Below are 60948 nucleotides of genomic sequence, written 5' to 3'. Positions count from 1 at the left end.
ATGTAAAAATGCAAAACATTGGTTACATTTCAAAATAAACCAAAAAAAAAATGCATTTTATTTTCTGTGTACTTTACGAAACGCTCGTTCCCGAGCAAAACTTGTTTATTAAAATATGACGTCCTCACGTTACAAACTGAACGTTTAAAAAACGACGTGGAGTAAAATATTAAATTAACGAATTTCAGTTTTATATTTTTTCTAATGACCCGGTTCATGTATAAGTGTAGTTTCAAATTAGATTTCGTTAAATAAATACACCAGCTATTAATCACATAGGAAATAAAAACTACATATATTAAAAAAGAAGATAAAATAGTTCAGTGTAGCAGTGCAAATAAAGACAAAAAAGTATGAAAAGCACATTTTATTTCACCTTTCATAACAGTGCCATGAGAACATTTGTACAAGATACATCACAATCTAAAGTGCACAAATACTGTACAACAGAGGGATCTTAAATAAAAGGAAAAATCACATCAGGCTTCATAGAAAAATATGATTAAAAAGAATGAAGGGCATGCTTTAAAAATAATCCAAAGTAAAAACCCCATTAAAATGAAGCATATTTCACAAATGAGCAAAAACAAAAACTGAACAAGCACAACCTGGAGCACGAAAGCTTTGGCCCTTGCAGATTAAAAGATTAAAAACACAACATGGGCAGATCACTTCAAACAAAATAAAGAAAGAGAGAGAGTCGACCCGAATAAGCAGTTCTTAAGGGCTCGTGTAGAAGGCGTAATAACCCATGGCTTTATGGCTCTCTTTATTGTACTCCTCAGAGCTCAAGTCCTCACACTTTATACTAGGCGAAGCGTCTGTACTGGAGCCTCCAGGCGAAACGCGTCGCCTTTTACATGCCATCAAGTATCCGCTGGTGTCACCCGAGTCTACGGCCTTCAGCACCGGCGGGGCCTCCATCCAGGGGCCAGAGCTGCCAGTCGTGGGGGCCGCCGTGGAGCTCTCATCCTGCAGCTTGTCTTTAGAGGACAGCAGGTCGTCGGTGTACGCTGGAGGGCTCGGCCGGGGCGACCAGGGCAGGCCGGTGGTCATCTTCCTCGGATACGAGCTTCTGCTGCTCCAGCCGGCCGCCATGGAAGCGAAGGCTGAGTCGGGGTAGTAGCTGAGTGCATGCGGACTCTGCAGCGGAAGCGGCTTGATGCCATACGGCAGGAGGCTGGAGGCCGAGTACTCGCTGTCGTAGGACAGGTCCAGTTTGCCCGATGGCCCACTTTGCTGGACGAACCAGCGCTGAGCCGAAGCCGAGCCTGCAGCCGAGTCTTCGCTCTGAGGAGAGAGCAGGCCGTTGGTCTGTGGCACGGCGCGCTCGCTGGCGTAGAAGCGGTGGTTTTGTGGCAGGTTGTTTACAAACTGGTCTTGGAAGAAGGGCTGCATTGCATAGCGGGCGCCAGGGACAATCTGGTGTGACCGCGGAGAATCGGTAGGAGAGGGTGTCAGTCTGTCGCTCTCTGGAGCCGTGTACATCCTGAGAGAGAAGCAGCAGAGAAAGAGAAGAGGCTGTTAGCAGTTTGTAATATCACTCTAAAGTGATTTCTGATCAGCTGCCTAAAACATGATGCCTGGAATATCAATCGATGCACCGTGGTAGGAAAAAAATGGTGCAGAAACAATTTGCACTCAGAAATTGCTTTTAAATGTGACTGAATTACTGTGAATTGCACTGAATTAAATGTGAAAATTTAAAGCAGAAAGAATGGAATAGTAATTTTTATGTAAAACATACTCCAACATACTTTGTTTCATAAAAAAAAAAAACTTTTTTATTTTTACAGGTGTAGCTAAAGATCTTCAATAAACAGAGGTAAAATATCTTATTTAAAATATAAAAAAAGCAATTTCTATAGATATATAAACATTGAATTCATTAGTAAACACAAACTAGCAAAGAAAAAATACTTAAAGCATTTCTGTTTTTTAAAAATAATTAAACATTTAATAACACATTACTGAAATTAAAAGTTATGATATTATTTAATTAACCTCAGCTAACATGAACAGTTGCATTCATATAAATGTATAATTTTAGTTAATGCATTAACTATGTTAACTAATGGGACTTTGTTGTAAAGTGTTACCATATAAATATTGTAAATAAAGTCCCAATTTATCCGTGTTCACCCTTCATACTACAGGATTTTATAAACATTGCATTGTAGCAGAAATGCATAGTAAATGAAACCGGAAAATTTTCAATTTTGTATTATTTAAACAAAAGGTTTTCAGACTAAAAGTAAAATCTGGAGCTTGAGAGTTAAGTGTGCTATTTTTTTGCTTAGAACTTGTTAAAATAAAGGGACTGACAAAAGGAAGGCCCGTATATTTTTGGAGAGGTTTCATAATTCGCTCATTGTCACTTTCTGTAGTATGAAATGCACTTACGAATCATAATTGTCTCTGAAGCCTTTTGCGAAGGGGTTGTGGTCGATCTTGAGCTGTGTGATCTGCAATTAAACACAAAACACCAGGAGTTCAGAAGCAGCGCAAAATGCAGAAGTGGCTGCAGGGAGCTGTGGCTAGGTTTCTGCTTACGTCTGTGTTCTGATAAGCCGTTACAGCAATGAACTGGTTTTCAGGGAAAGTGAAGGTCTGTGTTTTAGCTTCGCTGCTCATGTCCTCCACACCATCCTCTGTCACCTCCACAATGTGCAGCCGTGGCTGGTACTTGTGCAGGGACTGCAGGACAATCATCTATTTCAACACACACACACACACACACACACAGAAGTCATCAATGTTTGTGCAGGGTTCATGGCCAGCGCTTGCAGTTTGACAAACAGAGGTGTCAAAGCCACACTCAAGACCTCTGAGATGACTGGAAGTTTCTTCACACACACAAACACACATTTATCTTTATCTTTAAAATGTGCCAGATACATCAGTTCTATGAAACATATACTAAAATATCACACAGTAAATAAGTAATATATAAAGGTTCTGTTTTTATATCTATTTTTGGTGTTGAAGACCGTATGATTTACCCTCTCATAATTAAAAAAAGAAAAATAACTTTCCAACATTATGTCAGCTCGATATTTGTGTGTGCGTGTGTGTGTGCAACAAAACATGTCTAAAAAAAATCATGCATGCCTTTATCATATTTTCCATCAAAAATTCCTAACCATACATTAAAACACTGAATATTGCTCTACTTGTTTACCAGAGTTTGAGTGTTATTTGTTTACCTGAGTATTGTTGTTATTTGCGCCTTTGTTGTTGGTTAGTTTCAGTTTTCCGAACGATATTTCTTGCCTCATCCAGTGTGCTCCAGTGTTTGGTGATTCTGGGTGAACATAAACCTTGTTTCCTATAGAAACAAACAAGAATATTAATGTATTGTGTGGTATTAAATTATTAGTTTGTCTAAACAGACAGAAAAAAAAAACATCCACCGAAAAGAAAAGAAAAAAAAAAAAGCAGCAGTGAACTTTAGCGGTTTTAAAAAAAAGCTCCTTCGTGTAAAACAGGTGTATCGTGACTAAGAGCGATTTGTTTTGAATAATTCTAATACATATAGCAGAATAACACGTCCACCCCCGCGTGTTCTCGAGTGCCATCGCTGCGAATCGCTCACGTTAAATACGAAACTTCTTTCAATGCATAATGCACTCATTTTAAACGAAATGACATGTTAAACGGTGAAAAAAAAATGATTAAGGTAAAATAAAACAAACGCGCGCATACAGAAACACTTTTGGAAATCGTAAAGGCTTGTTTTAGTTTTAAAATACCTGGTAAATTATTTTAAGAAATTCGTTGATTTTCATGCATTTCCATTAGGCCTATACCAGCGAAGATTTTATATATTTAACCAATTTGTTTATTAACGCAACATAAAATGAAAATTGCAATCCTACTCCAGAGAAAACAAAATACAAATAGCCTAATTTATCTTTTCGATTTATTTGATTAAAGTTTGCATGTAGCCTGTGTTTAATTAAATTTATAACAAAACAACTGAACGGGTGTCATGTTGCTCGAATTATTTTCATATCATCTCGGGGTTATTTTTAATTTTTTTTCTTTCCTCACCTTGCATGTTGTTGTCCGCTTTCCCACAGGTGACCCATTTTCCGCCCTGAAACCTCCAGTGGTTCGGATCGGCCAGAACAACCTCCACAAACACGTTATAATGCGCCGTCAGGTTCAGTCCAGTGATATTAAAACTCAGAAAGGGGAACATTCGCCTGCGAATATAATCGTTAATAAAACACAAATTACGAATTAAGGCAGATTCGGGTTCGTTTTTATCACCCTTTGAAAATGAATTCGTTATTCAAACCAAGCGTATAATTTTATTAACTTATATTTTGAAATCGTGCATTTATGTTCTAAACTTCTCTGTTTTTAAGCGAAACTTTACCAGCTTCTCATTCTCACCTGCCCTGTTTGGTGATGATCATCTCGGTCTGATGGCGGTGAAATTTGAGCCACAGCGGTCTGTTGCACAGGTAAACCTGCGCCCTCGCCGCGGAGCCCGAACCGGGGATGGGCATCGAGTTCAAACCGGAGCCCGGTCCCGGATAGGACGGGTACAGACACCCGGGACCCTGTCCGAACTGATACCCGCTCCCAAACTGACTGCGACCGGCGCACACGGCGGAGGAGAACCCGGCGGGCGGAAGAACCGAGCCGTAATGCAGAGACGACGAATACCTGGACCCGTTCGCGCCGCTGTACACCGACCCGGTTTGGGCTCCGTACGGGAAGAGAGAGCACGGATTGGTCACGTCGGAGCTCGGTTGGGAGGAGGATATGAAATAGCGATCAGTGCCCAGCTCGTCGATGTTGTAACGGCGGGCGCTGGACAGCTCATCATCTCCACCGACCACCGGAGAACTTTTCCGCGCGTCCGGTGCGACGGATGCCGCTGCTTTATTCCCGGTGAAGCTCTCGCTGTCAGCCTCATCCATCAGCGCGCTCCCACCGCTCAAAAACTTCTTGGCACCGGAGCTCTGCTCGGTTTCAGTCCGGTCCATGTCCTGAAAGTCTATCTGCGTTGACCCCGGGCTGTTGTTGGTGCTCTCTGAGGACGACGACAGGTTATAGAAGGTCTTGGGTAAGTTTACAGATGCGCCAGGGAGGATGCTTTCTAACTGCATTCTTCAGTGTACTGATGAGGATCAATCAAAAGCAGGTGGAGATCAATAAGAAGATCACACCAGGACGCGGATCCGTGCGCCCCGCAGCTTGACCTCTGAAGCGACACCTCCGGACTTTCTACTGTAATCTGTGAGTGACAGAATTGTTTGAGAGAGTTTATATATGATCCAGCTCGAGGGGGCGGGGCTTTGACAATTCGTGGCTTCTGACTGTTTTCTCATTGGCTCGGAGGCCTTCGTTTTAACTATACCATTTAAAACAAATCCTTTTTTTTTTTGCACTTGTTTAAATTTTAAGGCTTCTATTTTTATTGACTTAAAATTTATCCTTGGTGTATCCTTACTAGGCTATTCAAAACCATGTTTTTTTATATAGGCTCCATTTAATTTGGAATATTTACCATAATTGTGGTTTTTGACTTAAACTTTCCTCACAGTAGCTATATTTCAAAATTCGTTTCCAGCCAATTAATGAGTGTTAATTTGAGACTGACATTGAACCCACAGAGGAACTTGACACCGTTTTAGAAGCACCGAAAACAAAACAATTAACGAGTCCTCCAGGCTGACCCGAGAACGGTTTTATCTAAATACACTGGAGCTCCACTGAACTTGGCAACCCAAATAATTAACAAACGATTAACGAGGAAACCAAACTCACCACAGACTGTCAGGAAACACCGCCATGCCTTGAGTTTCTCTTGTAGCGGGGGTTAAAGTTGAACCCTCTCCGGCTCAGTGTGTTTGGGGTAAGTCGCGCACAGACGCTTTTCACTTCTTTTCAACGCAAAAAAAAAAAAAAAAAAAAAAAACACTCGACATCAGCGACCAGCAGCGTAAGGTTTCTCTGCTGTTGACAACGAAACGCACAAGTAGCCTAAACAGTCGAAAATTCAGTGAGTGCAATTGCACAGAGCATTTCCCCTAGTGAAAAGTGTTGTGTATTAACATATTTAAGTGCCTAATCTACGTGTTCTAATGTGTATGTATATTGTGAACTCTTGTTTCAGCGTCTACATGGCACGGACAGGAGATTGTTTTCGGCGTGCACGAGGTGAGTGTGGTGTGAGGCGCGCGCACGCGTCACCTCAGGGGTTAAAAAAAACAAAACAAAAAAAAACATGTGCCTATGATAATGATAATATGATTAGTTTTAAAATATACTGAGTTTTCAAAACAAATATATAGATTTTTCTAGTTAAAGTAAAAAAAAATACAATCATTCGTTTATTTATGTGTATTATTTTAGAATTAAAATGAGTAAACAACACATTAATTAAAAACAGGAGTATCTTTTTATTTACAATTCCTAAGTAGCTTATAATACAAAATTACTACTTTAAGTAACTGAATAAAGTCTTTATCTCTAGAATACTCATATCAGGCTAGTTTATTAAATAGGCTTATGATTATAGGTTTAAAGCAAAACGTTGGCTGCGGAATATTACGTTTTTTAAAAGCTCGAAATAAGCAGGTTGTATTTATCAAAACGATTCAAACATCGTCCGAACACATTTTCAAAACGAGAAAAAAAAAAAAAAAAAAACACTCAGGTCAACAGATGGAAAAACAATTGAGCCCCAGTTCACCATAAGGTAATATCTGATTGTCTTTATCATCAGGCGGTGGTAATAAAAAAGAGAGGGGCGGGGGCAAATCCCACCCGGCTCAACCCCTTTCCAAGCTCGGGGAAACCGGCCAATTATTTTTCCGTGTGAAGGAACCGGTGATAGTGAAGGAAGAGACAGCCGGGAGGATAGACACCGCCTTATTAAAACCCTTCTGTACCACAAATATGATAAACGAGAGACAGTGAGGTTAAAAAAAGGTACACTTCCATAATGTATCCTACTTAAAGTGCTCTATTTCTAGGCTACTTAATATACTAAAAATGCCTCTTTACTTCTTAAGGTAAATTTAAGATGAACTAATTGTACTCAACTGTGCTATTTTAGGACACCATGAATATGAACCCATCTTTCATACACTAATACACTCAACTGTACAACAACTGGTTCCATGAAGAATCTTTAATGGATCCATGGAACCGTTTGAGATTCTTTATAGTGGGAAAGGTTTTCAGATTATAAAATCACTCTTAAATATAAAGGTTCCAAAAGGAGGTTTCTCGCAGCAATGCCATAAAAGAACCATTTTTGGAACCGCTCAGTAGACAGTTCTTAAAAGAACCATTTATTTAATTAGTGTAAAGAACATTTATATTATATAAAGAATTTTTTTTCACTTTAAAGAAATAGAGGTTCCCAATTGCAGTGTTTGTAATGATTAAATTTTTAAATATGTACTAAAATCCGCTTTTAACATACTATATCTGTATTTATCTGTATCTTGTAGTACACTTGAGCATACTAGTGTATAAATGATGGGTTCAAGTGTGCTACAAGCGATAATGGTCGGTTACCCGGAAAGGGTCACCAGCTCAACACGAGAGCTCTTTAATGAAAAACCCCACCGGGTGTCCTCATCAAACCCATCCGCTGACTCTCTTTAGCTCGTCATTGTAATTAAAATTCCTTGATGACAGCCACGGGCCGGATGACAAATTAAAGAGAGTCAGTTATAGCTACATTTAATAAGTCACATGTTGTGATTATATTACTCGCAAAAATAACACTATCATCCATTAACCTATTCACACTTTTTATTTGGCCCGTTTGACCTCTTTCTATTTGCTTTCAGAGTGATATCATGATTTGACCCGCTGCTGCTCTCTCGCACATCATTCCTTAAATCAACGACATCTGCAGCTTCAGTCTTTAAATCCTGCTCAATCATTATCAAAGTAATGAAAAACCAAAGTTGGATTCAGACTTGTCATTTCAGCTCAGTCGGTGTGTCTAAATTATGAGATCAAATCCTGAAATCATCTCAACTGGTAGTATGAGAAAGTGTGATGTAAAGACGATCCACACAAAGCACCTGAGAAACACACACACACACACACACACACACACACACACTCTCAGGCAGGAATGATTATGCGTTCTCACCTGACAGATCCTGGGTCCCAAGTGCCTTGTAGTTTTTAAGGTGTGAGATTCACAAGGATTAGCTCCCAGCTAAGAGGAATATTGAGACGAGGACGACTTCTCCATGCAGAATACAGAATTCTGCGTTCTACAGAAGAAATTAGCTTTTAGACTGTCAGTCTTAAAAGTAAACGTTGTTTATTGCCATCTACATGATTCCATGAAGAACCTTCAGAAGCTTACCATTCCACAAATGTTTTTTTAGATGATTCAAATGTTTTTCCCAAACGGCTCTTAAAGAACTGTTCACTGAAAGGTTCTTTGGGGAGCAAAAACCAAAAATGGTTCTTCTGCACTCTTAAAAATAATGGTTCTTTATTGGCATCAATGGTTCCATGAAGAACCCTTAACATTTACATTTGACAAAAAGTTCTTTATAGTGGAAAAAAGGTTGTTTGGATTATTAAAATGTTGTAGAAAAATGGTTCTTTAACTGTTCACAGAAAGGTTCATACAGGAACACAAAATGGTTATTTTATGGCATTGCTGTGAAAACCCCCTTTTGGAACCTTTATATTTAAAAGTGTATCTGTCATGCAATTAAAAGAGGTCATGAAGTGTTAAATTAAGCTTTTGGGACAGTTTCAATAAATAAAGATTCTTTATTGATCTCTATATGGTCCCATGAAGAATCTTCAACATTCCACAAAAGTGTTCTTTTGATTCTAAAATCACTCTAAAATATAAAGGCTCCAAAAGGAGATTTTCACAGCAATGCCGTAAAAGAACATTTTTTGGAACCTTTCAGTGGACCGTTCTTAAAAGAACCATTTATTTACTTAGTGTGAAGAACATTTTGATCATTTAAAGAACATTTCTACACTTTAAAGAAATAGAGGTTCCCAAATGCAGTGTTTGTAGTGATTCCATTTTTGGAACCTTTCAGTAAAATAACCTGAATGTGAAGAATATTTTGATCATCTAGAGAACCTTTTGTGGAATGGAAAGTTTCCATGGATGTCAAAGGTTCTTCAGAAGCCAATAAAGAAGCATTATTTTTAAGAAAATGCTTCTTCTGATGCAACACTGTGAAGCTTTATTTTTAAGTCTATGAGTTGCTTTAGTTTATTGCTTTGTATATTTAGTCCAAAATATCTGTGTGCAGATGTGTGTTATGAGCAGGGAATATGTGTGTATATGTGTTTGCATGTGTGCAATCTAGAGATGTGTGAAGAATTTGGGGAAAAGGGGCTAAAAATCTGTGAAAAGACAGAGAGGGGGGCTGGAACTCAGCTGGAAACTGATTGGCTGTCAGCCTGAGGAGGAAATAAGAATCTGCTGTCCTCTCCGGTCTGGGACCTCGGTGACCAGGCACAAGATGTCTGCCACGGCCCCCGAGGGCCCCGCGGCGTCCCCTCAACACTCCTCTGCCTCTGAAAGCGTCTTTCTCATTTTATTATTGACTCAAAATGCCACCCAGTCTTCATTTCCCTCGCTCGCTTTCTCTCGCTCTCTCCATCCTGCACACAGGAGAGAGTCGGGCGAAAGGCTGCGGGTAAATCAGGGTCACTCAAAATCAATACTGTGCTTTTAGATGGGACAGATACATAAGGGACGGTAATAGTCTTAAATGTTCTTTTGTAACTCTCAGAGGCTTTGAAAAGGGTGATGGAGGAGTTGGGATCCTGAAAAATCACGACTCTATTTTTTGTAATTTTCCGATGCAAACTGTGAGTATTTTCATTGTGGTTCACAGAGCTGAAGATCTGGGTCAGTCACAGTGATTTCACTCAGATAAATGTGAACTCATGAGTATAATGCACATTTCTAGGCCCTTCAGATGTCATGAAAAGAAGTACATGAAAAATTTACTATACATTGTAAACCTTGTTTTGATAGATGATGTATAGAGCAATGTTATTGTTAGTGGCATTAACACGTTTTTGTGTGAGCATCGTAGTAAACTTCACTATTTGTGCCAATAACATGCCTATTTTTTCATGCCTAAGGCAATTTACAGCATGTATATCATAACGTGCCTATTTTTGAGTACAGCTATAGTAGTAATTTTTTAAGTGATTAAAACTATGTTTTTACTTGGTAGATAATAAAAAGGCAAAAAAGCTTGCATATGCATATTATTTTAAATCGCAAATTAAATGAATAAGAAAGGAAAGCGATATTAATTCCTATTAACGTGACGAGGTCTTCACTCTGGCGTGCTCTCATTTGACCTGTGACGTCACTCCGCCGCATGCACATCTTATGTGAGAGCTTCATATCAGCGCATGGTGTCCTGACATTTTATCCTACCCGTCAGATTTTTCTGACTTTTTTTACTGCGGTTTGCTGAGAGTGATATTGCGTCTTTTTTCTCATGCTAAACAACATTTAATGTATCTGCATTAATGTAAGGGTAGGTTTAGGCTTAGGATAGGTGTAGACTTTAATAAAACACAATCTAATATATATATAAAAAAAATATTGCTGGTTACCTGTAGCTGTATCCCTTCTAGCTTCAACCGCGAATATAACGCATAATTACTGTATTTGCATTAACGTTACTGTAAGGGTAGGTTTAGGGTTGTGGTAGGTGTAGATGTTAATAAACCATAATTTTATCGGCAGCACTTTTCGTTGTCGAATAGTACTACCCACTGTTTTAATGGAAGGTAGCAAAATATGACAGGGTAGCACAAATCGACAGAACACATGGCTTGCGGGGTAGCCGCGCGCGCTAAATGTTCTCGGCGTGTATCATACCGCGGCTCCGTTACTGATGTCAGTGACAGACTGGAAATACATTTACTCTCAAATTGCTGTCAACACCTCGTTAAACAACGGAGGAAAACAGGCCCTACGTAAGTCCCTACGTAATCGATAAATTATTTAATTTCAAATCGTTTTAAAGTACTCACTACTGGCATGATTGTGTACATACAATGGGCTATTGTCAGCATTGTAAGTATTTTACAAAAAAACAAGTGATAATAATAAAAAGAAATGAAAAATAGAACAAATAACAATAAATTAGTATTAAAATCGGGTGCTAAATGAAGTAATAAAATTGTTTATTTGATACCTTGCGATTAGATTAGAATGATTATGATTAGAATTATAATTTTTTTATTGCAAATTAAATTAATAATATTCAGAATAATATTCTTTGCTAGTAATAATACTGGGCCACAGTGTTTTATATATTTATTTATTTTTAATATTGGATATATAATAGGCCTATACAAATTTGTAAACAGGTTTATTAAAGTTTTATTTTATTTTAAAGAATGCTAAGTGACTTAAAAATGAAATTTTTCAATAGTTCAGTTTTCATACTTTAATGATTTTATTTCTACTGTATATAGTTCAAGCGTCTTTAGTTTTAGTTAACTATAAAAACCCTGGTCATTAGTTCCATTAATTAGCGCTGCTATATTTCACGGTTGGCTGCACAAAACTCTATAAAACGATTATGGACTGGTTTTTGAAGAGCGGATCCATCTCTCATCGCTATTGATGTGAGAAACAAAGCTTTTAAAAGCTTTTAATCAATTGAACCTATTGTTTCGCAAAATGATTCACCGTTTTGAAACGTTCGAAATACCGCACGCACAATAGTGTAAAAGCAACAAGAACTAGGCCCAAACAATAGAACTTAGTCTCTTTATTCTACTCATTTTACAATGTATTTTTATATATTTATTGTATTTTATGTAAATTATCCACTTTCTGCCATCTCGATAACCCACAACATCTGCCCTCTTATCGTTTGTTTTATAATAATTTCACATTATGAGATTAACTCGGTCTCCTGCACTGAGAACTTGTCACGAATCAGTACAAAACAATTGATTTACTTCAGTTTTATTAACATTAATACATAAAAGTGGTTCAAAATCAGTTAAAACCATAGTAGACACTGTTTCATGGGTTCACTTTGAGATCAGCATCCCCTAGTGGCAACCATCGGAGTTTCGAAACGTTTCGAAACAGTAATGATGTAACGAAACCTCATTTGCGGAAATCACGTGACTTGCCCAATTTGATACGCACTCTGAACCAATGATGCAAAACAAAAAATTCGTAAAAGTTTCGAAGTTTGATGAAACAGTGTTTCTTAGGGATGGACGATACCACTTATTTTGTTTACGATACGATACTGATACTTTTAAAGTCCAGTATCGTTGATACCAATACCGATATGATACGATACTTCTAAACTGAACTTTTAAATTATGAAATTTATGAAATTATTAAATTACTAAGAGTAAAATGTGTAACGATGCCCACTTAACTTTATATTTGAAATGCATTTTAACATTCAATATGCCTTAATCGCAATTTATTAGATTATATTTTTGTTTACTGTAATGGTAACCATGGAAATCTGCAAATAATATAGTTAAAAATACTTAGTTTCATAAGAGGCTGCCAGTGACAGGCTGTTGCACACATATAATGCAACCTTATTTTGACAGAGTATGATTTATATTAACATTACAGAATAGAACATGATCGATATGAACCTTAAACATTAAATAAATGTAATCGCACAAATTATGTAGGCTACAATTTGAAATTGTTTATTGTGAAATAAACATATATGTTTTTTTCTGTCCTCTGATAAGCATTGTTCTGGAATGCCATTCCCAAAAGCATCAGTGCTTTCTTGTGATACTTTTGGGAAACGCAGCCTGTTTGAATGCACTGTCAGAAGTGAGTGCACGCTCTCTGTGATTGATTGGTTCTGTCTTACAACATTTGCTTGTGTTCAGATGAGCTGTACACAGTTCTGTCCTTCACAATTATTCGCTTATATAGGTAATTCGTCCAATTCAATGAATATTGTACGCATAATTTTTTATTTTTTTGTTAAATAAACAAAATCACTGGTAAATGAAGCACACCTTAGTATTTATATTTTTTATTTGAGTTTCGATACTTTCGATACTCACATCAGTATTGATATATCGATCCTTCAGGATCCCTAGTGTTTCTGAAGCGGCCATCACTAGTCATCGCTCCACCGAACCTCAGGACCAGCAGAAACCCAAATAAAGTTGAATTACGGCTCATACGCATAGATTCATTCCAACTGAGCCCAAAGTTTACGTTTCCTCGTAAACCCGCTCCCGTTCTGACCCGTTCACCATGTAGCGTGACCACCCATAAAAGCTGCGTGACCCCCGGCGGCCAGAGGTCAGGAAGTACCGCCATATTGTTGTCAGAGTCCATCAGCGGCGGACGCACATGAAAGCAGCACATTCCTGCTTTATGATGCAATCGGTGCGAGATTCATGAACGCCGTGGACAGGATTAGCGCTGTACGTCTCATTAGAGGATCCTGGCGCTGAGAGCCGCGGCGGGAGGCAAGCTGAGAAACACGGTCATTAGGGCATCTCGTCTGCGCTCCCGTCTGCTTTCACCTGTGCTTGTCTGCGCTCTCATCTGCGTTATGGGGATTTATTTCGCACATGAAGCACACCCAGGCCCGTGGCATCTGCTGACAGTCGCTCTTTAAAGAGATGGATGTCAGTGCTTTCTTTGAGTATCGGATGCCTGTTTGCTGTCAGAGCTTTTCGGGTGAATATTCAGTAATGTTAAGTGACCCTTAAATGTTCCCCGACTTCTCGTAACACAAACCCCAAACAAATCAATGCTGAAAGGGAGAGTTCACCCAAAAATGAGAGCTCTGCCGTCATTTACTCACTCCAAACCTGTATGAGGAGCTTCTGTGCAACTCAAAAGAAGATACAGTGAAAGTCCATGTGGTCCAATGTTGTAAGTTTTATGTGAATTTTAGTACATCTGATCTGGTCCAGTTTCTTTCTATTTCACCACATCTTGTCTTTTTCCTAAATAAGCCAAAGTTAGATTTTTTTAATCATTAACTTTCTTTGTCTATATAGTAAGTCATTGGGGTCCAATAATGTTTCTTTGATGTGATCAGGTCCAGATTCTGTCTTTTCTCCCAGTCGTGTCCTTTTTCCCACTGTACTATAAGTAAAAAGGCCAACCGTAACATTGAAACACCGGCCAAAAATGTGCATTCTGTCATCATTTATGCACTTCAAACCGATATGACTTTCTTCCACAGAAGTGGAAAGAAGATCAATTGCAGATTGTCTGGAGTTAATGTATACAGGTGCTGCTAAAAACACACCATAAAAATGGGTGTGCAACTGATGCACTACATCTTTTGAAGCCACACAATAGTTGTGCATGTAAATGCAAATACATAATTATCTTTCTAAAATAAATTGAGAAATTTGGTGTTTGCGTTTGATTTGGTGTGTGGAATTGCATTATGTTTTTGAATTCCAGCTGTGTGAGTCTCTCTAAGACTCTAAGAAACAATAAATGTGTGGCAGCGGACATATGCACAAATGCAGATTGTGGATTGAATATTCTGCAGGTTTTGGCGCGTCTGCTCGATCTGATCTCCTGTAGTCATCCAAGGAAACTGGGGCCATCGCGCGCCACATAATAACATTAACAAACACATGGATGAGTCCTCAGTGTAACTTCACGCATGAGACGGACCGTACGTGAATATCCTAAAGCAGCTCGCTTTCTGTCTGGCCCAGGTTTTCAATTTTGAGTCGTGCACCGTCTTGGCCTCCTAACCTCAGCTGACCTCTGGCTGACCCCGGGCTAGGTCTGATCGCGGCCCGCCACTGACCCATTTCTCGCCTCTGATCTTTCTCCTTGCAGTTCGGCGGAGCCATCGACCGGCCGGGGCGCAGGATGGCAGGTGCTAAAAGTTTGACAGCGCAGGCCAGAGATACATGTTTTGAAGAGAGAGTGATGCGCGCGTGTGTGTGTGTTGGCATTTGCACTGGAAACAGTGCTATTTTAGTATTTTTTTCTGACACATTCTGTTATATATTTTTTTTCTATTATATAAGTTTTTTTTAAATCTAGTATTTTTTTTTTATTATTTGATTTTAGCTTTATTTTAACTAATAAAAATTGTAATATTTGTAGTTTTAGTTGAAGTTAATAATAACCTTGACTGGTACTGAGACTCGATTAAATATTGTTTACTGCATAAACACTGATTATATATGACTTTTGAGCAGAGTTTGAGACGTTGTTGAGATCTCCTCTGTAACTCTGGAGGAGAAACATCTGACATGCTGGAGACTTTCTCACTCTATCATTAAAAGATTTTGTTTCAACATTGTCATATAGAACAAATTTATTTTATTTTATTTTATTTTATTTTATTTTAAAGAATTGAAACCTATAATATAAATATTAAACATGATATAAATAGAAGTTTTGTATTATATACATTTTTAAATTCTTAACTTGTTAAGAATTCATTAAATACATTGAAAAGTGTTCTTTGCTAAATTTGTTGTGCCCTTTTGGAAAGAGCATGTAAAAAATTTAATAATTGTATCTGAGGATAAAATGGTTGTTTTGCATTTTTTTATTTTATTTTGCATGAAATATTTCGACTAAACACACACACACACACACACACACACACACACACATATATATATATATATATATATATATAGATAGATAGATAGATAGATAGATAGATAGATAGAGATAGATATATAAAACTGAAGATGAATAAAAAAATATAAACATTTAAAAAACTATTTTAGAAAGAACACAACAAAATTACTAAAACTTTATCTAAAATTAAAATGTAAACTGAAAATGTAAAAATTAAAAACAATTTATACTATTAAATAACTAAAATAGTATCAGTGATACAAAAAAAAAAACACTAATCTGAAAAATGTCAAGTTGAGCACATTGCATTGTGGGATACAGTATTCAGTGAATGCAGTAGTTTCCGTGATGAATCAAAACATACTGTGCACTGTGTGCATACTAAATACTGCAGAAACAGTAACAGTAGATGCTATTCTGAAATCAGTCTTTGAGATTGAGTCTGTGTGAGTGTGTTTTGAGAGTAGCATGCTAATTGGCTGAGATTATTCACCGGTATCCTCACGGTGCGTGTGTGTGTGTGTGTGTGTGCACTTTGGAGGGTCATGCGGTGACTCCCGTGTGCGCACCGGCAGCGGCCCGCGAGTGCTGTTACTCAGGAACAAGCAGGGCTTTTATCACATCTCCAGCTCTGACTCAGAAACTGCATTTCGCCGCTCTCTCTCTTTCTTCGGGATGGCGAGCGGACGCAGTTCTCCGCAGCAGTTCAGCGCAGGAGCAGCCGTGCATGGGCCCATCTCTGTGAGTCAGAGGTTTTTACACCTTTCGCTACGAAACACACACACACACATCTCTGTCTCTCAGCCTACTCAGGCATATGCTGCTTATGTCGACATGTTTATTGCTTTAAAACTGACCCCACAGAGAGAGGGAGACACGTGCGGGGAATCCCAGGCCCCTGTCTGTCTGTCCGTCCCTCAGTCACTGGAGACTTCAAACCAGTGCTCTTGTCTCTGAATGCTCCTGTCAGTTCAACTGATTGAGGCTTGGATCTTAATGTTGGATGAATGCAAGTAGTGACATGCTTTTATATTTTATATAAGTGTACGGTGTGTGATCTCTTTAGTGGCTTAAACTGATATTATCTTCTTCTTTTGCCTTTAATGTGATAAATTGAAAAATGGCAGTAGACAAGACAAAGTACAGAAAAATGAACAAACAACACCACCACCACCAACAACAACAACAAAAAGAATGTACTGAAACCAAAGACAGATATATGAATAATGTGTAAAAAAAAAAAAAATACAATAATATCAACCAAACAGTTGTGATGTCTACTAATAATGATAATAGTAATATACAGTTGAGTATACAGTGTATTGGATATAGTGTAGGCACATTTCTTGTAACATTGATGATTAGAGAGTGACAAATTATAGAAGGTGAGGCATTATTGGTATATATTTAAATATTATTTCTATTTTTATATATTTAATAATTGTTACCAACATTAATAATTAATTCATATATGTATAATTTATTTATTATTTAAAAAATACTTAAAGTATTAGTATATACTTTAAAATAATATATTTTTTTCCCATTTTATATATTATATTTTTATTGTAATGTTAAATTTTTCATCATATTTAATTAATAGCTCATATTAAAGTAATGGCCATAAACTGTACGTCTTCTATGTACTTCTGGATATATATAAGTTTAGTGCGTGAGTCTTGTCTTTTTTCCTGGTGTAATAAAATGTCCTGGAAATTTATCACTGACAAAGAGTGGGAATGCTGTCTGTTGTATCAGTTATCACATCAGTTATTTGTCGTAAAATAACATACTTTTCAGTATAGGCCAGATTTTCCATATCGGTGCGTCCCAGCGTAGCATATTTTCATTTCTAGACGTCGTTGTCATCAGTAGCGTTTTCCTTGGCGAGTTTCTTGTCTTTGATGCGGAGAATCTCAATATTGAAGGTGCAGGACAGCAGAGGTCTGTGTATTTATCTGAGATGCTGTAAAACAGTCTGGACAGGCCGCCTGTTGACTGGACTCAGATCAGTATCAGACGCTGATCAGACGCATGCACACACCCGGCAGGCCCGATGACAGCAGGCGCTCCTGATTAACAGACCCCCCTTCAACACACACACACACACACACACTGATACACACTCACGGTTCTGTCCGTTTGGACTCCAGAATGGCCCAGCAATCACCTGTGTCTGTTGTTTTTAAACACTATCTATCTATCTATCCATCTATCCATCTATCTATCTATCTATCTATCTATCTATCTATCTATCTATCTATCTGTTCATCTGTCTGTCCTTCTGTTCCGCCACTCTATCCATACATCATATATTCTATAATTTTCTCAGTTTATAAGGCCCGTAAACTTTTAAAAAGTTTTTTTTTTTCAAAACATTCAAACAAAGCTTTGTCAATCTTACCTTCAAACTATCTAGTTAAATGTGTAGATTAACTTTTCTAGTTAAAAATGACTGTTTGAATTTTTTTCTAATTTCAAGTAATTTTAATTTTGCTCCCTTACATTCAAATTTGAATTGCATTCCACATCCTGTTTCAAATTCAAATATTTCAAATTCAAAAGATTTATTGTCAAGTATAAATATAGGGTGGAAAATTGTCTTTAGACAAAGGCTCAAACAAATTATAAAACACAACCCAACAGCTACTATAAAATAAGGACATATATTATATAGAAACTACACAACTCTTAAAAAATGAAACAGTATCTAAAAGTTCTATTTAAAACACTTATTGTAATTGGAATGAAAGTCTCCTTATACACTGTCAGAAAAAAAGGTACAAAATCTGTCACTGGCGCAGCACGCTTTGAAAATGTACACATTCATGCCTTACTTACCCCAAAGTGTGCATATATTAGTACATAAATTGTACATATTAGTACCTTTTAGTAAGATACCATCCCAGTGCTTTTGTACCTTTATTTCTAAAAGTGTACTTGGCATTTTTTTAACCAATATTATACTATACTGTCTACCAAATGGGAGTATCTGAACTATAAAGAGGATGGGAAGGATCTTTCACAATAGTTTTGCCACCTGAGTTTAGGTTTTCTTTAAATTCAGAAAAGGAATGAATTTTCCTCCTCTTCTTGCAAAAGAATCTCAGTTAAACTTGATGCATCTGAGCTAATTTACATCAAACTATCCAACTTAATGCTGTCCTTTGAAACAACTCTGATCGTTGCCCCGTGCACAGTCAAATCCATGAGAGAAAGTCCAGGCTGTTCTCAGATCAGCTGCTGTGGGGAAATTCCACCAGCACATGACAGGAGTGTGTTGCTTTGGATCGTCTGTTGGGTGTTTGCATTTCCTTCTGTGCTTGTAGGTTAGCCATGACGGGAGTCCAGACACATGTGCTCTACCCTGAACATGCTGCCTGTGAGAGAGAGAGAGAGAGAGAGAGAGAGAGGTCTTGGCTTGGGAGGATTTGGACCTCTCAGCCTAGAAACAGCCGGCCCAGTTTGGACTCAGACCTGGTGTTAATGTTCTTTTTTCTCCAATACAAATCTGTTGTGTAGCAACCCCCAGATTCTCCTTTACCCACAAACCGCATGTGTTTTTAAATGCATGGCAACACACACACACACACACACACACACACACACACACACACACACACACACACACACACACACACACACACACACACACACGCACGCACACAGAGGCATCGCTTATTCAGGTATTTATGCACGGCTACACTAGTTGGAATTAGACCTCCAGTTTCCTTCTTCACTTAACATGATCACTTAAAAAAAATATATTTTTTTCACTTAAAAATTAAACTTTGGTCATTATTTACTCAGCCGCATGTTGTTGGACCCCATTGACAAAGAAGACATTTCAAAACATCTTTTATTTTCCACAGAAGAAAGAAAGTCATGCAGTTTTAAAATAACACGATTGTGAGTAAATTATGACAGAATTTACATTTTTGGGTGAACTGTCCCATTAAATCGTGTTTTGCTCTTATTGTGACTGATTTGTTGGTGCACATTATTCTAAAGAAAATAAACTTGAGAAATAAACTTGAGAAATAAACTCACAGTATTTCATTTGAATGCAACAGCTCTGGGTATGAAGCAATATTTGAATCAAATTACAATTAACTATGTAGAGTGGTTTCGTTTTAGTATGGAAAGTGGTTTGGTTTAGTTTCAGTATGAATGGTTTCCCATTGTGGAAGTCAAATGTGTTTATGAACTGTGCAATTCATGGAAGATAAATGTGTAAACGTGTAATTTATATATTGATGAAATGTATTGATATTTTTAAGACAGGTTGGGGTTGAAAAATATCAGATAAGATGTATGAATGACCTTTCTATGTAACACAAATAACTCTTTAGTCTGTACTTTCACTAAATCTTCTAATGTTATAAGAAGCCAGAAACCAAAACACTAGAACGGTATTAATGAATTTTTTTTTTTTTTTTTTTTTTTTCATGATGTGTTCTTTCAGACTAGGGTAAGGAAAACATCCAAAATGCACTTTTAAGCATTAATTTTATTGCACTTTATGTTTGCGCCTATAGATTTCTATTACTATACATTTCTTTAAGAGGTATGTTTCTCTATATCAGCAGCACTTATATAAACCAAAATTTGCAGTTCTATTCTTATCAATATTCTGAAGGTTTTTACTGAGGGGTTTGTTAATATGTCATTCGCCTGGTATTATTTTTGCATTTTATTTTATGGAGTGCCACATGGATCTCTCCTAGGTCCTCTGCTGTTTTCAATATACATGTTGCCCCTTGGTAATATTATTAGAAAATATGGAATTAATTTCCACAGTTATGCTGATGATACTCAACTATATATCTCAACCAGATGAAACTTCTAAATTATCTAAGCTAACAGAGTATGTTAAAAAATTTAAAAGATTGGATAGTTTTCTCCTATTGAATTCAGATAAGACAGAGATATTACTTATTGGACCAAAAAACAGTTCACGGAATATCTTGGATTACAGTTTGCAACTAGACGGATGTACTGTTCTGGGTGTTATATTAGACAGCAACTTGTCTTTTGAAAATCATATTTCCCATGTTACAAAAACAGCATTCTTCCATTTTTGAATCTTTGAAAAGTTGGTATGATAGTTTTAGACTTGTGCAAGAAAAGCTAGTTCATGCATTCATGACCTCTAGACTGGACTATTGTAATGCACTGCTAGGTGGTTGTCCTGCATCCTCAATAAACAAGCTACAGGTAGTCCAAAATGCAGCGGATAGAGCCCTTACCAGGTCAAGAAAATATGATCATATTACTCCAATTTTACAGTCTCTGCACTGGCTACCTATTAAGTTCCGTATCAGCTACAAAATATTATTACTTACTTATAAGGCCCTTAATGGTTTAGCTCCTGCGTACCTAACTAGTCTTCTACCACGCTACAACCCATCACGCTCCCTAAGGTCACAAAACGCTGGACTTTAGATAGTACCTAGGATAGCAAAGTCCACTAAAGGAGGTAGAGCTTTTTTTCAGTTGGCTCTTAAACTCTGGAATAGCCTTCCTGATAATGTTCAGGGTTCAGACACACTCTCTCTGTTTAAATCTAGATTAAAAACACATCTCTTTGGCCAAGCATTCTAATAATGCTCAAATAAAGGTTTTTACCATGGGATTTGTTTGTTTCATTTGCTGGTTTTATTATTGCACTTTATCTATTTGCGTCTGTGGATTTCAATTGCGATATATATTTAAACATATTTTTTTTCAAATGTTTCTCCACTTCAGCAGCAGTTACATACACCAAAATTTAGAGTTTTATTCCACTCTATATTCTGAAGGTTTTTACTGATGAGTTTGTTAATATATCATTTAGCTGAGTTTATACAGCATTTTGTTCCTATAAAAAAGGTGGTGATGTTTTTTTTTTGGTTGTTGTTGGTATTTTTTTATTTATTGTGTGGTGATAAAGAGGGATATCCAAAATCCCCTCTATAAAAACATTTGACTTTAATATGTTAACAAAATGATGCATGAATTTTGAACCATTGTTTAGATTTCTATTCTGCAAATGTCAGCAAATTCCTGCATATTTAAATGTATTTCAGAAAACTTGTAATACAAATTATGTTTTTTTGATAAGAAAAGGCTTTGTACAGAATCTAAGTTACAGAATATCTGTGGGTGTGTTTTGGTACTTGAGAAAAGCCTTTGTAATTGTGCTGGCTGCCATCTGGGATGGGCCCTCCTGGCAAAGCACGACACGTCACGTCAGTCCTGATGTGTGCGCGATGAAAAAGAATTGGTCCTGAGCTCGAGTCGAGTGCAGAAGCATCAATCAGCTCAGAAAAATCACACCTCGAGCCCTCCGCCCACACGGGGGGAGTCCTACATGAGGTCACCCAGCCTCTAAACCTGAGAGTGGGAGGTGTTGAGACGACCAGGCAACAAAAGAGGGAAAGAGAAAGAAAGACAGAAAGACAGCGAGAGAGCATGACATTTGTGGTGGGCTGCATTGAACACCACAAATCTGTGTTTTCATTTTCACTCTGTCTCTTCATGCTCATGTCTAATTGATGCACATTTATAAAATAGCACATGTAGTACAAGTGCATGTTTACAGATGTCACATGCTGCATGCAAATTATACATATCTACCCATAATTGATGCAGTTGAGACTTGTGATGTTACTCTTGAAGTTTTAGAATTCATTAGTTGAGTTCTTGAGTTCATGTTTCCCAGTAAACATCCTTTAAATGAAATGTGTTGATAAGCAAAATGCATATCATGTTTTTTTCTTATAGTGTATTATACAGTATCTATGCATATTTTTTATCTTTTTAAGCAATTTTGTTTCTAAGATGAATTTATTTTGTTTTAAAGATGTTTTGTTCAATTTATATTTATTTTTATATTTTGGGTGTTTTAATCAAATATAAGACACATACCAATCTGATTATTTTGCAGTGTGTGTAGTTTTTATTCACAGGTCCTCTTTGAAGGCAAGACACATCAGAATTATGACTCACCCACAGAGGAAATACTGAGGTGTGTAACTAACTAGCATGTTAAGTGTAAACATTTGACAATCTGTCTGATAAATGAATGTTGTGCATGTCAGACTTTCACTTAAACCATTAACAGCAGGAGGACAAAGTAGCAATAAATTCTGAACAACCTGAATTGCATTTTTACATAAAAACTTTAAATGTCAGTTTTTATTTTTTTTAAATATTTAAGTTTTTATATATGACAGATATGACATGATGATCATTTTATATATGTATTTTTAATTTTTAATGCAGTTCTCTTTTATATTTTTTTAAGTATCAATTTAAATAGGTTAAACTTTTTAGTGTTTTTTTTAAACAATATTTTATCATCGTATAACTTTTTAAAGTGCTTTATAAATACATTTTGATTTCATTTAATTCAAATCTAATTAATATTATGTGCAATAAATATAATCTGCTCAATATAATGTAAAAACAACAGAAAGTCCCACCATGATAGAAAAATTATGTGTATACTTCGGTCTCTGTGTACCTACACTCAAAAATGCTGGGTTCTTTTAACCCAACTAACCCAGCTGTTGGGTTAAATTTTTTAATTAAATTTTTAACCCAAAAGTTGGGTTAGTTCATATTTGACCCAAAGTTGGGTTGGGTTGAGTTGGGTTTTTTTGTAGAGTGTACTTAACCATATTTTGGAGACAAATTTATACCCAGAAGTGAGCTAAATTTGACAAAATGGCCCAAACCCTCTTTTCTGAGATGTCCTCTTTTGTACAAAGGTATTTTTCAAATTGTAAAAATGCAGAAAGAGTGTGGGTTAAGTTATATTGTTTGTAATTAGCTGTAAGCCTGTATAAAAACAATATAAATCTATGCAAAGCAAGCGTGTGTGTGTGTGTTGTTCAGCAGGTATAGCAGGCTCAGAGGGGCTGAGCACTTGTGGTTGGTTGACCTTTGTATGCAGTAATGTGTGTGGAATGGTTCACCTGTGGTGGTGAGTTCTGGTTAAGTCAAGTGATTTAGGGGTGTGTGGGTGACCAGAACATTCAACCCACCTGCGGCTCAGCGCTGTGACTCATCCACACTTGCTGCTTTCTTCTGATCTTCTGTCACATGATGCCCTGAAGTCATGGACCGGAGCCATTTCTACAGACCAGACCACCAGGATGAAAGACTCTTCTGACCTGGAGCGGTAAGAGAGCAGCCAACAACCACTCAGAACACGCTAGCAACGCTCAGTTAACCATCCACAGCGTCTAACAGAAAAACAAGTTTAATGCCTATTTTTAAGCTGTTTATGAGGTTTTGTGGTTTCAAGTAGCAGGTGTATGTGGAGTTTAAAGTGACTCATAAACTCCAAAAAAAAAAAAAAAAATAGAGAAAAAAATGTTGGCGCTTGAAATAAAATGATAATGAACTGAAATAAAATATATTAAAAAATGTATTTTATTTAAGCTTGCCCAGACAGCTTTTCTCATTTTTGTTTAGGTGTTCAAAAATAACTCAACTGAACTAAAAATGAATATAGATATATGACAAAAACACAACAAAATTACTAAAAATGTAACTAAAAAAAAAAAAAAAAAAAATGAACTAGCAGTATCTCAGTTACACTAAAATAGCACTGACTAGTAAATGCATTTTGTTTGTTTGTTGTAATGCAAATATGATAAATGATTAAAGAAATAAAGAGATAGGAAGGTTAAGGGTGCAGAAAAGATGCTGTAGTTTGGAAATGGATGGATTAAAGGAAGAAGATGCTGCCAGGAAACATTCAGTGTATTTGTACTCATTCTCTTCTTGTGTGTTATGACTCTCCTGCGCAGTATGGGTCATATCTAGAGTCCTTGATCTCAGTAACCTGTGTTGCTTTAGATACTGAAGGTTCGACAGAATCTGTCATGAGGAAATTCTAAATATCTTGTCCATTTGAATCTATGAAATCTTAATATCTTCTAGGGAAACGGAGCAAGGTAATGGGTGACTGTGCAGGTTTCTGTCCAATCAGGTGCTCTTTAGAGTGAGAATGACCTTCCCCCTTATTCCACCTGCCGTCAAATAGTAAGTAGTGAATCCTGATTCATGACTGTGAACCATGTAAATGAATGAATGAATGTTCATAATTAAGTCAGTTACATAAAAACATAGATTGTGATTTGGTATGGAAAAGACTGATTAGCTCTTGACTAACTGCTAGTTGTTCAGAATAGTTCTTGAGACACAACACAATGGCTGTGTTTATGCAGCATGGCCTTCTGAACTCTAAGAGCACCACGTGACCATGAGTTTTCTTTTGCTAGATGTTTTTTTTTTTTTTTTTTTTTTTTTTGTCTTTTTAAACGAATTAACAATGATTTGAAATTGTATTGTTTTTTTTAATGATTTTTCTTATATATTGTTTTATATATTTAAATGATATGTATTATATTTCACTTGTATGCAATATTTTTGTGTTCTCATAACTTCTCAGTACCGTGTGAAGCAAATTTTTGTAAAATGAGTTCATTGAATATTTGATGTATTTTATGACCTGAGGTCAGGCATTTATTTATTTATTTATTTATTTATTTATTTATTTATTTATTCAATTAATTCTCTAAACAGCTTGTCTTACTCTAGATGGATGGCCAGTCACAGATTTTATTTTATTTATTTTATTTTATTTTATTAAAAATAAAAATTAACAGAATATTAACAAAATATTTGATGTATTTTGTGACCTCATTGTGTTTCTTTCTATCAGTAACAGTGGAGACGTTCTAGTTCTTTCAGTGTGTTTATACAATTTAATTTAATTTAATTTAATTTTATTTTACTCTTTACTGTACTTTATTTTATGACCTGACTGTGCTTCTCTCTGTTCCATGACAGTTAACAGAATATTCGATGTATTTTGTGACCTAAATGTGTGTCTTTCCATCTGTAACAGTGGAGATGTTCTTTTCAGAGTGTTTATTTTAATTGAATTGAATTGAATTGAATTGAATTTTAGTACCTGATTGTGCTTCTCTCCATTCCTCAACAGTGGAGATGTTCCAACATGTTTGTGTTTATTTTTGTATTTTCATTGTTTTATTGAACTTCATTCTATGAAGGTTTTATTTCGTATTCGATTGTCCTATGTGAACATTTCCACATTTATTGCGATGCATTTATCGTTCCTATAACTTCTGCGCAGCATATGCAGCATGAAGTGCGTCATCTGAATCTTCAGTGTACTCCATGCCCTGGTTGTCTGTAACAGCGGCGTGCTTGTGTTTGTGTGTTTGTGTATCAGCTGCATTACTTCTTTCACCTTCATGTGGTAACCTGGCACTGAACACACACGCCGCGCTCACTCAACGATGACGGCCACACACACACACACACACGTGCGCTGGCATGCTTTCTCGGGCCTGTCGGTCACAGGAAGGGTATCGGCGGTCGTGCTCTCCTCGCTGTGTGTGCGTTTATCCGCAGTCGCTGCCCTCCGGACGTCCCGACGCGGGTCAAACCCCCCTGGCCTCTGTGCGTGGCTCGCACACCTTCGGCCCTCGGCCCGAGTGGCTCTGACCCATCAGCACACACCCATCCTGGGCAGGCCAGAAGGCAAGCCTGGCCCCGCGCCCGCTGATGTCATAATGGCAGGAGTTCTTCTCGCATCCGGATTCCGGAGTTCCATCGGCTCCAGAACCCTCGGCCCCCCTCGGCCCATGTTTATGGTTCGGTCCCGTCTCCGGTACAGGAGAGCAGCAGGGGCGAACCATCACATTTGGTGCCCAGCGTGGGGGCGGTCGTGAGCCGTGGCACTCCAACTATCCCATGGAGCTTTTCTTCTGTCTTTTCTCCTCGATTTCGACTAACCTCATTTGCATCTGCTAATTAGATCCTGTTAGCATAATTCATGTGCATGACACCCTTTTGAAGCTAATGAATAGACACATCTCCAGAGTCCATAATGAGCGCCGCTTCCTCGTATATTACAGAATCACAGTGCATTTGACTTTACCTACCAAACGAATGCGGAAAGTTTTGTTTACGATAAACTGTTTTACCAAACTTATGGATTTACAGTGCATTTTATCAGCATGATGAAGGAATCAAACTCTATTTGAGCTGCAGGAGTACAGTAATACAGAAATAAATGGAAATGTTTATTCGAGTCTAAATGATTTTCATTATGTGAGCAGAAAGAGAGTCTGAATCCAATAGAATTACAATAAACTGTAGATGCAGGACATTCCTTAATTGCAAGTTATTACTGCTATGGTTTATTATAGTTTATTTTTTATTTATTTCATATTTATTTTTCTTTTTGTATATGAAATGTTACTTTTTATATTAATAGCTATGAAATATTGATTCGAGTGTATATTGTATTTATTTAACTTCATTATGTTTGTTTTTGTTTGATTTATGATTTTATTTTATTATGTATTTGTTGAATTATTTATTTAACTTTTATTATTTTATTTTTCTGTAATTGTTTTCTTTTTTTTGCTATGAAATATTGAGTTGAGTGAAAATTTAAATGTGAGCAGAAAGACTTAGATTAGCTCTGAATCTGATATAATTTTGTATTGATTTTCTTTTATTATTAGTAATTATTTAATTAATTCATTCATTTAACTTCATTTTATAATTTTATGTTTGTTTTGGATTTTTTTTTTACATTTTATTTTTATATTAATAGCTATGAAATGTTGATTTGAATGTAAATGATTTTATTATGTGTTTCTAGATACACAAGACATAAAACCAGCACAGCTGTATCACTGAACCAATGGCCAATAATACAGTTTACAGTCATTATATGTACATATTTGACCTCAGAATTACACTATTCACCTCTCAGAATCAAGAGAGCCATCTAATAATAAACAGATTCTGAGATTTCAGATTTATTTTTATGTTCATATACTCCAGTACTGCAGCATGAAACACTTGTATGAAGTTGCTTTAGTATTTGTACTCAGACTAATTAAGCCTCAAACTGTGTAAAATGCAGTTGGCATCATTAGTTTTTCTGTTTTTCAGACGAGTCTTCAAGCTCTCTACATCAGTGTGGATGGCTGGACGCAGGACAGATCTGCGGTCTGAAGCATTTATTTGGAGCTGAAGGTAAAGACTTGTGTTCTAGATTTCAACTATAGCTTGATTGCTCTCATTATTTAGCAACATATTTTTATTTTATTTTATTTTATTTTATTATTTAAAATGTGAATATTTTCACATTTATTTTAATTAATCTATGGCTCTCTTCCTCACATTATTTAGCAAATTTGCTAAATAAGAGTTTGCATGAGCATTTGTGCTGTTGATCAGTGTACCCAGTGATTTTTACCACGGTAAAGCATCTGAATTCCCTCAGAGTTGTAGTGTTAGCATGCACACAGAGTTGTGGTGTGTCTGTGTGTCATTATGGCCTGTGTTTGTGCACATTTTCCTACTATGCATTTGTGTGAGTACAGCGTGTGTGTGTCCGGGTGTGGGACCACTCGGGCCCTCGGTAGGGGGCATTGAGTCATATGACAGGGCCGGGGGCCACAGGATGTGACATGAGCGCGGTCTGGGTGCCCGTCTGCTCACCCCAGGCGCTTGATCTTTCCCATTTGGCCGCTCAGAGCTGGTGACGGACAGAATGAGTGACAGCACTCACTCATGAGCTCATGAGCTCATTATCACCTCCTGATCTGTCGGCTGTTTCACACGCACACACACACACACACACACACACACACGCTTATATAGACTCATGCACATACATGCATACTTAGCTTAGCTTATCTTAATGAACACATATCATTGACTTGTGGTGTTTTATATAAAGCTAATATGACTACCACAAACATTAAAAGAACGCTAACAAATCATTTATTAATCAATTTTGAAATTGAGCATCATGATAAATGTTTTCAAAGGGAGGTTTCGTGATATAACTCGCTGGTGGGGGGATTCTATTTACTGGCTTTTACGGTATTCTGGCCGAAGCATTCCGCGTTTTATATGCAACACCATGAAAAACCTGGAAATATCAGGTATGCTTAAAACTGTGGAAAAAGTAAGTAAAGTAAATTTGAGTTATTGTTGCATAATGTGTGTTATAAGCATCTTCTGGGTTAAAAATCTAGCCTTTATGAATATATACGGCAAAGTGTTTATTTTTGGTCCTATAACTGGATACCATTTCTTTTATGTTTATGTAACTTTTTCACCATTTTTAATATTCTTCTGTCTTCACTGCTGTATTTCATTTTAAATGCTCCTGCAGTTTGATAACCGATTTTTAAAAGGATAAATATTTTCTTTATAGTCTAAATTATTATGAGCTCATAATTGCTGCACATATATAAATGATTAAATAATTAGAAAATGCTATTTAAAATAGTTTTAGATAAAATATTGCAATATTGAAACCATTAAAATATATTATTTCTTAACATTACATGAATCTCTATTGAAATGTTTTTTTCAAAATTCTTATCCAGCAATCACTGACAGCAGAATGTTTTGGAAAACTTTGTTTTGGAATGTTCTAATATTTTTTGATTTGCATGATAAGTATGTGTATATGCAAATCAAAATAATGAAACACACACACACACGCACACGCACACACACACGCACACGCACACACACACACACACACACATATCATGTGAAAAAGTTAGGACACCCTATTAAATTCCATGGTTTTCTTTATCAGGGCATAATAAAAAATCATCCGGTCTTTGGCAGGTCTTAAATAAATCCTCAGATGAAAAACATCACATGATACATTGCACCATGTCATTATTGATTTAACAAAAATAAAGCCAAGATGGAAAAGCCATGTGTGAAAAACTTATGGACACCCACTGATTCAGTTGTCTGTACATCCACTTTTACTCAGCAATAACTTATTATGTATGACTTTATCAGCCCACTCTTCTTTACTGCGGAGCTCCAGTTTATTGGTGTTTGTGGGCATTTTGTTTATAAACAGCTTTTGCCACAGCATTTGCATCTCCATTTTGGTCTCGTCTGTTAAAAAGACATTGTTCTAGACGTCTTATGGTTTGTTCTAAAGCAACTTTGCAAACCTAAAACATGCTGCCAAGGTTTTTTTTTTTTTTTTTTTTTTTTAGATAGAAGAGGCTTTCCTATGGCAAGCCTTCCAAACATGCCATAGTTGTCTAATTGTACTTTCTTGAACTTTATCATGTAACATGTTAACTGAGGCCTGTAGTGTCTGCGGTGAAGTTCTTGGGTTGTCTGCCAGTTCTCTGAGCGCTACACGGTCCACTCCTGGGAGGATTGGTGTCTGTTTGAATGTCTTCCACTGATGGACTTCAGTTTGTTTGCAAATGGCTGTATTACTCTTCCCAGATTGATGGCAGCAGCAGTTGCTTCTCTAAGATCATTGCTGATGTCTTACCTTCTTGGCATTGTGTTAACACACACCTGAAGGCTCCAGACCAACAAACTGCTAAAACTTCTGCTTTTATAGAGCTGCTCACATTTGCTGATGATCAGTTAATCAAAGGCTTTTGATTAGCAGTGCCTGACTGCTACTAATCCAGAAGTGGAAAAAACATAGTTTTACAATAAACCGGCCACGACCAGGTGCTCCTCGCAAGATTTCTGACAGAGCAGTGAAAAAAATTATCAGAAGATTTTCTAAGAGCCAAGGATCACTTGTGGAGAGCTTCAGAAAGACCTGGAATTAGCAGGTACAGTTGTTTCAAAGAAAACAATAAGTAATGCACTCAACTGCTGTGGCCTGTATACACGCTCACCACGCAAGACTCTATTGCTATAGAAAAAGCATGTTGAAGCTTGTTTAAAGTTTGCTGCACCACATTTAGACAAACCTGTGTAATACTGGGAGAATATAGTCTGGTCAGATGAGGCCAAAATTGCACTCTTTGGATGCCATAATACACACCATGTCTGGAGGTCAAATGGCACATCACCCCAAAACATCATGGTGTGGCACTGGCAGAATTCATATAATTGAAGGAAGGATGAATGGAAAATGTACCGAGACATTCTTAATACAAATCTGCTGCCATCTACCAGGATGATGAAGATGAAATAAGGACATTCCAGCGAGACAATGATCCCAAACACAGCCAAGGAAACCCTCGGTTACTTTCCGTGCATCATTCCATTTTATTACAAACAACTAAATTTCTAAACTTATTTGTATTGTTTTCTTTGTAAGTATGGACTACTTGGGTTGTTACTGACATCTGCAGAAAACTTCAAGTCAATAGCACCTTTAGAAATACATTAACTGAGAAAAATGGTGACGTGTTCAATACTTATTTTTATTTTTATTTTGTGTGTGTGTGTGTGTGTGTGTGTGTGTGTATATATATATATATATATATATATATATATATATATATAATATATATATATATATATATATATATATATGTGTGTGTGTGTATATCAGTAATTTCCAGCTCAACGCGGCTCTCGGTTTCTGCAGAACTCGCCGGTCCTGCTGACATCTGTCCGTTAAGATCTTTGCTCTGCCGTTTAGACACATATTTATAGATAAAATGACTGACAGATAGAGACAGAGGGAAAGTTGTGTGGTTTAACACCTAGATGAGGCTTGCGTCCTAATGACAGCTCATCTGAGAGCAGAGTGCAGGAGAGGAAGAGGAGGAGGAAGAGGAGAGCTGTGATGGTATAAGTGAGGTGCATGCTGGGGGATTCCTCTCGCTGCTGGAGGTGTCATGGTGTTGGTGTCCGCTCAAGGGTTTGTGGTCACTTCTTGACTGCTTCTCTCACAACATGTCTCCACGTTCATTTAGCAGCGCTGCACCAGTTATTATACTGAAAATAAAGAATTGCGCTGAATCCATTTGATCATCGTGACATCATCAGCCTCTGTAATGACCAGTGTGATGTCACAGGGTTGTAGCTGGTATAGAGTATTTGGCTCAATTAATTTGCTTCCATAACTTTAAAAAAAAAACAAAATTTTCATTTGCTCCCTTAATTTACGTTGTAGGACTGTCTAATATTCAAATTAATTTTTTTTGGTGATGTATCCCATCCATTCATCCATCTATCATCCATCATTCAGTATTCACCCATCCATCTCTATCATCCAGTCCATTAATCCATCCATCTCTATCAAACATCTATCCAACATTCATCCATCATTCCAACATCCATACATCCATACATCATTTTATCATTCATCCATCCATTCAATGTTTCATTATCCATCCATCATTGCATAATTCACCCACCCATCTATCCGTCCATCCATCCATCATTCAGTATTCACCCATCCATCTCTATCATGCCATCCATCAATCCTTCCATATTTGAACAACTCTTACATCCATCCATCCCATTGATCCGTTGTTTAATTTCTCTGCAAACCTGTGGTATTCTTGACTCGATCACACCACAGCAGCACGTGGTTCGGCGTCCCGTACCGAATGCGACCTCCTCCCCGCAGTCCTTGCTTCTTGTGATTGCTAGCATGAGTGACAGTATCACTGGAGTGTGTAATGAAGAGAGGAATGCAAATCTTGCGGCGTGTGTCTCCATGTCACCTCCCATCCGTGGTTAACCTCTTCTCAAGCGTGAGCCTCATACTGCAACTCACTTTCCCTACTGTCAGCTGTCAATCAGCCGCACAAGCCCCTCCCTCCCACAGGCCTGGGGGCTAGCACTAAAATGCTAGCGTGCTAGAGTCTAATGGAGTCTGATGGGTCTCATGGTGTTCGGTTTAAGACTCGGCCAGTGGGGAGGTTTGCATTTGGTGATTTCTGACAGGAATCATGGCTCTGGCTCAATGTTAGCTTAATTAACTCAACCACAGCAGAGACTTTAAAGCTGTTTTTTAGGGTTTGTGCACTGTGCGGTAATGCTTTATGATGGGGGAGGTATTTTTGTGACTCGAGGTGTCAGAATTCATCTTAGCATTGCAGAAATTCATTAGCGTGAATGGACTACATGCTCGCTTTCATTCATTGCATGACTAGAAGATACATTGTCTTATTGGAGTGTTTCTGATTGCAATACGACACTTCATGAGGAAGTGTGACTGTAGTGAATCTTTGCTGACTGTTGCTTGTTCTTAACATGCTGTCTCTTTAGTGGTGGAAAGTATACTAAGAAATCGTACTTAAGGAAAAAGTATTGCTACTTTAGGAATAATTTATTTGAGTACAAGTAAAAGTGCTGAAAAATAACATAGCATGACATAGCTTGTATCACAGTAAAGATTTTTATAAAGAATATTTTCTGTCTCACTGTGATAAGAAGCAACACGGAACCACAGAAGCTAACTGTTTCAAACACGAATGATGTTATATAGTGATTTTGGAGCAAAACATGATATTAGTCTCATAAATTGTCAAGTTTGACGCTTTTGTGAACATTTAAAAGAAAAGAAAGGGTTTAAAACTGTGCACAGAATGGTGCCAGTAAAAAATAATGTGGTGTATGGATAAGGTTGGGCATCGTTTGAATTTTAATGATTCCAATTCTTGTCAATTCCTAATTTTGGTTCCAATAAGGTAAATAATAATAAATAAATAAATAAATAATCTTAGATATCATTCACATTTATTCTAACTCTTACTACTTATTCTTACTATTGCAAAATACTATGGTGAATGCTGAATACTATGGATGAAAATCAACAGGCTAAAGAGCACTTTCACAAGGATGTGTGTGAAGCAGAGATATCAGTCCATATTAGGGATTTCCTGCAGGTCATACATTATTACTTCTAGTAGGCGTTTTGGACTTTCTGCACAAGAGCGCCCTCCGGCTTCGAGTATGAATGAAACACGCATTGTATGAGAGGGTTTAGTGCTCCATAATGTTCATATCGTCTTGTTTTGGATATGACTAAATCATCCGGTCATACATAGACTATCTTGTTTCTTCGTCCATGTGCTCACACATCCACGCATGCACAAAGAAAAAGTTATTTTAAATGCATCTGATTGACAGATGAATCATGGTTGATCTATCAGCCAGATACACATAAAATGCATGCGCTCTTATTTCAGTGTTGTTGTTACTGTTGAGGTTATTTTAGCTTTGTACATTTAGTTTAACTATACTGTTAAAGAGGGTGATTTTTACTATTCAACAGAACTATGTGCATGTATTTTAGACACTTACATTTTTCTTGGTCCATCCAGTTTCTATTTACTTATACTGCTGTGTAATATCGATGGTGTGACCCATTTCAGGAGCTGACAAAATTACGATTTAAAATCAGAGCTTAGCTCACATTCATTAAAATACTGAAACACAAATCATGCTGATTCAAAATGACAGCGCAGGTGATTGACAGTCAAAGCATTGTGAGGTTTGAACGGCCCATCCCCGCAGCTGAACTGGAAGTTTTGATTGGTTTTGCACCCGAGTAAGGTCTGTCTGTTATTGGCTGAAGTGCAGGGCTCCACCCCAGCAGTTTAAAAAGTGCCCGTCAAATGCTGGCTCGCTCTGTTTCTCCATCGGCACTTTCTTTGTCCATTATATATATTTTTTTGGTACTTTGTACTTTTGGTGAAGAATAAATGTAAAGTGACGTGACATACAGCCAAGTATGGTGACCCATACTCAGAATTCGTGCTCTGCATTTAACCCATCCAAAGTGCACACACACACCGTGAACACACACACACCATGAACACACACCTGGAGCAGTGGGCAGCCATTTATGCTGTGGCGCCCGGGGAGCAGTTGGGGGTTCAGTGCCTTGCTCAAGGGCACCTCAGTCGTGGTATTGAAGGTGGAGAGAGCGCTGTACATTCACTTCCCCCACCTACAATTCCTGCCGGCCCGAGACTCGAACTCACAACCCTTGGATTGCAAGTCCAACACTCTGACCGTTAGGCCACGACTTCAAGAATTAACTACACAAAGTAGAAAATGTAAAAAATGTACTCAAGTACTGTAACGAAAGTATTAGTAATTAGTTACTTTTCACCTCTATTTATCTCTGCTATATTCACTGGAAAACATTTGTTAAGTTTTATAGGTAAGTTTTTCAACCTGGTTCTCATAAGAGCACCTGGAGATTTAGTTTGGTCCTCACACTGCACACAGTGTGAACCAATTAAATATATATCTATATATATATATATATTATATATATATATATATATATATATATAGATATATATATAATATAAACATTAAAATACTACAATACTAGTGCTAATAATAAAATGTAACTTTATTTAGTTTTAAAAAAAATAAAATGATAAACAAAATATTAAAAGTGTGATAATATTATTATATTTTAAAATAAAAAAGGAGTACTAAATAAAAAGACAATTATTTTATAGTAAACTTTAAAATAAAATGCTAATATTTATATATTTTTTATATATATGAGTTTCTTAATTTTCAGTCTTAAATTCAGCATGCTTTTTTTGGCAGATTGCTGGCAAGTAAGTATATGAGCTGCCGAGTTTAGCGCTGCCGCTTGAAGAGCGTCAGTGAATGTATTGTCATTAAATGTTTTGCATTGTGCTTTGATTTATGCTTTCAGTTCGAATAGAAATGTATACAATATTATACAATATTACAGTTTGTCGATCTAAAATGGTAATGTGCATTAACAGCTGTCAACCATGTCGGTATGCAAATGAGTGCTCTGAACTTATTAACACAGCACATTTTTTATTTTGGTTGCGCATGTGCACCAGCATACCCCTGCGCCTGCACCCCTGTATGTATGTATATTAAATAAAATATTTACATATATTTACATAAATTATAAAATAGTTTAAATAATTACATTTTAAATCTAAAAGTGCAGAATATTGCTAAAGAATGTCATTCTGATTCTGCTGTATGGTAATACCTTTATGATGGGGGAGGTATTTTTGCGACTCGAGGTGTCAGAATTCATCTTGGCATCACAGAAATCCATCAGCAGTAAACGGGCTACTCGCTTGCTTTCGCTCACTGCACGACTCAAATTCACGTCTGAAGCGTGACAGATTCTGTGTCTTATTTGAGTGTTTATCCATCGCAGTGCTTCGACTCTTCGCCGACTGATGCACTTGTTTTTAACGTGACTTCTCTGTTTACTTCACACATGCCGCTTGTTTTTCCGAACACTGAAAATACGGGTTAAGTGTGTTTGTGGCCAGTGCCACTCTCTCTGAGGTCTCTCGGTAAAGACGAAAAGGTTTTCGCGTAATGAAAGGGATTAGCGTTTGTGTGTGCGTGCGCGAGTGTCTCGTCCTGAGATCCACGGGGCTCATTAACACTTTCCAGCCCTCTCCTCTACGTGTGAAACAGGCCTATTGTTAAACGAACAGAGAAAAGAGGGAGAATTATAATAAGTGCTTAATATAATCTCATTTAGTGGCGCAGAGGAACGTCCTCGAATGCCGACGTTACCGGTCAGTGGTCATTGTTAATTGCGTGAGAATTGGTGAGGGCCGTTACAGCGGTGCGTGGATGGATGGAAAAAGCCTGTCACTGACTTTGCAGAGATGTCTAAATTTAGGGCGCCGCCACGCGCAACGTTTCTGGCCCCCCACTGGGGCCACATTGGGCCCACATCGCCTCACCAACAAACGAATGGTGGGCGACAGAAAGAGACAAGAGGGAAGCGTGCCTCAGTGACAGCTTGCTTTACCGAAGTGAACAATGGAAGTATTGTTCGGTAGGGGATCTGGCATGACACCTTCTTTGCGCATTGCAGCATCTCGGGAGATCAACTTAGAAAATAGATTTCACTATGTGTGTGTGTAAAACATGCATATGGACGTCTGTGAAACACTGTCATTTTAAAGCTTTACTGAAAGACAATTCAACTTTAGTCACAACACAACTAAAGAAATGGACCACACACCCCCGTTTCATGAGTTAGAACTAGTACTAGTATTAAAGCTTGTATTAGAATTACTCTCATTGTTTTAACTAATCTTCTTATATATGTACAGTGACAACATGCATCTTGAATTAACTAGTAAACATCCCAGATTGTCTTAGTCATTATTACTAGTTTAGTACTAGTACTAGTACTAGAACTGACTAGTATTAGAGCCTACATTATGTCTTGTTCGTTTAACTTGTTGTATCTGTACAATGACAATAAGCATCTTAAATATTAGTCTTTCTCATTAGTATTAGTATTACAACTGACTAGTATTGAAGCTCATGTTAGAACTAATCTCATTGTTTTAACTAATCGTGTTGTATTTGTACAATGACAATATTCATCTGCTTTAAGTTTACTAGCAGAGATCAAATTACAGTACATAAAAAGATCCCATATTGTCTTTGTCACTGATATTAGTATTAGAACTAACTAGTACTGGTGCTCATATTGGACCTAATCTTGTTGTATTTGTACAATTACAATAAGCATCTGACTTGGCTTGACTAGTAAAGATCAAATTATGTATAAAGATCCCATATTGTCTTTTGTCACTGGCACTAATATTAGATAACTAGTAACTAGTATTAGAGCTTGTGTCTTGTTGTTTTAACTAGTCTTCTTGTAATGACGATAAGAATCTGTTCTGACTTTACTAGTGAAGATCAAATTTAGTATGAAAATCCATTGACTTTGTCATTACTAGTAGTAGAACTAACTAGTAACGTCTAACTAACCTTGTCTGTATTTGTACAGTGACAAGAAGCCATGTTTTTAATAGTAAAGATCAGATCATGTATGAAGATCTGAGACTGCCTTTTTCATTAGTGCTAGTATTAGACCTTGTTGTTTTAGAAGCAGTCTTTACTAGTCTTGTTGTTTTAACTAATCTTTCTGTGTTAGTACAATCACAATAAGCATCTATATCTTATCACCATGAGCATTGACTTTACTAGTATATATCAAACTATCTATAAATATTCTAGAATCTAGGTGATGTTTCTCATTATTAGCACTAGTTTTAGTACTAGTATTAGAACTGACTAGTATTGGAAATTGTACTAGCACTAATCTTGTAGTTTTAAAAAATCTTGTATTTGTGCGATGACAATAAGCATCTGTCTTGACTTGACTAGTTTGCTAATGAACAGTTGAGGACAGATTATGTATAAATATCTGAGGTCCTTTTTTTATTTGGACTAGTATTGGCGCTGGTTTTAGAGCTAATCTCATTGTGTTAACTAGTCATATTTGTACAATGACAAGATGCACTTGTCTGCAGTTCACAAGTAAAGATCAGGTTATGGAGAAATATTGAAGATTGCTAACAACGAACAATATTTCAACAGCATGTATTTGTTTTAGTTAATGTGAATTTCAGCATTTACAGATACATTTTTAACATCAAAAGTTCTATCTGTGTACTAACACGGATATTATTAACTAACATGAATAAAGGTAAATGCATGCTTTAAAAATATATTACTAATTGTTAGTTGATGTTAGTTCCATGCATGTAAACAAATGAGACTTTACTGTAAAGTGTTCACCTAAATTCTCATTTAACTAATGTTATAGCAGGTGTACAGTGGCAATAAAGTGATTAACTGGCTTTACTTGACTAGCAGAGATTAGGTTAGTCATGAAGATCTTAATGCAGTCTTGCATTTAAATGCAAAGGTTGTTTCTGACCCTCGCTGGCTGATGACTAGTTAAGATCCCATTATGTATAAAGATCTGAGACTATTTTTCTCATTAGTACTAGTAGTAGAACTGACTAGTATTAGAGCTTGCCAGGCATCTGTCTTGACTTAACTAGTAAAGCTCAATTCATGTTTAAAGACTGCAGATCATCTTTGTCATTAGTACTATAGTTTTAGTACTAGTATCAGAACTGACTAGTATTGTAACTCACATTAGAACTAATCTTTTTGTTTTAACTAATCTAGTTGTATTTGTGCAACAACAATATTCATCTGCCTTAAGTTAACTAGTTGAGATCGCATTATGTGTATAAATATCTGAGGTCTTTTTTTTTCTTTTCATTTGTACTAGCAGTAAAACTAACTAGTATTACAGCTTGCATATGAACTAAGCTCATCTCTCATAATGTTAACTAATCTTATTTGTACAATAACAATATGCATTTGCACTAGTAAAAATCAGGTTATGGATGAAGATCACAGACTGCCTTTATCATTAGTACTAGTTTTAGTACTGACTAGTATTGGAGCACATATATTGTAGTTTTAACTAACCTTTTTGTATTTGTACAATGAAAGTAATCATAACAATCTTAAAAAAGATTGTGTTATCTCATTACTACTAGTTTAGTACTAGTATTAGAACTGACTAGTGTTCAGTTAAGTTAATTTGTTAACTAACAACTACAGCATGTATTAAGCTTTATGTCAATTCAATTTCAACATTTACCAATGCAGTTTAAGATCAAAAATTGTATTTGTGGACTAACATCAACATTATTAACTAACATCAACAAAGGTTAATAAATGCTGCAAAGTTGCTCACTGTTAGCTGATGTTAGTTGCATGCATGTAAACATATGAGACCTTATTGTAAAGTGTTCCCCTAAATTCTCATTGAATTAAAGCAATTAACTAGCTTGACTAGACTAGTTTGGATTAAGTTGGTCATGAAGATCTTTATGCAGCCATATATTCACAGGTTGTTTCTGAGCCTTGTTTGCTGATGTCATTGCCGCAGGCTGCAGAGCATCTCTCTCTCTCTCTCTCTCTCTCTCTCTCTCTTTCTCTCTCTCCCCCCTCCCCCCCCCCCCCCCCCAACGCTTTCTGCATGTTAGCCTTTGTGTCTCAATTGAGACCGCCACTCACTTTAAAGAGCTCTTTAATATGTATTGAAGCAGGGCAAGTGCTGGAGGTTAAATAGATCTTAATACAGCCACTTAATCCGTTCATTACACTGGATCTCGGACTGGTCCAGGGGCCCGAGAGTGGGGCCATTAATTAACATAGCCTCTGGGCCCCTGTACTTAACATGAGGGGGAGGGCCGAACACAAGAGAGGGATGGAGAAGGTTAAAGCCAGGCGCGGATCCTCAGAGAACAGCGCATTGAAAGTGCTGGTGCCTCTTTCTGTTCAGCATTTGTTGTGCTTTCTGTTTGCTTTTCTGCTCCATTAGTTCACTGAAGGAGAAGCGGGCCGAGCAGAAAGACTGGAGGTGGAAAATTAATGAAGGCCTGATTGAGGAGTTGGGGGAGAACATGGCGGGTTGATGTGGGTTTAACGAGGATTGTGAAATAATTGATCGCTTTAGTTCTGTTGGTATTGATGAGGTGGTTTCATGGTGAATGACAGTCCTGCGTGGGATTTAGGACACAAAACTCAGCTCGGTCACAAATGCTGTGAAGATGTTTGGCCTAAAAGGAAATTTAATGGAAATTATCAGCTAAAATTCTTTAGGAGAAATAAAAAATAAATAATTCATAGGCATAGTTGACAAATAGAAATAGCTAGGGTCTGTGAATGAAAATGAGCCAAATTTGGCACATTGAATATTGTTCATGTGTTATTAATGTGTATTGTCCCTGATTAAACAAACAAATAAATAAAATAAAACACACAGTAAAAGAGCTATTGTTCAAGAAATCAATAAAAAGGTTATTTACACTGACTAGTAGGCCTATAGACGAAAACAAAATTAATTTGTATTTATTTATTTATTTAGTTTTGCACATACATTTTAGCTATAACCACATATCACATATCAGTTGTTTTTATGTAAAGTTATTTAAACTGACCAAATCTTAATGAAACTTAACTAATTGTATTTATTTATTTGTTTGTTTGTTTTTAAATGTACATTTATTTGGTTATATACACAAGCACATATCATAGATTTCATAAAAGTTATTTACATAAACTGCAGACCCAAACTATAATAGAATGTACTTATTTATTTATAATTTTTCACACACACACACACACACACACACACACACACACACACACACACACACACACACACACACACACACACACACACACACACACACATCTATTTAGTCATGTAAATAGCACATATCATGTATTTAATTAGTAATGTACTTTTTATATGGTTTATGTTATTATATGTTGGTATATGTGGTTTATGGGGACTCTCCAAACTGTATTTTCTATTGCCCTACCCCAACCCTACACCTAAACCTACCCCTCACAGGAAAATTTGTGCATTTTTGGATTTTCAAAAAAACTCATTCTGAATGATTTGTAAGCCTTTTGAATTACGGGGACACTGAAAATGTCCTCATAAATCACCTCCTCATTGTAATTCATACAAACACAAATTTGTATAACGACATGGTTATGACATAGGTTTTATGTCATAACCATGTCGCTATACAAATTTGTGTCCTCATAAACCACATAAACACGCTCAAACTCACTCACACACACACACACACACACACACACACACACACACACACATCTATTTAGTCATGTAAATAGCACATATCATGTACTTAATTAGTAATGTACTTTTTAATATATTTTATATCATAATATTAATATCATTATTATTAATATTCAATATATATTATCTTTTTTATTTTATATGGTTTATGTTATTATATATGGTTTATGTTTTTATGCATGTTTATACTATATATATATATATATATATATATATATATATATATTATATATAGAGATATATATATATATATATATATATATATATACATACACACATACTGTACATACTTTTTTGTTAACAATTATTATTATTATTATTATTATATACATTAACTTTATTTAATCTTTTGATCATTTTTACCTTTGTAAACATATAAATTAAATATTCAGTCATATATCAGACCCGAAGTTTTTTCAGATTAAAGTCACTTCTGAAGACTATATTAAAATAGTGTCTCAGACTATATTTAAGCCCCTGACAGCAGCCGGTGTGTGCTGCAGTTGTTTTGTTGTGCAGAGGTTGTGCAAACGTTCACTGGACGTCAATCAGCTGGTCCTATCTCATGTTTGTGCGTTTCTCTCTCTCTCTCTCTCTCTCTCTCTCTCTCACCTCCCTCCCCCCCCTCGGATCACTCCTCTCACTTTCTCTCACTGTATATTTTAGCACTTTCTCTTAAGACTCGACTCGCTTTAACAAACACGGCCAAAAATCCAGACGACTCGCGCAGAGAATTCTCTCTCTCCCTGTCGTTCAGAGCGGGCGAGTTGGAAGACACTCTCTTATCAGAGGAATTTCGCACTGTATTTTTAATATGTATCTTTTAACACCTGTAAATGTTGTGTGTGATATTCTGGGTAACGAGTGTGTGTGTGTGTGTGTGTGTGTGTGTGTGTGTGTGTGTGTGTGTGTGTGTGTGTGTGTGTGTGTGTGTGTGTGTGTGTGCATGGTAATGTATTCTCAAAAGGGGGAAGTCTGTGTATGCATAAATGCATCATGGAAATGTAGCGGCGCTCTATACGTGTCATGCGTTTGCGTGTTTCAGAGTTCTGCGCTCGACACCCTAGAGCCGGAGACATGTTTAGACAGCCTCGTTAGTCTTATTAATTAACTTTCTATTGAGAAACCAAGCCTCCAATGAACAAAACTAACACCGACTTACAGAACGTGCAACTACGTCTGTGACATCTCAAGCTTTTCTGTTTTTGAAGATGATCTTTGCAATCTGTGCATGGATTCATCTTGATGCATAATTATCGGCGGTATTTCAGAAACTGGGTCATTCTGAGGAAGTGACAGCTTTTCAGTTCATTTTAACGTTTTACATTCATGCATTTGGCAGATGCTTTAATGCAAAGTGACTTTCATTGCAGTCAAGATTTTAGTTTGATGCATTTCCTGAGAATCAAACCCGTGACCTTGGCATTGCAAGTGTTGCATTGCAACTTTTAAAAAAGCATTTTTATTCCCACCTCTGAGTCAAAGCCTCTGATATTTAATGCCTATAAACACTGACAAACCACCACAGAGAGACAAATCCCTCAGTATTCAGGTTTTCTACAGATTTTGTTCACAATGGTTGCACAATGGGTGCAACCTTAAATCGTATATTATTATTGGAAAAATATTACCAGTTTAAGATATTTCTCTTTCATAAACTTGAATATTCAGAATGTTAGTGTTTTAAGTGCAGAAATGACAAGAAGAGAACACACTCTTTAAAATAAAGCCCTAAAGAACCTTTCAGTGAACATTTGTTAAAAAAGAACCATTGTTTTCTTTAGCGTGAAGAACATTTTAATTATCTAAAGAGCCTTTTTTCCACTATAAAGAATCTTTTGTGGAATGATTCCATGGATGTTAAAGGTTCTACAAAGAACCATCGATGTCAGCGAAGACCCTTTATTTTTAAGAGTGTATCATTGCATCACATTATTTACAGTCAATATTCCTGTGATTTTTGCCAAGAGCAATAGTGTTTCAATTAAAAAAAATGATCGGATCTGATTTTTTCCCCCATGAAAAAAGTATAATGACAAATATAGTAAATGTTTTTTTGTTTGTTTGTTTGTTTTTGGAGTCAAAACTATAGAAGCCTGTTTTTGCAATGGGATAAAAATACATTTATTTGTGACTTTTTACCTTGAAATTCAGACTTATTTCTTGCAATTCTTTGAAAAAGTTAGATCTAAACTCAGAATTGTGAGATGTCAATACTTTTGTAAACAAAATTCTAAATCTCACATTTATTTTCTTCTTAAAATTGTGAATTTATACCTTTTATAGTTTATATCTTGCAACTGTTTTTTTCTTAGAATTGAATGAAATTAACAGAAATGTGAGATAAAAGATATAAAATTAGATTTTGTTTCCTCAGAATTATTTCAGAATTTGTTTCAGAATTGCAAGAAAAAAAAAAAAAAAAAAAAAAAAAAAAACATATATATATAAAAAAAAAAAAAAAAAAAAAAAAAAACATATATATATTTGTTTTTTAGAGTCATTAATATTATATATATATATATATGTATCTCTTTAATTGTGTGGTGAAAACAAGCCTCCGTGCAAAACATGTATTTTCACCTCATAGTCCAGAATATAAATTATAAATGATAAATGCTAATAAATAGAAAGTCTGTGCTGGGTGTGTGTTTCAAATCTATTCAGGGAGGATTTTTTCAATTAATTCCTATCAAATTTCACATGTTTGTGTAATTGTGTGCTGCAAAAAAGCACATCTTGCGTGTGTGTGTGTGTGTGGGCACAGACAGTCACACGCAGCCTTCAGATGTTGTAAGAACACAGTAATTAAGGTTCACCGTGATAACGAGTTCAACTCGTTACAGAAACACATCCAGCGTTAGACGCTGCCCAAAATCAGCCCAATTATTTCCCGCGCACCAGACACAAACACACAAAAACACAACAATATTCACAATCGCTAATGTGTCAATGGATGGTTTGAGATATGAGGTATTAGTTTTGAGTTTCTCTCTCTCACACACACACACACACACACACACACACACACACACACACACACACGCAGACACACACACACACGCACACACACCACACACACACACACACATACACACACACACACACACACACACACACACACTCTTCCTTTGTTCTGCTCTACATGCCCAGACAGATTCCTCTCTATCGATCAGTGTGTGTGTGTGGATCAATTGCAGCGATCGATGTGTGATATGAGTGTGTGTGAGATTTTCACCTCCACATGTTTGAACAGAGATGCGCTTGTTACCGCGGTGACCGTCTCTCTCACCTCTCCGTCCACCATCACATCCATCCAGCCGGCGTTTTATCTGCACACGCTCTCAGACGGATGTGTTAATACATACGGTGTCTTATTTTCTCACTCCAGTGGGAAGAGGCCATGCGTGTGTGTGAGAGAGACAGGGGTCAAATCTGGGGCAGGGGGCACAAGTTCATGTTTGTGGGGGCGGGGGTCCGTCTCTCAGGACCTCAGGGGGACGTTTAGCTGTGATTGGCTGATGTCACGAGCGCCACTTTCTGCTCTTTAGCTCCAGCTGAGCAAACCAGCGGCTCGGCGACCCGTCACACTCTCACATCAAACTCTGCTCTTCACTTTAGGAGCTGAGCTTTAGGAAATATAGGCATCCTGTTTTGCTTCTTTCTTTGCTGTATAGTTCTTTGTGGCAAGCAGTACAGTTTTATTTTATTTTTTTTTTTCATTTTATTATTATCTCTTTATTTGAATAAATTAATTTACTCATTTATTCATTATACAATTAATGATTTATAAATAACAAAAAAAATATTTATTTATTCATATGTATTTATGTCAGTTCTCTATGGTAAACAAGACTATTTAAAAAAAATGATTTATCTATTTAATTATTTATTTTTTAAATAAAATGTTTATGTTCATATTTTATCACTATTTTAAAATTATTTTTATTTATTTATGTTGATTATTTTTATTTTATTATTTTTATTATTTCTTTTTAGTTTTTATGTATTTCATTTTCCTTTGGTAAATCATACAATTTATTTATTAATGAATTTTTTGTTTATTATATTTATATATTATTTATTTATTTTATCTATTTTGTTTATTTTAGTTCAGTTTATTTCATTAAAGCGGTTTTTATTTTTATTTTTTTATTGAAATAAGTGATTTTTCTATTTTTCAGCCCTACAGTTCACAAAAACAAAACAGTTCCTAAATACAAACGTTTATTTTCTTCCATTTTCATTATTTATTTATTTGTTTGAATTATTAAAATAAGTTATTTGTTTATTTAAATTATAAAAAATATTTGACTTTATTTATTCATTAAAATAAGTAGTGTTTTATTTCAGTATTATTTGGTTTGTTTTATTTTTATGTTTATTCTTATCTTATCCAGAGCCAGCGGTAGATTTACAGCTGGATGTATTACTGTCAATATTTAGCGTGTGCATGGAAATGTGTGTTTAGCTGTGAAAACACCACAGACCACCGCAGCAGATCTGATCTCGCTGTTTCTCGTCTCTGCGTCTCACACACACAGGTGAGTGTGATCACAATGAGCCTTCGAGGAGCCTTCATGTCACAGCATCAGGACCGCAGCATCACGGCTGACAGCGACGGCTCTCCCAGCAGCTCCAGGAAAGGTTAGACAGATCAGACGGGATGAGAGTTTCCAGTCAGAGAGCGAGACAGACAGGACAAGTATGGCTCACAGCCAAAGAGTCGCATGTGCACTACATTCCTCAATTTCCTTTCTTACAGTTTCCTCTTCCTCTTTCAGATGAGAGAGAGAAAGAGAGAGAGATTAAAACACACACACACACACACACAGACAGACAGACTGATCACATGACCTCAGACCAGTGAAGGTGAACATCAATCTGAAAGCACTTGACATTGAGAGACACAAGGTTAGAACACACACACACACACACACACACACACACACCTCCCGTATAAGGTGTGTCTGTCACGCTGTGGGTCACTCATCTGTACAGACAACAGATGCTTCATTTGAACGTCCACCTGTAACCCTGTAACACACACTCTCTCTCTCTCTCTCTCTCTCTCTCTCTCTCTCTCTGTCGGGGTCTCTCAATCTCTCTCTCTCTCTCTTTCTCTCTCTCTCTCTCTCTCTCTCTCTCTCTCTCTCTTTCTCTCTCTCTCTTTATTTCTATTTCTATCTTGCTTTATTGGCATGACATTTGATTTACAGTATTGCCAAAGCATTTAGATACAGAATGAAATATAAAATATGATTACACCATCAAAGAGACAATAAATGCAAAAAAAATAGATCAATACAATAAAAATAACAACAGCAGATAATATTTCTAATATTAATAATAGTAATTATATACAATTAAGAATGTCAAATAAAACACATATCACTCTCTCTCTCTCTCTCTCTCTCATTCACACACTCTTTTTCAAACACACACACACACACACGCACTCTCTCTCTCTCACTCACACACACACTCTCTCTCTCTCATTCACACACTCTTTTTCAAACCTGACATGACACACCACACACACACACACACACACACACACACACACACTCTCTCTCGCTCTCTTTCTCTCTCTCTCACACACACACACACACTCTCTCTCTCTCTCTCACACACACACACACACACACATTCAAACTCTGTCACACAAACACAAACACACACACACACACACACACACACACACACACACACACACACACACATTCACACTCTCTGTCACACACTCTCTCACACACACACAGTCTGGACAGCTATCCTAGTAGGAACTCTCCATAGGCGTAATGGTTTTTATACTGTGTACTGTGTTTTTATTAAGTGTATTTTCTACTGCCCTACACCTAAACATACCCCTCACAGGAAACTTTCTGCATTTTTACTTTCTCAGAAAACTAATTTTGTATGATTTTGTACCCATGGGGACCTCAATTTAGGTTCCCACAGTGACACGAGTCCCCATGAGTCTCTGTGTATTCAGGTTTAAGTCCCCACCAGGATATATAAACCTGTATACACACACACACACGTTTACTCAGCTCTTCCATAAATGGCTATTGTTTCTGTGTAAAACTAATTGTCATACAGACTACAAGTGCTCAAACCCAAGACTACAACTGAAAAGTGTCTGTTTGTGACCTTCAACCCCCAGGACTACAGAGCTGCTGACCTCTGACCCCACTTCACACGGCTAATGTGGCGTTTAGCAGCTCTGAGAGACGTAACAATGTCAGCTTCAACTGGTTCTACACTAGGGTGTTATGGGTGGTTATTAGGATATTCTGGGTGGTTGCTAAGTTGTTTTGGGTGGTTACTAGGTTGTTGTAGTAGCTTAAGGTATTGGGTCATTCCTATGATGCTCTGGGTCATTGCTTGGGTGTTGCTAGGATGTTTTGGGTGGTTGCTAGGGTATTCTGGGGTTGTTTGTAGGGTGTTTGGATATTTATTTATTTAAGGTATTATTCTGTTAAGATTTTAATGTGTGTACGTATTTTTATTTATTTATTTTAAATGATTGCAATTATTTTATTGTATCCAGAGCTAGGGTGTTGCTAGGATGTTTTGAGTGTTTACTGTGATATTCTGGGTGGTTGCTAAGTTGATTTGGGTGATTACCAGGTTATTGTGGTTGCTTACTAGAATTTTGGGTGGTTACTATGATGGTCAAGGTCATTGCTGAGTTGTTGCTAGGAGGTTTTTGGTGGTTGCTAGGATGCTTTGGGTGGTTGCTAGGGTATTCGGGAAGATTCCTATGGTGTTTGGGTGATTCCAAGGGTATTGTGGTTGCTTACTAGTGTTTTGGGTGGTAATTATGATGATCTAGGTAATTGCTAGGGTGTTGCTAGGATGTTTTTGGTGGTTTCTAGGGAGTTTAGTGTGATTGCTATGATATTCTGGGTGGTTAATAGGGTGATTTGGGTTGCTAGAGTGTTTTGGCTGGCTTCAAACTGGTTGCTAGGATGTTTTAGGATTTGTTATGGTTGCTACAGTGTTTTGGGTGGTTCCCATAACAGTTTGGTAGTTGGTTGAGTGTTTTGGGTAGTTACCTGGGTAGAGTGGTTGCTGGGCTGTTTTGGTGTCTGCAGTGTTGTTTGTTTTAGGTGGTTTCTAAGTGGTTGCTATGGTGTTTTGGTGTTTGTTTTAGATTGTTTCTAGGTGGTTGCTAGGGTGTTTGGGGTGGTTGATGTGGTGTTTGTTTTAGATGGTTTCTAGGTGGTTGCTATGGTGTTTGTTTTATATGGTTTGTAGCTGGTTGCTAGTGTGTTTTTGGCTGGTTGCTATGGTGTTTTGGGTAATTGATATATTGTTTATTTTAAATAGGTTTCTAGGTGGTTGCTGGGGTGTTTTGGGGTGGTTGCTATGGTGTTTGTTTTAGATGGTTCCTGGGTGGTTGTTTTTGTTTTTGTTTTTGCTGTTGTTGTTTTGGGGTGGTTGCTATGGTGTTTGTTTTAGATGGTTCCTGGGTGGTTGCTGGGGTGTTTTTGGGTGGCTGCTAGGGTGTTTTGGGTGATTGCTATGGAGTTTGTTTTAGATGGTTTCTAGGTAGCTGCCATGGTTTTTGGTGTTTGTTTTAGATGGTTTCTATGTGGTTACTAGGGTGTTTGGGGTGGTTGCTATGGTGTTTGTTTTAGATGGTTTCTATGTGATTGCTAAGGTGTTTTGGGTGGTTGCTATGGTGTTTGATTTAGATGGTTTCTAGATGGTTGCTGGGGTGTTTTGGGTGGTTGCTATGGTGTTTGTTTTAAAGTGGTTTCTAGGTGGTTGCTGGGGTGTTTTGGGTGGTTGCTATGGTGTTTTTTTAAATTGGTTTCTAGGTGGTTGCTGGGGTGTTTTGGGGTGGTTGCTATGGTGTTTGTTTTAGAGGTTCCTAGGTAGTTTGCCTGGGGGGTGTTTTTTGGCGGTGGCTGTGGTGTTTGTTTTAGATGATGTCTGGGTGGTTGCTATTGTGTTTGATTTAGATGGTTTCTAGATGGTTGCTAGGGTGTTTTAGCTGGTTGCTATGGTGTTTGTTGTAGTTTGGGTTTTCTAGATGTTGCTGGGCGAGGGGGGTGGGGGGGGGGGGGGGGTTTTGGGTTGGTTGCTGGGGTGTTTTGGGGTGGTTGCTATGGTGTTTGTTTTAGATGGTTCCTGGGTGGTTGCTGGGGTGTTTTTTGGCGGTTGCTGTGTTGTTTGTTTTAGATGGTTCCTTGGTGGTTGCTATGGTGTTTGATTTAGATGGTTTCTAGATGGTTGCTGGGGTGTTTTGGGTGGTTGCTATGGTGTTTGTTTTAGATGATTTCTGGGTGGTTGCTATTGTGTTTGATTTAGATGGTTTCTAGATGGTTGCTAGGGTGTTTTAGCTGGTTGCTATGGTGTTTGTTTTAGTTGGTTTCTAGATGTTTGCTGGGCGGGGGGGTTGGGGGGGTTGGGTGGTTGCTAGGGTGTTTTGGGTGGTTGCTATGGTGCTTGTTTTAGATGGTTTCTAGGTGGTTGCTGGGGTGTTTTTGTAGATTAAAGTCCACACTCAGGTCTTCTGACCTGACCAACAATACAAACTAAACAAAAGGCCAAAGAATATGAACAGAATGGAACAGAATAGAGCTTTAAGAGGTCATTCGCTCTTCCTTCCCCTCCAAACGGTGTCATATTTGGAGTGTTTGTAGTATCTGCTCTTCTGTCTGCTGGCGTCTCTCAGGGTGGCCTGATCTGCCCTACAGAGATGCATATGATTAGCTGGACCATTGGGCAGCTCGGCCAAGGTGCCACCCTGTGCCTTCGGCTGGCATCGACAGGGCAAGGGCAAGGGCGAAGGAGCTGTGCCAATGTGAACCTGCAGCCGATGGCATCATGCCTGGCCGAGCCCAGCGGATGCTCATCGCTCGCTCCTGATCCTCATATCATTACATTTGTGTGCGGCCGAAGATTCTGCACACAACAGATTGAGGACAAATCAGGATTTTGAATCACGAGAGTCTAGAAATTCACAGATCTGTGTTTTTATTTGTCACAGTGTTAGTGACAGACGTGTTTTATATATCCGTTTAAAGCACTGATAGATGATGCAGAACAAACCCACTCGCAGCCTTCACCACGGTAAGAGGTTTTAAAAGTTTTCAGTTCAGGTTAAGCACTTTTAACCATAGTTAAGTGACTGATTTGTTTTTGAAAAATACTGCAACAGTAAAATCATAAAAAACACCAATTTTTTAATAAACAATGAAATATTCTTTTTTAACAACAGTCAAATATATATTAACAATAATCACTATAAATATTTCTTAGTATTTAGTGGGCCTTCTCAGCTATTTTTCATCACATCAGATACTTTTATCTTATATCAGCTGTTTTAAATTGGCTGTTTTACATCATGTGGCTCATCCAATAATATTTTAACACCAGGACTTTGCATTTTATGAATATTTATGAACATATAAATTCTAGATTATGCCACAAATATTTCAGTGCCGTTTATGAATCTTAATGAATCTGAGTCTGGAGTTCGGTGGATTTTATAGAAAATATTCCAATGCATATCGTCTGGTATAAACATTACAGTCTTTTAAAATAGTTTTATTTAAAAATTAGAATACTTAAATTAAAGGCCTCACAAAATAAATGCTTTTAAATGTTTATGAACTTATTAAGGTCTTTATTTTACAAAATAAATAAATAAATAAAATAAAGACAAAATACAAAAATAACAATTAAAATCTCTTATTTTAATTAAAATAATAATTAAATAGATATGACTACAAATAATAATTAATTAAAAAAACTGAACTTAATCTAATTTAATTTATTTTCATTCAAAATATAATAAAGGCTTTTAAGTCTATGAAAATTAAAAATGCTTCATTTTAAATAAAAGTTATAATAATTAGAATAATAGAAAAATAAAAGACTTTTTAATGTTTAAAACTTTATTATAAGACACAATAAAAAATAATAAACAAAATTACAAAGCTTTTTAAATTAAAATTATAATTAAAAAATAAAAATTAAAAGATTATTAAATAAAAGTTTACAAGATTTTTTGAATATTTTTTCATATGTGAGTTTTTCAAATGTTGATTGGATTATGTGTAAATGTCTCGATTTCTAGCAGAATAACCTGAAATAATAAATAGTAAACTGAGCTCTATAACACAGAGGATGCTGATATGAGCTGTGATTCATGTACATGTACCAGTGGATTTGTGGAGGTAAACGTACCTGTGAGAGTGAGAGCAGTGGTGCTGGAGGCACACACACACACACACACACACACACACACACACACACACACACACACACACACTGCTGTCAGAGGGAGTGTAAGACAGAGCGAAAACGCTGTTCTTCTACAGGACTGCGTTTCTTCACACCTCCCGCTCGAGCTCCGCGTGCTGCATCTGTTTTCTCTTTCAGAACGAAATACGTCACACGGTTTGTCTTTAAAACAGTGTTGCTTAATTAATACGACTGAAAGCAAGCGCAGCAAATGTTTCACAGTGCATCAAAGAATAATCAACCTCATCTGACTCCTGAATATTCAGATCGGGATGATGACAAATCACTTCTAGTCTTCGTCACTGTCAGCGTTAGTTAGTATGGGTGAATATATATGAATGCATCTGTTCCTTTGTTATTTATACAGTCTAATCAACTTTTCTAATTTAACTTTATGGCGGTGTTTGAAAAAGCTGAGGAGTGTTTTCAGTCACACAAAGTGTCTGTTCGTGACCTATAGCCTGCTGACCTCTGACCCCTCTTCACACGGCTGATGTGGCTTTTAGCAGCTCTGAGAGACGTGAGGATGCTGTGAGCTGACGTTTGCTCTGTTGAGCTGCTTTACATTATGATGCAACATTGACTGATGTTTCATCTTCTGAACATGATGCTAGGATCATGTGGCTGCTAAGGAGTTGTGAGGATGTATTGTGTGGTTATTAGGAGTGTTTTAAGCGAGATGAACATTTGAAAACTAAACTGTAGTTCTCTTCTTAAATATGAAGAGCTCAAGCAACCGATTAATCAGTTTAATTTAATTAATTTCCCAAAAAGCGGTAACACTTAATTTTGACGTATCCTTGTTATGCATGTTACATGTACTCACTATTATAATAGCAATAAATTGTGCATAGTTACATGCAAGTAATCCTAAACCAAACCTTAATCCTAACCCTAAGCACACAGTAAGTACATGTAGTTAATTAATATTACTTAATTACTTAAATGTATAATTACACTGTAACAAGGACACCTTAAAATAAAGTGTAACCCAAAAAGCTTATGGTTGTAATTATAATATACCATAAGTCCGACATCGAAGTGTATTGCAGTTTTTGTCTCTTCTGAAGATTCATTCACTTGTTTGCCAATGAACCACAATGTACCATTCTGCTCAGTTTTTTAATGTTCGTCTGATCTCATTTTGTAAGTGACTTTTCTTTCTGTTTTAAAAATGCTTTCTTTGGATTATTTGATTGTCCAAAAGAGAATATATTATTATTATGAATATATTATTATGAAGGTGTTCTACTCTGCCATTAAGGTCAATCTCACCTTAGAGTGCCTTTCAACCCTCACAATACTCAAAAATTTGCTTTATGTCATATCATAAAAAGTAGATACTGAAGTACTATAGAAGCATATTAGTTGAGCTCCCACACATTTTTTTTTTTTTTTTTGATAATTATGGGCCATTATTCGAAGCATAAACCATGAGATATGTCCACCCTGTCATGCACATATTTTACCGTTAAATACGTTTTCCTTGTAAAATTAAGATGCTAATTATATTTTCTGAAAGGTATGATGTCCCTTTCCTAAACAGGGTTATTTGTTTGCTTTCAAATGATAAATACATTTAAAAAAGGATGTAAACCATGTGTTTTTAAAGAAACTTGTATAATTCGCACATGTATTTTTTCTTATTTGGAGAAAACTGTGATATTTGGATGCAGTTTTTTATTCGCATGTTATTACCCCATACCTAGCTATTGAACAAACTGTATTATATAGATAATGATTTCAGTATTATTTAAAATATTATTGTAAAACATCAAATCAGGGTGGACCAGCACATGACGGGGTGGACACATAATGCAGAACACACAAAGCATGACAAAACATGACAATGGAACATTTATTCAACTTCAAAAAAATAAAATAATAATAATAATAATAATAAAATTACATCGTCAATCACATTGATATGTGTTCATTTTAGTTTTTAGCAATATAAACTACAAATGAAGGCTGTGTCCACCCTGTCATGAGTATGTCCACCCTATCGATTGAACCTTTTGGAACATTGACAGGGTGGACATTTTGAGCTTCAGTTAGCATATTAGCTTACAACAAAATGTGACTACCTAAATATTTAGTCTGGTTGTTGAAGAGATTTTGGTATATTTAAACATACATATTTTGAAAATACTGTATTCTAATCACTTCTGGCATATTTAATTTTTTTGGCCGACAGGGTGGATATGTTAAGATTTGGCAAAGTAAGCAAGCAAACTCAGACGAAGAATATTTGTCAGTTGAAAAGTCACCAACATACTCACCTCAGCCGTTGAAATTCGTATCATGATTTCGGATCGTGAATCTTTCATTTGCGGAAATGATTCGCAAACACGTTTTGAAGTTCCGCTCTGACTTCCGATCTGAATCAAATGATTCGTGATACGCGAAGTTCTGATCGGCTGATTTGGGAACCCTATCTGAAGTCTCGATCTAAGTCAAATGATTCACGATACATGATTTGAAGTCCCGATCTGAATCAATTAATTTGCAATGCACTTTGAAACAGTGAATCATTTTGCGATACAATGGCTTAACTGATTCTGAGTTTCGAAAAGCTCCATTTCAGCCATCACTACGTGCTTTTTTAAATCATTACAAGCAATGCTGGAACTCAAAAATGGCTCTATATATCTGTTTTTTGCTAGTGAATCACTTGAACTGAATGATGGGAGTCATGAATCAATCGGAGTGGTTCCAGCGTAAATGACTCACACAATTGAATCGGTTCCTCCGCTTTTAGTGGCTTCAGTCAAGTTTACACAACACTGTCAGTACTAATGTTAGCTTAGCTTATTAAACTTTAACTGCAATAAGTGAAAAAAGTTTTATGTTTATAAATAAAATATCAATATTTCCATTCCAAAGATAATATCCAACACAAATCTATGAACATATTAAGGTGAGGTAACTGGTTTACTGCTAACTAGTGAAACACTCCATTAATATGATGATATGCAGCTCAAAATACATGTTAGATGGAAACATTGTACCAACTACTATTGAGTTTGTAGTTTAATTCACTTTATTTGAAATAGTTTGAGCTGCAGTTCAGTTTCTGACAGTTCAATAGGAAATCAGCTGAAAGCATTCAGTCGTCTCATACCATTGAAGTCAATGTTAGATTATCAGTATACATTATTATAAATATTAGATAAATGATTTTTGTATGTGATTGTATTCGTCTGTATAGAGTGATAGTCGGTGTAAAAAGAGCAAAGGGAAGAAGCAGATAAACACAAAACAGCAGAACAACATAAAGTTAAAGAGGGTAAACTTTATCATTCAGCTGAACTGTGCTCGTATGTTTCAAACACTTTGGCTTTTATTGTGACCCTGCAGCACAAAAGCAGTCATCAGTAGCACAGGTATATTTGTAGAAATAGCCAACAATACATTGTATGTACACGTGTGTGTGTGTATACTTCTTTATGCTACATTGTAAGGCCCAAATGTCCCCACAGGAGAGTAAAACCTGAAATTTTACATTGTGGGGTCCGGCCTGCAGTTCCCACGAGGAAAAAATATTATTAAAAATAGTAAATAATGTCTATCTGAAAGTGTAACAATGCAAACAGGTTTTAGGGTTAGGGTTGGGTTAGGGGATAAAAAATATTGTTTGGTCTGTATAAAAGTAATAGAAGTCTATGGAAAGTCCCCACAATTCACAGAAACACACACACACACACACACACACACAGAGAGAGAGAGACCTGCTTAGAAACGTGATGGAGAGACAGACAAACAGAGAGAGAGAGAGAGACTTTGACTTTTACATCCCTTTATTATTCACCATAGTTAAAAAATTTTGTGGATATACATTATTACATTGCAATCACCTTACACACATTTCCTCTTTTTTAATAAATAATAATAACGTATTACCAAAACTTACCAATTAAAAACCAACCCCCCATTATCATTCACTACAACCAGTGCTTCCTTAACACACCATCTCCTTTTAAAAAAAAGAACATTATTAATATGCTTATAATATGTATATTCTATAATCACTCGTGAATATCCACTAAGGATTTGAATAAACACCACAGAAACAAACATCTCTTCCTGCATTTTTTTCTTGATGAGACTTCAAAATTGCCAATTTGGCTTGACCTACGACAAAATTAGCAAGCACACATAGTTCTTGTGCAGATTTCCTATAACAAAAACAGCCTAAAATAAATAGGCTGTTAGTATACAGAGAGAGAGAGAGAAGCCTAAAATAAATAGGCTGTTACATGAGAGGGGGATTAGGTGGGGGGTGGGGGGTCTTCTGCCTGGTTAATCATAATGTAGTTTTAATTAAAAACTCTGTGTCAAAGGGTTTAGCTCAGAGATCAGAGCCAGATTGCAGCACAGCAGCAGATCACCGAGAGCACACACACACACACACACACTCACAGGCGTGTATTAAACACATGTGTGTGTGTGTGTGTGTGTGTGTGTGTGTGTGGAGGGACAGCTTGTCATGTTGATCAGGTCTCGGTGTGAACGAGGTATCAGGGAAGGACATCAGGCCAGTTCCTTTGGATTATTCTCTCTGTCCCGTGTGCTTGTTGAGGAGCGTTTGCCGGTGTGTGTGGTTAGTTACTGTGAAAGCAGCTCTGGGGTGTGTGTGTGTGTGTGTGTGTGTGTGTGTGTGTGTGTGTGTGTGTGTGTGTGTGTGTGTGTGTTTACCGCACATGTAACAGAAACATCCAGAATCATTGGTATCTCAGAAACAAAAAAACAGTGGCTTCAGCTTTTCTTTGCTACTGTTTTAGGTGTTTTTTTTATTGTCTGATGTGAAAAGAGTGTCTGTGATCTCCTGGTCTGTAGATCAAGTTCCTCCTTTAACATCATAAATATATATAAAAAAAGATTTAATTCATAATACAAATTGTAAAGAATTGTACTTTTTCCAATAACTAATATTAAACTCAAGAGTAAATTTATACAGTATAATACTGTATATACTGTATATATGAAGAATGCGCAATGTGTGTGAGTGTGTGTGTATGTGTGAGCGTTTGCATGTTTGTGTTGGTGTTGTGGGTGTTCTTGTTCTCCTGTGTGTGTAGATGCTGATGCTCAGCAGAGGATGTGTGCTGTTTTTTTTAGAGCTATATAGGTTTAGGTTTCTACATTGGGTTTCTACATAGGGGATCATCCTTTCTGAGGTATGATCCTTTATGTGTGATTTGGATTTATGATTTTTCTCTGTGTGGTGCATGAGATTTGAAAATTATTTAGTAGTCCAATTTTAAAATACTTAAATATTTAAAATATAAAATATTAAAATATGTTGTTATTTTGATGTTGAATTAAATATATTCATAGATTTCTATTTAGTATTTTTTTATTTATAGATGTGTGTTGTGTTTTTGTTTTGTTATTAAATTAAATACACAGTTCTATTTATTATTTTTTTATTTATAGATTTTCATTTTAATTTGTTATTGAATTAAGTATATTTATACATATCTATTTATAATTGTTATTTATAGAATTTTATTTTATTTCTATTTTGGTATGCATACACTTACTCATTTTTTATTTATATATTTTTCTTTTATATTTTGGTATTACATAAAATTATATTTTAACATTTCTATTTTTAATTATAGATTTTTGTGTTATTTTTATTTTGGCATTTAATTAATATATGTACAGTTCTGTTTATTAACCTTTTTAGATTTCTTCTTATTTTGGCATTGAATCAAATCTGTTTATACATATCTATTTATTCTAATTTCTATTTAGAGATTATAAATTAAAATTATTTCACTTCAGCTTCATCCATATTAGATTCCATACTACATTTGTTTGGTATAGAGCTGCAGTGTGTGTTGTGCTAATGCTGTTCAGTAGTCAGGCTCCTCCATCTCTCTCTCTCTCTCTCTCTCTCTCTCTCTCTCTCTCTCTTCTTTCTCTCTAGGGTTGCTTGTGGGGGGGGGACACCTTTGAAGCAGGGGGGTCAAAGGCTATTGATCCTGGGGCTTGAGACATCAGAGAGAGAGAGAGAGGTTGGAGACCCATGCGAAGACCTCCTCATGACGTCAAACATGCATTTGATTTGTGCCCTGCAGGTGTGCAGAAGCCATGATGCTCAGCACTGGGACGAAGCTCCAGGAGCTGCCCATCAGAGCAGATGATGTCCAGACAGGTACAAGACCTGCAAGGTCATCGCTAACCCTGACAGGTTTCCTGAAAACCACCCTCGTCTGCTATTGGTCGGTCATACAGATAGCCCCGCCCCCGAACTAACATGATTGGTTGACTCAGAAGTTGAAAGATAATTTTTTTTAAAAAACTTAAACTAACAATGATTGACTTAGTGACTCATTATAAACACTGAACTGAAACTTCTGAACTAAACTATTAAAAACATGTTAACTGAAATCAAAATATTTGCTAATTAGAAATGTTTTCTTTGGTTAATTAACTCAATTAATTTAAAGCATTAAAATGAATAAACAAAAATGATCTAAAACTAAAACGGAAATAAAAATAAACTCAAAGCTGCAGTCCGTAAGTTTTTCCTCTTTGTCGCCATCTCTGTTTGAAAACTTGGAATTGCAGCTGTGTGTGGAATTATCTTCCTTGCATGGGCTGTGCACCAGCATGGACGAATCTGATGTTTTTATGTGTTTGTGTTTTAGTTAGCTGCACGGTGTGGATATTTACTGTACTTCGCAATCACAGATTCTAGTCTACGTCTTGGAATATATGACTCAAATAAGAATTTTCACCGGATATTGTCATCTGAACAAGCAAGTAACAAGTCTGCCATAATTGTTCTGACCAACTGAAGAAAAAAGCATTACAATACATTGCGCTACCAATGGTGATTTAATCTAAATGACCTCATATCACATCAAACCATGCAATTTATTATTATTGTTATACTTTATTCTCAAATTATTAATGTTAACAACATCACCACTTGAATTTCACATAAAGAAATTCTTTTAACCCAAAAAGCAAACTATGCTCCCTTCAAACTGGTTTTCTTTAAAATACAAATCTTGTGTAATCCCAGGCTATCTATAATCAGAAGCACATTTAAATCTGAAATCTAATTTAATTTCATTCACATGTGTTTCATAAACACCATCAAAATGATACATTTAATTATTCCAGCTTCTGTGAGAAAAGGCTTTAAACGATCCGTCACCTGCAGGATCCTGACATGCGATAGATAGCCTAGTAGCTGGGACAACTTCTTTATGTTTACAGACGTGATGTAATGACGCAGCGTTTTTGTTTAATTTCCCTGCGAAAACCACCTGGTACCACTCAAATTAGAAAACCTTATTATACAAAACTAACCTGTTGTGAATCAGGCTAAAGTAAGGCGATAGTCTTGAACACTGGCTGGTTACGTACTCAGATATTAATTTCAGATCATTTTTAACCAAAAAAAAAAAAAAAATGCTGACTGCAGCTTTAAGTAGTATTAAAAAAGTGTTTACTAGTAAGAATTAAACTAAAATTACAGATCAAAATGGAAAATAGAAAAGTGAAAGCTAATTCTAAATTATAATTAAAAACAACAAACTGGAAAAAAATAAAAACAGAATTAGAAATAAAATAAAAAACAAAACTAATTAGTAAATATTTGGGGGGGGGGCAGAAATGAAAATGAAAACTGAAAATGTAAAAATAAAAGCTAATTTAGAATAATAAATAAAATTAATAACAGGAAATTAATAAAAACTAAAACTGAACTAAAAAATAACCAGTATTTAATTTTATTTTTTTTATTTATTTTTTTTAATTTATTTAAACAATGATAATATATTAAAACATATAGTATTGACTGTTATTGTTATTATTACTATTATAGGCACTTTATTGTCGTGGAAAAGTTCATTTTTTTCAGTAATTCAACTCAAATTGGGAAAACTTGTGTATTAAATAAATTCAGTGCACACAGACTGAAGTAATTTAAAAGTCTTTGGTTCTTTTAATTGTGATGATTTTGGGCTCACATTTAACCAGAAACCCACCCAATCTCAACAAATAGATAGAATATGATGACATGCCAATCAGCTAAGCTCATCAACTCAAAACACCTGCAAAGGTTTCCTGAGCCTTCAAAACAGTCTCCTCAGCTTTGGTTGTGTCCCTAGGCACACAATCATGGGGAAGACTGCTGATCTGACAGTTGTCCAGACAAGCCACAAGCCCTTGACACCTTCAACAAGGAGGGTAAGCCACAAAACATTCATTGCCAAAGAAGCTTGGCTGTTCACAGAGTGCTGTATCCAAGCATGTTAACAGAAATGTGAGTGAAAGGACAAAAAGTTGTGGAAGAAAAAAGCTGCACACACGAACTGAGAGAACCGCAGCCTTATGAGGACTGTCAAGCAAAATCGATTCAATAATTTGAGTGAATTTGAGGGAAACCAAGGTCCTAGAGTCTTGGAGGAAGGGTGGAGAAGCTCATAGCCCAAGTTGCTTGAAGTCCAGTGTTAAGTTTCCACAGTCTGTGATGATTTGGGGTGCAATGTCATCTGCTTGGTGTTGGTCCATTGTGTTTTTTTGAAAACTAAAGTCACTGCACCTGTTTACCAAGAAATTTTGGAGCACTTCATGCTTCCTTCTGCTGACCAGCTTTTTGAAGATGCTGATTTCATTTTCCAGCAGGATTTGGCACCTGCCCACACTGTTGGTTAAATAACCATGGTGTTGGTGTGCTTGACTGGCCAGCAAACTCACCAGACCTGAACCCCAGAGAGAATCTATGAGGTATTGTCAAGAGGAAAATGAGAAACAAGAGTCCAAAAAATGAAGATGAGCTGAAGGCCACTGTCAAAGAAACCTGGGCTTCCATATCACCTCAGCAGTGCCACAAACTGATCGCCTCCACGCCACACTGAGTTGAGGCAGTAATTTAAGCAAAAGGAGCCCCTACCAAGTATTGAGTACATGTACAGTAAATGAACATACTTTCCAGAAGGCCAACAATTCACTATTTTTATTTTTTTATTGGTCTTATGAAGTATTCTAATTTGTTGAGATAGTGATTGGTGGGTTTTTGTTAAATGTGAGCCAAAATCATCACAATTAAAAGAACCAAAGACTTAAACTACTTCAGTCTGTGTGCATTGAATTTATTTAATACACGAGTTTCACGATTTGAGTTGAATTACTGAAATAAATGAACTTTTCTATGACATTCTAATTTATTGAGATGCACCTGTGTGTGTATATATATATATATGACATGGATTTTTTTTTTATTATTTTAAAATGTTCCTTGAGGTTTACGTGCAAAGTTAATAAAGTTTTTTTTGCACAACAAAACGGATCCAAAACGAGCTGTTTTTTGAGCTTTATTAAATAAATGATTTGTTTATAATGAGCAGGACGTTTTAAACTATGGAACTTGCAGGAGGTTTTAATGGTACAGACACCTCTTTTTTGCCAAAAGATAAAGGCAAATTTTATTTGTCATGTTGTGACCCCTTTAAAAAAATCACATGAAATGTTAAGAAATTTTTTTTTTAATTAAAATGAAGAAACTGAAAACATAAAAATAAAAGCTAATTTTAAATCTAAATAAAAGCTATAATAGTTCGCAAATAATACTAAAATAACCTAGCATCACACAGCAGCAGCTTTAACAGCATGTTTACTCTCCAGCAGGACCTGCAGAAACCTTTGACCTCCACAGACTAACACACACACACACACACACACACACACTCACTCACACACACACGCACACATTTCCATGCACAAACATACTGAGAACTCGTATTTTAACACTTGTCTGATAAAAATCAGTTTTCTTTGAACCCAGAGG

At 36.5% G+C, this 60948-nt stretch overlaps 1 protein-coding gene and 1 long non-coding RNA gene across 2 annotated transcripts; one reads left to right on the top strand and one right to left on the bottom strand.

Moving 5' to 3' along the window:
* Positions 1 to 352: 352 nt before the first annotated feature.
* On the bottom strand, positions 353 to 5919 carry LOC109111062 (eomesodermin-like). Its single transcript, XM_019124030.2, has 7 exons — positions 5785 to 5919; positions 4402 to 5251; positions 4054 to 4208; positions 3207 to 3328; positions 2554 to 2712; positions 2404 to 2465; positions 353 to 1489 (listed from the first exon to the last, which is right to left on the bottom strand). Exons 2-7 carry the CDS (start codon positions 5121 to 5123, stop codon positions 721 to 723), a joined length of 1989 nt encoding a protein of 662 aa, XP_018979575.1. The 5' UTR covers positions 5124 to 5251; positions 5785 to 5919; the 3' UTR covers positions 353 to 720.
* LOC122140697 lies at positions 5741 to 19577 on the top strand. Its single transcript, XR_006157282.1, has 3 exons — positions 5741 to 5872; positions 6134 to 6177; positions 18919 to 19577. It is a non-coding gene; the product is annotated as an uncharacterized LOC122140697 (long non-coding RNA).
* The last annotated feature ends 41371 nt before the right edge of the window (positions 19578 to 60948 follow it).

This window comes from Cyprinus carpio, chromosome B19 (genome assembly GCF_018340385.1).
Source record: "Cyprinus carpio isolate SPL01 chromosome B19, ASM1834038v1, whole genome shotgun sequence".
Classification (NCBI taxonomy): domain Eukaryota; kingdom Metazoa; phylum Chordata; class Actinopteri; order Cypriniformes; family Cyprinidae; genus Cyprinus; species Cyprinus carpio.
Note: the sequence above shows the minus strand (reverse complement) of the source record. Positions and strands in the feature narration are given on the sequence as shown.

Bases quoted from the DNA above. Each gene is read 5' to 3' on its own strand.
- LOC109111062 (XM_019124030.2), bottom strand. From the start codon at position 5,123: ATGCAGTTAGAAAGCATCCTCCCTGGCGCATCTGTAAACTTACCCAAG. The intron at 4,209-4,401 runs GTGAGAATGAGA...TTATATTCGCAG, and splicing joins ATCATCACCAAACAGGGCAG to GCGAATGTTCCCCTTTCTGA. The intron at 2,466-2,553 runs GTAAGCAGAAAC...GTTTAATTGCAG, and splicing joins CGGCTTATCAGAACACAGAC to ATCACACAGCTCAAGATCGA.